Raw genomic sequence first — 63,557 nt, forward strand, 5'->3', positions numbered from 1 at the left:
GTGGGACTGAACTTGGGACCACGCAAGCTACTTATCACACAGCCACTCCTGCACCTATATAGTAGGCTATAGTAGAAAACGATTGTCCATGGTGCCATGTGGCTGGGAAGCAAACTTCTTACCACACAGCGACGCCTGTGTTTTTTTTTTTTGTTGTTTTTTTCTGTTTTTCTTTTTTTGTTTTCTTTTGTGCTTGTTAGTATGAATGAGACACTTTTGAGAGGTCATATAATCTACCTATGACTATTGAAACTCTTGTTTCATAAACACACCATGCTTCATAGTATGCAGTACTCAACTACTTTAACCTATTTAAGATCATTCTACATGAAACCAAATCTACTAAACTGTAGCTATATAAAACTAAAATTTAAATTAAAATCTTGATCAAATTCCCATGACATATTTGCTATTATGTAATTTCAGTTTGTCTGCACTAGCATGATATCATCATCATCATCATCATCGTTTAACGTCCGCTTTCCATGCTAGCATGGGTTGGACGATTTGACTGAGGACTGGTGCAACCGGATGGCTACACCAGGCTCCAATCTAATTTGGCAGAGTTTCTACAGCTGGATGCCCTTCCTAACGCCAACCACCAATACTAATATATAAGGTTACAGATATTTTACAGATTATTCTTTCATATGTTATGCTTATTTATTTACATTATTTTGAATTAATCATGCATCATTTCATGGCTTCAAGATTTCAATGATGTGATCGTTTATTTTTAGAGTGATATTGTTGAGTAGATGTTGGTCACTCAACTTGCTGGGAGGGAGGGGTGACCTGAATCTTTGAGATCATATTTCTGTTCTTGTTAAAGGAAAATAAAGGAAGGGTTGGAATGCCTGTAATCATAGCTCTGTTTAGCCAGGACTAACTTGGGGGTTAGTCAACATTTTATATGCACGACCGAGACCTTTGGGGATATGCTGTGCTTGAGAAGACCCAACAAGCCAAGTGAGACCATAGCCTGTGGCCTATGCCAGTGGGTGTAACCAGCCCACTTATGAATACCCCTCATTCACTGGACAATAAACTTTACTTGCGAAGACCTAGTGAGGCAAGTGAAATCAAAATCAAAATCGCTGACATGGCCGATGACAGTATTGCCTGATTGGCACTTGTGCCAGTGGAACATTAAAAGCACATCCAAGCATGATCATTGCCAGGGTCACAGATTGGCTCCTCCTGTGCTGGTGACACGTAAAAAGCACCGTTTGAGCATGATTGTTGCAAGCGTCACCTTACAGGCATATGTGCCGGTGGCACATGAAAAACAACATTCGAGCGTGGTCGTTGCCAGTGCCACCAGACTGGCTCCCATGCAGGTAGCACGTAAAAAACACCTTTTGAGCATGGTCGTTGCCAGAACCACCTGACTGGCCCTCGTGCTGGTGGTACGTAAAAGCACCCACTACACTCTAGGAGTTGTTGGTGTTATGAAGGGCATCCCGCTGTAGAAACTTTGCTAGATCAGATTGAGCCTGATGCAGCTTTCTGGGTCACCAGTCTTCAATCAAACCGTCCAACCCATGCCAGCATGGAAAGCAGATGTTAAACGACGATGATGATGAACAACGACACACACATCTGTAGATGTAGGTTTGGCTATATGGTTAAGAGGTTTGCTTCCCAACCACTTGCTTGTGGGTTCTGTCCGATTGTGTAGCACCTTGGGCAAGTATTTTTTAGTATAGCCCCATGCCAGAAGAATGAAAGGCAAAGTTAATCTACTGATGTACTGCATAATGCAAACCATCAAGATAGGTATCGAAGTCCACCATCTCTCCTCACAAGCAATTCAGCAAAGTATTAATGGAAAAACCACACACATCCCCTCAGAGCTGGATAGAATGCGCCAAATGAGGCCTATCAGAGATTAAAAGAGAGCATTCATTGCCACATTGCACCTCAATCACTTGAGCTCATCAAACAACTTTCTTCCTGCCCTTGCTCAGCAAGAAAGTAGGGTAAACAATTTATCCTTTGTGTTTCCAGAATGAGACAATTGGGCACAGTTGTTTGGGCACTCATGATTTGGCACAGCTGACTGGGCATTCAACATGTTTTGGCGATGGCACTTTTAAGTGCTGAAAGCAAATAGACATACATACACATGCATGTGCATGCAGAAATATACACATACAGATAGAGAGAGAAAGAGAAACAAAGTGAGACATTGCAATTCATTAATGGAACATGACTGACATAAATATTCTTTTCTACTCTAGGCACAAGGCCCGAAATTTTGGTGGAGGGGGCCAGTCGATTAGATTGATTCCAGTGCGCAACTGGTACTTAATTTATCGACCTCAAAAGGATGAATGGCAAAGTCGACCTCGGCGGAATTTGAACTCAGAACGTAACGGCAGACGAAATACCGATAAGCATTTTGCCTGGCCTGCTAACGACTCTGCCAGCTCGTTACCTTGACTGACACAAATATTTTCTCTTTCCTGATATGCATAAAGAGAAATAAACAGAGAGAATGAGGGGGAGAAAGAAACATTATGATTTATCAACTGAATATGATTAGCATAAGCACTTTCCTTCTCCTCATACATATAGAGAGGGAGAGGATGAGAAAAACATTAAATTGTCTAATGTTAAATATCAGCATTGAATTAGCGATGCCAAATAGGCAAGACCAAAATGACTGTACCAAAATGGCTGTAGCAAAGCATCATGCCCCCATGCACCAGCTTGGTGGTTAGGGTATTGGACTCATGATCATAAGATTGTGGTTTCAGTTCCTGGACCAAGTGATGCATTGTGTCCTTGAGCAAAACACTTCATTTCATGTTGCTCCAGTCCACTCAGCTGGCAAAAATGAGTAAAGATGAGTGTCCCATCCAAATACAGAATATATATGCCATGAAACCAGGAAACCTGCCCTTGTGAATCGGCTTCACTCAAGGAGGTAACTTTACCTAACTTCACCATGTACCAGTTGTGGTTCATCAGAAATCAAAATATAGCATTTGTTGTTACATGGTACCTCATCCACTTGAGCTTATCAAATAACTTTCCTTGTGCCTTTTTTTTCTTTTCCAGTATACAATAGCACGAGTAATGTATTCTTCAGAAGGCCAATCTCACAACTAGCCTGTCATCTCTGATACATCTTCTGTGCACCTCTTTTAACCAGTTGACGAGCTCCTGCACTACTTTGTAGTTCTCTGTCACTATTTCTTTGCTTAGGCTCCTACACTACTTTGTAGTTCTCTGTCACTATTTCTTTGCTTAGGCTCCTGCACTACTTTGTAGTTCTCTGTCACTATTTCTTTGCTTAGGCTCCTGCACTACTTTGTAGTTCTCTGTCACTATTTCTTTGCTTAGGCTCCTGCACTACTTTGTAGTTCTCTGTCACTATTTCTTTGCTTAGGCTCCTACACTACTTTGTAGTTCTCTGTCACTATTTCTTTGCTTAGGCTCCTGCACTACTTTGTAGTTCTCTGTCACTATTTCTTTGCTTAGGCTCCTGCACTACTTTGTAGTTCTCTGTCACTATTTCTTTGCTTAGGCTCCTGCACTACTTTGTAGTTCTCTGTCACTCTTTCTTTGCTTAGGCTCCTGCACTACTTTGTAGTTCTCTGTCACTATTTCTTTGCTTAGGCTCCTGCACTACTTTGTAGTTCTCTGTCACTATTTCTTTGCTTAGGCTCCTACACTACTTTGTAGTTCTCTGTCACTATTTCTTTGCTTAGGCTCCTGCACTACTTTGTAGTTCTCTGTCACTATTTCTTTGCTTAGGCTCCTGCACTACTTTGTAGTTCTCTGTCACTCTTTCTTTGCTTAGGCTCCTGCACTACTTTGTAGTTCTCTGTCACTATTTCTTTGCTTAGGCTCCTGCACTACTTTGTAGTTCTCTGTCACTATTTCTTTGCTTAGGCTCCTACACTACTTTGTAGTTCTCTGTCACTATTTCTTTGCTTAGGCTCCTGCACTACTTTGTAGTTCTCTGTCACTATTTCTTTGCTTAGGCTCCTGCACTACTTTGTAGTTCTCTGTCACTCTTTCTTTGCTTAGGCTCCTGCACTACTTTGTAGTTCTCTGTCACTATTTCTTTGCTTAGGCTCCTGCACTACTTTGTAGTTCTCTGTCACTATTTCTTTGCTTAGGCTCCTACACTACTTTGTAGTTCTCTGTCACTATTTCTTTGCTTAGGCTCCTGCACTACTTTGTAGTTCTCTGTCACTATTTCTTTGCTTAGGCTCCTGCACTACTTTGTAGTTCTCTGTCACTATTTCTTTGCTTAGGCTCCTGCACTACTTTGTAGTTCTCTGTCACTATTTCTTTGCTTAGGCTCCTGCACTACTTTGTAGTTCTCTGTCACTATTTCTTTGCTTAGGCTAACGGATGCTGCTCTGTGGTTTTGTTTTTTTGTTGCCATTTTTTTTTAAATGCAAAAATGACTGCATGCTCTAATTATCTTGTTAGCAAAAATTTCATCCTACAACTTCCTCTCTGCTTATGTATTTCCTCTGATTGCCAGCATAATTACAGTAATTGTCGCTATTCCTTCATCTCTAACTTCCATTACAGAAAGGCGTCTGTAATCTATGGGCAATAACACAAACCAAACAATTATTCCTCTTGATGTGTGTGTGTGTGCGTGTGCGTGTTTATGCATGATCATTATGTATATGTATGTATGTTTATTGAAATATATATATGTGTGTATATATATTTGTCACCATCATACAAGCAGTGTCATTCATTTCCAATATTCTGTGAAAACACATCTAACCATAAGGAAATATTGCCTTGCCTTGAAACAGGTAGGGGTTCATGGCAGGAAGGGCATCTGGCAGTAAAAAACAAATTTGCCTCCATAAACTTTGTTCAACCAATATAAGTATGGAAAAGTGGACGTTAAAAATGATGATGATGAGAATGATAATGTTTGTGTTTTAGGAGATAATATTCAGTATATATATATCATATTGTATGGGGGAAAAAAAAAAAGAGACATGTCAAAGATAAAAGATGAACAAAAACAACGCGATCAATTGTTGGAACATCTAGTTAATATTTCGATATTGTGATATCTAGTTAATATATTTAAACTAATTGAAATAGCTGCTCTTATCAAACAATATTCTTTATAATGGCAGTAATCAATAGATAAAAATCAATTATCAAATTCTTCTCAATTTTGACATGAATGCTTTTGATCTCCCTCTCTCTCCTTCCTAATACATATATTTTAATATACATATGTATGTATGTATGTGTGTGTGTGTATTTATATATATGTGTGTGTATGTGTGTGTATTTACATCATGTTATATTTACATGTGTGTGTGTTAATGGAAATGAATGGATTGTTCAAAACACATTTCAATAGTGTGGTTTATTCTAAATATGTGGTGCTTCTAGGTTATTTTCCTCTGTATTACTACTATATGTGTGTGTGTAAGGTGGGCCCACTAAGAATCCATAAGTCAGAAAAAATATGCACTCATCTTTCACAATAGAGTGGATATACTAATCGAAATGTACAGTATTATATATTCATTACAGCTGATCAGTTATAACTGCCAACTCTGAAAAGTGCAGGGTTACATAATCAGACTGTTATCTAACATTCTGTTCAACCTCTAGTGCAAAACCAATTGGTAAGATTAGCCCTAATGGATATATAATGCTGTACACTTTGATTAATATATAAAAGATGTGTGTGTGTGTGTGTGCACATATAAATATATTTTTTCTTATGTATGTATATATATATATATGTATATCTTTGTGTGTGATGTTGTGATAGGTACAGACGTTGCTATAAGTGTAGGCATGACTGAGTGATTAAGAAGTTTGTGTTTAAACTTAAATTTGTTGCACCTTGTGGATATATCATCTGACAGCCTTTCATTGACCAGTGCCTTGTTAATAAGATTTGGTAGGCAGAAACTTGACAGTAGGATGTTGTGTGTGTGTATGTGTGTGTTTGTGCATGCATGTTTGTGTGTTTGTTTCTGTACGTCTCCGTCCGCATTGACACCGATTAGGTAGCAGTGATGTTTCTGTCTGTCCCACATAGTATCTTCCACAGCTTGCCTGTTTGACATGCAGCAAACACTGGAATAATGTAACTTTACTTGGAAACGTCCGACTGTAGAATTGTGTTTCATGAAGCCTTGTCCCACTCATGCCAAAACGGAAAACAGCAGATGTAACATCATGATCCTGATGATGATGATGCTGGTGGTGGTGGCACTTGTGATAGTAGTGGTGGTTACATACTTATATTCACATTACATGCATGTCATATATAGGTGTGTGTGTGTATGTACATGTGCTATGTGTACTGTATGTATGTATGTATGTATCTATCTACCTATCTATCTATCTATCTATCACACTCACATATACATATATATAATGAGAGAGAGACTGACGAAGATAAGGCATGCATCATATGTATTTTAATTTAGTGGTATAGACCATTTAAAACGTGCATGTATGTGTGTGTGTGGGTAAATAAATATGGATGTGTGCATATATATGTGTGCGTGTATATATGTATATATAAATATATACGGATGCATGTGTGTGTACATATGTATATATATATGCACACATTCATATATATATATATATATATGTACATATTCAAATGTGTGTATATATATATATATATATATATATATATATATATATATATATATGCATATATACATATGTATACATTCATGCATACATGTATACGTACATGTATATATGCATATATGCACATGTATACATTCATACATATGTATATGTACAAGTGTATATATATATATATATATATATACACACACACACACACACACACACACACACACACACACACACTCATATATATACATATATGCATACATACATACCATTGAATTAATTTCTTTGTTTTCTTTTTCTGTTTATTTCAGTGAATACCGTCAGTTATTTTTTTCGTTGTACATTAACAACCTGTTCATTGATACTCTAAATTCATACAGACGCATACCGACATGTCCCTTGTATCTATGTGCTTTGTGTGTGCATGTGCATGCATGTGTGTGTGCGTGTATTGCACCATTTTCATTAAAAAAAATCAACTTAATTACATCTGAATAATCATTGTTTTTTGGTGGTTTTTTTTTTTTGTTTGTTTGGCTTTTTTTTTCTTCCTCTCTTCTCGTTCTCAAAAGTTATAATTAATTTTGCTACATGAAGGATATGTATATATGTGAGAAATGGTGGTGGGGGCAGTGGGGATTTTGACGGCAGCGATGGTGGTAAAGGTGGCATTGGCAGCAACAGTGGTGGTGGTGATGGTGGTGGTGGTGATGGTATTAGCGAAATTATGAAGGAAATAGGGGGTGCATCTTGATAATAGCGTAAAAGGAAAAACCAGAAGAAAAAAAGTAGTGATAATGAGTAGAGAGGAAAGAGTTAGTGAAACGATACATGAGACGCTAAAACATGTAGAAATATTTTTTTTTTAAAGTAGGGGGAGAGCGTGTGTGTGTGTGTGTGTGTTAGGCTGGTGGAAGAGAGGAGGAAATGTGTGAAGGAATAGATTTGGGAAAGAGAGGATTTGCCTGAAAAATGAGACAGGAGAAACAGAATAGGGAAAGAAGTGTGGAATCTGTGGAGAGATGTGGGGGCGGGGGTAATTAGAGAGATGTAGAAGAAAGAGTTTGAGCTTAGAGGGAGTGGGAGAGAAAGAAAGAGAGAGAGAGAAAAAGGGAGTGGAAGTCTGTGTAGGAAGGGGTAAGATATTAAAGTGTCATTGAAAGTGAGAGGAAGAAAGATGAAACTGGGACAGTGTTGAAGTACCAAAATCAGACAGACTGACTGACTGACGGACAGACTGAGAGACAAATAGATAGATAGATAAATAGAGAGAGAGAGAGAGAGAGAAAGAGAATAGTTAGACTAATGTTAAATTGCTTATATTCAGAGAGATATTGAGAAGGAGGAACATTGAAAGGGAGCTAGAGAGATTAGGTATGATAAAGTGGTCTTATTGAGAGAGAAAGAGACAGATAGACAGACAGACAGACAAAATGAAAGTAAGACTGGGAGATAGAAAGTGATAGCAAATTTGAAAGTGTCATTTTGAGGGAGTTATGGAAAAATTATTGGTGGGTTAGATACAGACAGAGACAGACAGATCTGAACAAAGATAGATATGGAGGGAGAGAGAGAGAAAGACAGACAGAGAGAGGGAGGGCGGGAGAGAGAGAGAGAGAAATTTCCAAAATGCTAGAAAGAGATGGAACTGAAATTAAAGTACAAGAAATAAGAGAAAAATGTAAATAAAGAGAGAGAGAGAGGGATGTAGAGGGATGGAACAATGTGAAAGTCCCATTTTGAATGAAGATTAGATAGATAGATAGATAGAGAGAGAGATCTGTCTGTTGGGTAGTGAAACAGAGATAGATGCATTGATATATATATATATATATATATATATATATATATATCACTATCCATACACATAAACATTGAGAGATAAATAAATATGGGACTAAAATGAGAGAGAGAGAGAGAGAGAAAGAGAGAGAGAACTGAAGCTAAAAGGATTTGAAGAGAAGGGAAAAGAAAGAAAAAGAAAATAAACATTGAAGGAGTGTATCTGTGAAAGAGGGGAGAGAGGGAGGGAGGGAAGGGTATATGAAAGGGGGTTGAAGGGTTTTTTAGGATAGAGTAAGCAACCCCCCCCCCCAAAAAAAAAACAAACAAAAAAAAAAGCCAAAAAGCTACACAGCAAGGAGAGGAAGACAGTTCATTGTGCAACGTCAGTGAAGCTGAGAAATCAGTTATTCGCAGAAGTCAATCAACTGCACAACAGGTTCAATTCCTCCCCACCTCATCACCCCTTCGTATTTACATTGCCTCCATATAACATACTGCTGCTTTTTTTTTTTTTTTCTCTTGCAATAAAACACATTCAGCTATGTGGGGAGACAATGTTGTTATTTTTAATCTAGAAATTTTGGTTTGACGGGGATTGTTTTGGTTTGGCGGGTGTCGTTTTGTAATGGTGGCTACATGAGAGAGAGAGAGAGAGAGATAGACAGAGAGAGAGCATGGGATGGTGAGGGAGTGGAGCAACTTGTTTTTCTTCTTTACTGTTTTTATCGGGGGGGGGGGGGTCAGCCCCTTTTTTCCCCTTATACTACCAGCATCACCCTCACCACCACCACAACCACCATCATCATCATTGTCATCACCATCACCACCATCATCATCATCATTGTCATCATCATCACCACCAGCACCATCATCATGATGTTAAGTACCACCATACCACTGGTATCACTCTGAATGTTCTTTTAACTTCCACCCCCACCCCCACCTGCTACCCACAATAAGAAAATGCTGTTCTAAGGAGGGTTGCTGCCTTGACACTTGTAAACCATTAACCATCAGTGCCACTTGCTGTGCCATTAACCACCAACCGTCCTTACCATTATGGTTGCCTCCTTCTCCTCCTCCTGCAGAGATAGATAGATAGATAGATAGATAGATAGAGGGGGGGTTGCAAAGAGAAAGAGAGAATCTCACATAGTACTCATCACACCACCACCACCTTTAACACCACCACCATCATAACACTACCACTACTACCTTCAGCAACAACACTAGTACTACCACCACCAACAACAACAACAACAACACTAATTCTACCATCACCAACACCACCACCACCGCCAACACTACCACCACCTTTAATTCTACCACCATCACCAACACGACCACCACCACCACCATCACCTACCACCACCTCCATCACCAGCACAGCCACTACTATCACCAACACCACCACTATTGCCAACATTACCACTGCTACTACAGCCACCACTGCTACTACAGCCACCACAGCCATCATTGACAACACCACCACTACCAACACTAGCACCATCACCAATGCTACCACTATCATCACCACTGCTGACACCACCATTGTGATGGATTCTATCAACTTGCTAGAAATAGCAGTTAAATCTCCCTCTCATCATATCCCACTATTTTGACCATAGAAAGCATACATGAAGTCTTGAATACTTCTAGAAAGTGGGGGTGGTCATGGCTAGAATCATTGATCATGGGTCTGTTTGATGAGCTAACCTAGGGTTAAATATCAATACCACAATCACTACTTACTCCACTACCACCACTACCATCTCCATCAATTTCTCCAGCACTATATCATCATCATCATCATCATCATCACCACTACCATAATCCCTGCTAGCTGCAGCAGCAGCAGTAGCAGCAGCACCTGTAGCACCACCATCATCATCTCCAGCACTATAACCATCACCTCCACCACCACCACCATCAATACTACCATCATAACAGCTAGCATCACCACCACCACCACCACCACCACCACCACCACCATCATCAATACTACCATCATAACAGCTAGCATCACCACCACTGCTACTACCAGTAATACTTTTTTTATATATATACTTGTGTGTTTTATACATCATCATCATCATTATCATCACAGCAGTAGCAACAACAATGCCAATTTTTTTTTCTCTATACTATCACTACTACCACTACTTCCTGAAAACTCCATCCCCACCACCACCACCACCACCACCAGCATCAATTTTTGCATCTGTTATTCGCTTTCTTTTTTTTTTTCTGTATCATCATTATTATTATTATTATTATTATTATTATTATTTATTCAAATTTTTTTTTTTCCTTTATATAAATTTCTCCTGATCTGCCAATATCTATCTAGTTTGATTGTGACTAGGACTCTACAGCAACTGAGCATTTTGGGTGGTTTATATATTATATTATATTATATTATATAGTTGTTTTGTTTGTTAGTTCTTTACTTTCTCCTCTTCACTGTGTGTGACATGCTGCTCACAGACACAGCAGTGATCCTACCAAGTTAATCTTTATTCCGCTGTGCTCGTGTGTGCATGGCTTATGTATGCATACCTTAACTGTCCTGAGAAGATGGAGTGCAGATCACTTGGAACGTGGCAGTGGAAAACGCAGATATTCGAGCTATTTAAACATGAAGTATGTTGTTTTGTCTCTTTCTCTTTTACTTTCTCTCTCTCTCTCTCTCTCTCTCCTTTTGTTTCAAGGAATTAAGTTGATTAGTTTCATTAAGCTGATTAATTAATTTTTTTTGGATTTAGATGTAAGCAATCCCATGTGTATTTATTTCCTGAGGACTGTTGTTTGTTGGTTTGTTTGTTTGTTTTTACTTTATTTGATCATGTGTCACCCCCCTCCCACCATATCACACGACACACCTACTTGACCAAACTTCAGCCAAATATTATCTATATTTTTATTAATCACCACCACCACCACCACCACCAATTCACTGCTGCCACCTTCACCCTTTTTTTGAATGGTGCAGTGAGGGGTGGATGTGTTGGAAGTAATATAAACCCAGGCTGTTCAACAGACTCTAATAATAATACTTATGTTTGCAGGAATGTATTTTCTGCTCTCACATGAATTGGTGTATTCTTAGACACTACTCACCTGCTGTTCTAACACAAGTAAAAAAAAATATATAAAAGAAAATTTTTAAAAAAAGCAAAAATTCTTGTAAAGAAAATCTACCTCTTCTAAATATTGTATGAAGTTCAATATAACACAGAAAACAAAAAGAAAAAGTTTTTTTTGTCTCTTTTTAATTTTTTTTTTTTAGAATCTGTTACGGTACAATGATTGTTGTTATATATAATAATATAATACTAGTAACATACTGGAAATTACTAAAATTTATGCATCATCCTTGTTTTGATAGGTGAGCCATTCAAAGATGCATAGTGATTTTTATTTGTTTTCTTTTCTCACACTAAACTCTCACAGGTGTTCAACTAATTAGATATACCATATTTACTTGTGCTTAAGTTGCACTGGTGCATAAGTTGTACCTTTAGTGTTAAATTTTGGTACAGAATTTTTTTTTTCCCTTCACAGTTTTATTTCTGTTCCATATGTAAGTCACAAACCTAGGGGTTTGTTTTTTTTCTCGGTTGAAATGAAATATAAAAACAGTGCAGTATATACACATGCAGGAGTGGCTGTGTGGTAAGTAGCTTGCTTACCAACCACATGATTCCAGGTTCATTCCCACTGCGTGGCACCTTGGGCAAGTGTCTTCTACTATAGCCTCGGGCCAACCAAAGCCTTGTGAGTGGATTTGGTAGACGGAAACTGAAAGAAGCCTGTCGTATATATGTATATATCTATGTGTGTGTATATATGTTTGTGTGTCTATGTTTGTCCCCCCAACATCACTTGACAACCGATGCTGGTGTGTTTACATCCCCGTAACTTAGCGGTTCGGCAAAAGAGACCGATAGAATAAGTACTAGGCTTACAAAGAATAAGTCCTGGGGTCGATTTGCACGACTAAAGGCAGTGTTCCAGCATGGCCGCAGTCAAATGACTAAAACAAGTAAAAGAGTAAAAGAGAGTATGTAAATGTAAATACGGTGCTTTATAATAAGTTTGAAACACCGACCGTGTGTTTCTCACCAAATTACTGTTTAAGGAGTCAGTACCTAACACCAAGTCTGCCCTGGTCGAGCTGACTTACAATCCAAGGTATTCCACCTGTGTCCACTCTAACTTTATTCTCCGGGTTGGGAGCCATGAGGCAGGTGTCATCAGACACTGTCAGCATTGTAGTAGCATGTCTGCTTCCCAGTCATTTCAACCTGCCTGGTTCCCTCTAAGGATACTCTTCACCAAGTGTCTGAGGCAACGAGTGTGTTCACTGTGAAACAAATTGATTGTGACTTGGACTCTATGGCAGCTGAACATTTTGGGTGTTATATATTATATTATATAGTTGTTTTGTTTGTTAGTTTGGAGTGGACACCACCAGAATAACATTCTCCAATGTGTTCTCTTCGAAAACGGTAGGGTAGAATGTAATTTGAGAGAGATTTAACTGTTATTTCTACCAGGTTGAGTAATAACATAGCAGCTCTCTCATTAAGCTCATCATTAACGAGTATTTTATTATAGTAATTACCACATAACATTTTACCTGGGTAAATGAAATGGAATATTTGTTATATTGATTTTATAATTTCTCTTAATTAGTGAAATTTCTTTACTGAAACTTTATTCAATAATTTTAGTTCCCTTATTTTCTCTATTCATCTGTTCCCATAACTTTTCCTAATTTTTATTGATATTAAGCTTTTTCGTTAAAGAAATAATCACTGATATTTAATGAAACCCTTGAGAGTCATTCTTCATCTAATTATTCATGTTTATTCTTAAAGTTACAATTTACATACTGAACGTCTTAACCCCTTGATATCAACCTGCTTGAGACTGCCCTGTTTTATGGTAAAAACTTCCTGTTTTAAAAGGATTTAAATTAAAACCTTCCATCAAAATATCACATTAATTTGTTTCACAAAGCAGATTAATAATGACAAAATTATTTCATTATATATCAGTCATTATAATTTTTTTTAATGAAAAAGCTTAATATCAACAAAAATTAGGGAAAGTTATAGGAACAGATGAATAGGGAAAATGAGGGAACTAAAACTTGAATAAAATTAACTGAAAGAATCTGTATATCTTTGCTAAAATAGTTCAACGTTTTTGATTGACCATTTGGCTTCTATAACTTGTTTTGTGTTTTACAATCATCATCATCAACACTGTTGTGGTCTTTATCGTCATTAGCATGATGATGATCATCATCAGCATTATTATAAACCAGGTTTCAAACACCAAGTTAATCTCTGTGATGAAATAGAATAGAAAGTGACAAGTTTACATAAGTGGCTCTGCTCCTTGGCTTGTGATGAGGGATTAATAATGTTGTTGTTACTTAGCTTCAAGTCAACCCTGACTGAATAGTTCTGTGATTAAGGGTATTCTACCTGGGGTTTTTTTTGGGGGGGGGGGGGGTCCCATATGTACTGGAACCTATGATTACACTATCCAACATATCCATTTGTAAAACAGTGAGATATGATTTAAGGGAAAATTTGACTGCTATTTCTAGCTGGTCGAGTGACCACATAGCTATTGATATTTAGTGGCTGCCTAGCCTTACCCCTATCTGAGTAGCTAGAAATAAAATGCCCTGTACTTCTGTACTTTGTTTCTTTAAAGATCAGACTGCTCTTTATATATGTTTTTTTGTTTTCATTAATTACACCCTCTGGAGGCGCAATGGCCCTGTGGTTAGGGCAGTGGACTCGCGGTCATAGGATCATGGTTTCGATTCCCAGACCAGGCGTTGTGAGTGTTTATTGAGCAAAAACACCTAAAGCTCCACAAGGCTCCGGCAGGGGATGGTGGCGAACCCTGCTGTACTCTTTCACCACAACTTTCTCTCACTCTTTCTTCCTGTTTCTGTTGTGCCTGTAATTCAAAGGGTCAGCCTTGTCACACTGTGTCACGCTGAATATCCCCGAGAACTACGTTAAGGGTACACGTGTCTGTGGAGTGCTCAGCCACTTGCACGTTAATTTCACGAGCAGGCTGTTCCGTTGATCGGATCAACTGGAACCCTCAACATCGTAAGCGATGGAGTGCCAACAACAACACCCTCTAATTGACCTTAGTAGGTGGCCAATGACCTCTTACAGCAGTCATCATCATTATCACCACGATTATCATTATTGCCATCATGTGGCACTTGGAAACTGCATGGAAGTTCATTGGATGAAGTAAAGTTGTATAAAAAAATCCTATCTTGTCAAACAAAATGAGTATCACACTGGTTCTGTTTAGGGGTTATGTTATAGATAAAAATATCTGTGGAATAGAAGCAAATAAAGCACTCACTACTTTGGGAAGTGTGTTATATTATTTATTGGGTGACTGATTTACATTTCTTCTCTGCACATAACAAAACTTACCTGAAGATGTGACCCTTCTCATAAGAAAAAGTGTTTTGTAATGTTAGATATCATCTTCATAATAGTGTGTCAAGGATAAGTCCTCCCTATGTGTACCAGGTTTGTTTTACAGGCATTGGTGATTATGGATTTCCATGCCAAAGTCTGAAGATGCATGATTTTTCTTAGGAACAATAGATACATAAGTAGTTTCATGTTACCTTTTGCCAGTATATTTGCAGTTAATTGAGCCAGGCTCCTACTCTTCCAAGCTTACCCTTGAGGCATGGGGCCAATTTAACCATTAAGTAAGGAAACTGGTTAATGTGACATCTGAGCATGTCCACATATTGGTGGGCCTGTGTGACATATGTCAAGGAGCCAGCCCTTCTCCAAATCCTATATGTTAATATCCATAGGGTCATATTCTGCTATTTCACCCACAACTGGCACAAACCTCAAATTTTGATCTATGCAAAAATCAACCCATCTTCAACATTACTGGTTATAATAAATATGAAATAATTGAACGGATATGATAATTGGACAACCAATATGTCGTGGGTTCAAATCCACTGCAGGTATTTCATTGCACCATTCAGCAGTGAAATCATTTCTGTCAGTCTCAGTTCTCTAAATTACCAATCAAATGATCTGAGAATGGTAACTTGTGGTAAACTGGATGATATGTTTGTTAAACCCTACCAGGTTGTCTTTTATTCAAACCCTATCTAGAATGACATTGTGTCATCATCACCATCATCATCATTTAACGTCCTTGTTTCCATGTTGGTGGCCAACTGCAATGTTCTTGCAAAAATCTTCACTTACAATGCATGGGTCAACATAAAGCTATAGCAGAGGACAACTTGCCAGAGTGCCAGTTGGTGGTATCAAACCTGGAACTGCATGATTGCAAACTAAACAGCTATGTTTACATCACTTTGTTGGCCTCCTGTGTTTTATGTTCTTCCATAGTTCAAGTGATTCTGTCTGTTGGGTGTAATATATTGATCATGCTGTGATTGCTGTCAATGGAGCTTTTAGCACTTGTAGATTATATACATATACATATATATCAAATCTGTGTTATATTATATGTCTAACTCTGCACTGATTTATTACAACAGAAGTGCCCATTGATTGTAGTTGCTGAGGAAATTGAAATAACCAGTCTCTAAAATGTAGAACTATACATTAATAATAAATTGCAATCAACTACCAGAACATGAACTATGAAGATTAGCATTCTGTCATGACTGGTAAAACCAATTTCAGTGACAGGCCTCACATATTTCTCAGTTTAGCATCACCACCTGGTCTTTAGGTGCTTTTAGTTTGTGTAGCAGGTCTTCCCACATGGGTTCAACACCACCAAGATCCAACTACAGAGCCTCTACATGATCATTCAACCTGCAAGAAGTAGTAACCAAACATCCTTCAAATCACAAGTTTTAAGAAAAGGCAAAATATATGGGATAATGTAGTGCTAGGTACATCAACATTGCTTTTTGCATCTGCTTTTTCATGTTGACTTGGCTTATATGGGACTTTTTGATGCAGTGTTTTGCAACTACATACCATTTCTGATAGCAACTATTTTAGATGCCTTCTACAACATGCTAAGAAGACACATTAGAATGTGTATGGTAGTTTCAAATACATTGTGTGAAAAATATAAATGATAGAACGTAATTGTAGTGTGGAAGATATAAATTAACTATTCAGAAACACACAAAGACCATTAACTTTACTTAACCCTTTGGAGACGGAGCCTTGCTTGGAGTTTCAGTGCCAAGAAGACTGATCCCTTTTCACAAGCCCTACAGTATGCATGCACTTATTTTTTTAAAAATTATAAAAAATAAAGTAATTACTTTACATATTTAAAACTATACATATTGTTGTAGGAAATTGAATGAACTAATACAATCTTTGCCATTTGACTTTTCAGACGCTAGATTGGCTCTGTCATCTCCTAAGGGTTAAACATTTATTTGTAATTGGATGACAAAATTTTCACCACTCAAAACTGCAACCTGTTCGCTGGCAAAAATTTCAACACCATATTACAAATAAATATTTAAGTGAAGTTAAGAGTCTTCCTGTGTTTCTGAATGGTTATCTTTTATCTTCCATGCTGCAATCACTTTAGACTCTGCATGTGATCTTAGATCAAAACACTTGCTTTGCAAGTACATTTCTGTAATGATGGGATGACTGAGGCTGAAATGTCTTGACCAGAGGTCTGATTGGTCAGAACTTTTTGTGAGGCAAAGCAACACCACCACCACCACTATGACCACCATATGACCCTTTGGTGCAAGTGTTCAGACCAAAATCATGATTCTCTCTTGGCCCTTGATTTTTCTGTAGATTTTTCAGGTTAGACATCTTCAACATTAGACTCGCCAATCTTGGAAGAAGGTTTTCTAAAGTCATAGAACTGCTTCCTCTATTTTCCCATAGACATTGCTCACTACCTGGAAGAACAGACAAAATGTTGACCTCTCAGTAGCCCAACACTCTCAGCTGTCATAGAGCATCTATTTATTAACCATTTCACTGAGGAATTAAACATTATGGTTCTTCCAGCAATGATGTTAATTATCTACCAAAAAAATAAAATTGATACTTTCTGTAAGTCATACTTGACTTATCTCAACAGAAAATAGCTTCAAGCATGACATTCCACAAAGAACGCTGGATTGGTTTATAAAACTACTTTCCACAGATAAGGGTAATGGAATTTTGGATATATCTGCTTTCTGCTGTCACAGGGTTGAACACTAAGGATCTTTTCTCTCTCCAGACAGCTTCACTATATTTTGATTGGTGTATTTTCTACTTTTATAGTCTGGAATAGAAAAAAGAAAAAAAGAATTGTAAGATTACAATTGATTAAGAGAGACTTTGTGCTTAATTCTTGTTTTATATTAATGTATTAAATGAACAAATAAGAAACCAGTCATGAATAGAACACATATTTGGGTTTAGTGTAGTTGATATTGCAAGAACATCTTCGGGATTGATTCATTTGACAGACAATTCTTCAAGGTAGTGCCCCAGCATGGCCACAGTCTAATGGCCAAAACAAGTAAAAGATTCACACAGGAAATAATTAAAGGGAACATTGCATATGGCAGAAGTCATTGCCTTCTTTGATCATCAGCGGATGAACATGATAACTTTAACCCTTTAGCACTCAGATTATTCTATCAAATGTAAAGCTTATGTATTCACACCATTTTAGATTAATCATGCATTATTTCATGGCTTTGAGATTTCAATGATGTGATTATTTTATTTTTAAAATAACACTGTTAGGTAGCTATGAAAGACCATATCTGACCAGTTAGAAGATAAAACGTAGAATATTTTGGCCAGATACGGCTGGTTGAAACACTAAAGGATTAAGTATCTTTTTCTGCTTATTTCTTCATTTCTTTCTCTTTCTTTTTATTTATATACTTTTTGGCAGTTGTTAGGTCATTGTAGTTGACTACTGAACTATTACATCACAGTCTGTGAACAAAAGCATCATTAATTACAGGTTTCCAATAAACTAATCACCATTTCACTGAATTTCTGGTTGTGAGAGTAGCAAGAGAATATCTGTAATTTGGTGCAACAGACATATTTTTTTCTTTTTTTTTTGCACGTATGACTTTATTCAAAGAACATTTTTGCATTTTGTATTGATATTTATCTCCTTTGCCAATTTACATCAGCAAAATATACACCCATACTTATGTATTCAATAAGTTTCTGTATAGTTTCTATCTACCAATTTCTACATACAGGGTATTGGTCAATCCAAAGCTATATCAGAAGACACGTGCCTAAGGCGCCATGCAGCAGGATTGTACCCAGAACAATGCGATAACTAAGTGAACTTCTTAACCACACAGCTAATCTTGCACTTCAGAGGATTTCAATGAATCAAACTGATAATCCTAATCTTTAATCTAGTCAGTCATTTTCGTTTGTCTGGTGTAACAGTGAATTGCAGTGTTGACACACTGTGGATCGTCATAAACTAAAAAAAAATTTTTTTTACCTCAATCCTAGCTAAAAGATACAGAAAACGTTACTGGAAGTTGTTTGGGGAAATTAAACATCAAAATTCTAGTGTAGCTTAATCTCCAACACAAAAATGAGGTTATGAGTCATTAGTATGTGTCCTTCCAGATCTCAGAGAATTTTTCTTCTGTTCTGAAAATTTACCATTCTTTTTTCTGTTGCTTTATTTAAAGAAACATCATCACCATAAGCTGCAGTTTTAGCATCAACATCTTAATTCTATCTCCATGGACATTGAGCACATGTTGGGTGTATACCTATATGTATTACATTTTTGCATGTTGATATACATTCATATATGACTGCTCTGGTTGGGTCATGCGGTGCATATGGAGGAGAACAGCTGCATAAAGAAGTGTTGAGCTCTAACTGTGGTGGGAACATGTGGAAAGGGTAGACTCAGGACAACATAAGACAAGGTGGTGAGAAAGGATCTTCAGATGCTGGGCCTCACTGAGGAAATGACACAGGACTGGGAGATGTGGTGATTTGCTGCACTTGATTAGACACGCAGAGTTAAGTAATATCGCTGTCTTCCACACATATAAGCGTGTCCTTTCAAGTGTTGGTGCTGCATAAATGCACCCAGCACTCTGTTAAGTGGTTGGCATTAGGAAGGGTATCCGGTCATAGAAACCATGCCACAACAGACAATTGCCATCCAGACAGCTCCGTGCAGGCCAACTCTATGTCAAACCGTCCAACCCATGCAGACTTTAAACCAGTGGTTCCCAAAGTGAGCGGTGGAAAGTTCCTAGGGGGCATTGAAGAAAAGTGGGGCAATAATGGCGTAGAAATTCATGTAAAAATTGGGGTGATAATGGGGTAGTGATTCATGCAAAAATTAAGGCATGTAAAAACAACAAAATAATGGGTTCATTAAGTTAAGTTTTATTTGTGAAATACAGTTGCTTTGAATTTGCTTCAGAAAGAGGTTTATGTTTGTGATGGTTAGTTGGGATGGGGGCATAATAATGTAGCCTGAGTGACAAGGGGGCAGTAGCCCATAAAAGTTTGGGAACCACTGCTTTAAACGATGATGATGATACCAAATTGACTGACAAGGCATGAGTTAGTCCAAAGTTATAGTAGAAGACACTTGTTCAAGGTGCTTCCCCTTTATGGAAATTTGATTTTAATTACAATTGAAATCTGAACAGAATGTTTATACAGGTGTGTGCCTATATGTGTTTACATACTTGTGGTGTATTTGCAGGATTTTTGAGTGTGTGAGAGGTGGTGTATTTTTATATATATGGTTGAAGGTATTACTCATGTGTAATTTAGGTACATGTATTTGTGTGTGTGTGTGTGTGTGTGTGTGTGTGTTTATATAAATGTGTAAGGTTGTGGTTTTAGGTGTACATGTGATGTAATTTTATGTATTTGTCTGTGGTGTATGTGAGAGAGAGCATGATTACAGTAATGTGATTGTATTCAATTCATATTCAATACAATGTATTGTATATGTACATAGTTTATAACATTACTTTTAGTTGTAGTGCCTGAAATCTGCCTTGACTAAACAAACTTATAATCAAAGCTATTATAATAGTTACCATTATACAATTTATTTTAGGTACAGTGTATCTGGGACTACATTATATAATGTATCCCTTTTGTTTAAAAGATGACAGGGTGTGGTTTATTGTATATGTACATAGTATATAACAGTTTTAGTTGTGCTTGAAATCTTCCCTGACTAAACAAACCTATGACCAAAGTTATTCTAACAGTTACCATCATACAATTTATTTTAGGCACAATGTATCTGGGACTACATCATATAATGTATCCCTTTTGTTTAAAAGATGACAGGATGTGGTTTAGTTGCTATTTTTATTAAGTAGCCTGATAGAATTCCCTCATTGGTTTATCTAGTTTCTATCATCCATATGTGTACTGTGATGACCTGTAATCAAGTTTATTTTTAACTCATAGCAATCTAGATGAGTGTGAAGCGTATGTACTCTATAACCTCTATTATTATCACTTAGATATTGACTAATATCTAGTATGATTGAACCTAAGATCAGACCATCTTGACTTTTTTTCAGTCTGGAAAATGTGAATCACCTTCACCTTTAATCAGTTTTATTTACTGTGACTTCTACAACAGATCAACATTAAAACCTTTTAGCCAGCCAAGATGTTTCCATCCTTAAAAGCCCAAACGAACATTTCAGAATACAGATCGCATTTAACATTTATTGATAGAAACAGAATGACTTTTCAACCTGTTAACTTAATGTTTTCTGTTCTCATACATTTTTAAGCAGCTTGTTTTGTTGTTTTTGTTTTGCTTTGTTTTTCTTCCCTACCATTCGCCATCTGATGCTGAATTAGTCATATTTATTTATGTGCATGTCCTTAGGCTAGTATTGAAAAAAACCCAAAATAAATAAATAAATAAACACCGCCCTGCCTCCTTACTTAGCATAGCCCAAGGGCTCCTATGATTTCTTTTCCTATTAGGCTACATTTGAAACATGGTGCTTTATAAAACAAAATAGAATCCTCCACCCTCCAAAAAAAACGAAAAAAAAAAAATGGAAAAAAAGCAAGAATAATAGCCTGGGAAGTCATTCCAGAGGAATTAATAATAATAGTGCGTCTCTGAAATTTAGGCAGCATATAGATTTTAGTTTTGTTTCCATAGCAACAAAGCAACAGACCACACTTAACTATCCGAGACATTTATTTATGCATTTATTTAATGCTATTCCATTTCCATCTCAAAAATAGAAATCAAACAAATTGAATTCCAGAATATGCTGGAATAAATTGATATCACAAAGTCAGTACATATGCTTGCCTCAGAAGCATGCTAATTGAAGGGGAAGCTGGAGCCTCTCTACATGGCCACTTATGCCTGTTAGAAATAGCAGCCAAAAAAAAATCTCTCTCTCTCTCTCTCAAATCATATATTAGCTTCTCAAGACTGCATTGGATAATAAAGTCTGAGATCAACTATGTTGGAAAAGATGAGATGGTCATGACTAGAATGGCTTTCATTTTATAACTCTGCTTTGCCATGGCTGAGCTGTGGATAAACATACTTGCTTCAGAAGCATTCTAATGGAAGGGGAAGTTGGAGCCTCTACATGGTCAATCTTGCCTGTTAGAAATAGCAGCCAAAAATCTCTCCCTCTCAAATCATATACTAACTTCTCAAGACTACATTGGATAATAAACTCCAAGATCAACTACATTGGAAAAGATGGGATGGTCATGGTTAGAATGCCTTTCTTCATAACTTTGCTTTGTCAGAACTGACCTGGGAATAAACAACAACACTACCAACAATCAAAAATATGCTAATTGAACCATTAATATCTTCTCTACATTATTTCTAGTCTTTGTGTGTGTTTCAAAGTTGTTTCCACTTCATGTCCCTAAATCATAATTTATTCCCCTCCTAGATTTTATCACGTCAGAAATTTACAGTTCTTCACTCAGTAGCATTGGTATGAAATATCCATGGTGGAAACCTATTATACTTTCCAGCATTGATTTTCATAATAGACTGTTTGTTATAAGGATGAATGCATCTAATGTACTTTTATTTTAATTTTTCTTTTTTTTTTTTTTCGCTACTGGTTCATCAAGCCAAATGAGGGGGAACTTTCTGCGTACCTATTCAGTCCACTAGAAATAGCAACCAAATCTCTCTCGGATCACACCATAACATCTTAGGAAGACAAATATAGCTAGCATACATTAGATAAACGTGGCTCTAGATACTCCATGCCTTAAAAAAAAAAAATAAAAGTAAACCTGGATGGGCATGACTGGGACGCCTTTTATCATAGGTCTGCTCAGTCAAGCTGACCTGGAACTAACCAACAAAGCCCTACTTCATCTTTGCCCCCTCCCACTTCATCTTACTGCCTCCCACATTATTATCCTTTGGTATGCCCTCTTTTGCTATCCCCTCTTCTTCAAAACTACCCCCACCTACTTCTTCCTCTTTTATGCCTTATACTTCTACTTTTTCCTTCTTAACTCCTCTTGTTGTTTTGATTTCTTTTTACATTCTCACTGCTCCATCTCCTCCTTGTTGCCATTCTATAAAATCAGTTTTTCACCGAACTATCTGCCGCAGCGATCTTGTTGTGACATCTCCCATCACAAAGTAACCTCTCCCGCGGATAAGCATAACAGTCATCTCCGGTTCCATCCACAGAACAATAATAGAATGTCATTACGAATGCAAGACAGAGAGAGAGAAACCAAATGAGTGAGTGAAGAATATGATCTGATGGATGAGGAAGAGGATATTGTAAATCTGGGAAAGATTTGATTAAAGATTGAGAGATGATGTTAAATGTAATAAGAAGTAACAGCAGATGTGCACGCATGCATGTACGCACACACAGACACTTATATACATATATGATAAGCCATTTTATTTTATTTATCTTGCAAGTTACTCGGGTGACCCTGCCAGTGATGGTGCCATGCAAAAAGTACCAGTGATGGTGCCACATAAAAAACACTTCTGCTGGTGCCATGTAAAAGGCACCAGCACTGGTGTTAGCACCACATAAAAAGCACTGGTGTTGGTACCACATAAAAAAGCACTGGTATTGGTACCACATAAAAAAGCACTGGTGTTGGTACCACATAAATAGCATCCAGTCCACACTGTAAAGTGGTTAGTGTTTCGAAGGGTATCCAGCTGTAAAAAGAAAAAAAAAAAAACCATGCCAAAACTGACCTTGCCTGTGCTGGTGCCATATAAAAAGCACTCAGTCCACTCTGCCCAGTGGTTGGTGTTAGGAAGGGCATCCAGCCATAAAAACCATGCCAAAACAGACAGCAAAACATGGTGCAGTCTTCCACCTAGCCAGCTCCTGTCAAACCGTCCAACCCATTCCAGTATAGAAAGCAGATGTTAAATGATGATGATGATGATAGTGATTTGAGGGAAGTTTTTACTGCTATCTCTAGCAAGTTGAGTGACCACATAAAGAACAGAGGGTTTCTTGGTAATGATGGTCTTAGTGCAAGTTGGTGGCAACATTTAGTGATGCTGGTGATGGTAATGATGATGATGATGATGGTGTTGCATGTAAAAATGTATGAAACTACAACTCCATTGTGTATCATATTGTCAAATAGCAAAAGAAAGAAAGAAACGGTTATTTTACACAAGTCACGCAACAAACACCTTTCTATGACTATCAAACAATGCATTTTGAAATACAATAACAATTCCCGGACTATACAATAGTAATTCTGGCCACACTGGAAAACTGCCCAGACATGTTTAGGAAAAATAAAAACCCCATTTAGTTGGCATTGCATGTGTTTTGGCAAATACATTCACTTGCTTCAATATCGGTCGGTGTAATATATAATAATGTCAAAGAACATAATCTAATTCTTCATAATGTCAATTCTCTGCCAGAAATATCAGCTTCTCTTTGGAAACAGTGGCAATATTTTTGTACCAGATGTAAAATTTATTTTGGTCAGATATGCAACATGCAACCCTTAATGGTTTCCTATTTCACCAAGAGAATTCTATTTTTTTTTTTTTTAATTAATGGCAATTTATTGCATTTGGAACAAGAGTAATAATAATTCTTTCTATGAGAGGAACAAGACCTGAAATTTGTGGGGAGGGATCTACATTGGTTACTTCAACCTCTATACTCAACTAGGGGTTATTTTATCCACTCCAAAAAGATGAAAGGCAAAGTCAATTTCAGTAGAATTTGAACTCGGTGTTTAAAGATAGATGAAATGCTGCCAAGTACTTTGTCCGATGTTCTAACAATTCTGCCAGTCCAATAGCAACAACAACAAAATTAATAATAATAATAATAATAATAAATGCCCTGATGCAGTACTAGGCAGTGACTCTCATGGTTTCTGATCTTAACATTGTTTTGTCTTGGTATAAAATATGGGCTACAAAAAAAAAAATTCTGCTCAATGCCACAGATTTGCTTGTCAGTTGTTTGACCTTAATCAGTTGAGCGTGTCCCTTAGTAGCTCACAATATGTGCATCTCTGATCATGAGCAGAAGTAGTGGGGGAGCATAGCCATGTGTTGAGAGGAATTTTGGGGGGTTTGGATAATTCACCTTTGGAAACATAGGTGTTTTATTCAACATCCTTAAACAACCCTTATTCAAGGACCTTTTGAGTGGCATGGGCTACTTGACCTGAAGAAAATTCGGATCTTTTTTAAAACGGGGGCCACATTTTTCATTAATGTTTTACATAGTGTTTTTGGTACCGAAAGACTTTCAAACTTCGTATACTTATCTATTTTGTGTTATAGAACAGAAAAATATTTTTGTATTTGAATTTATTTCATGTAAAAAATTGTCTTATTTCGATAATTTCAACCAATCACTGACAAGTATTCAGTTGTTTATATTTACTCCTTTGGCTGATTAAGCCATAGCTTCGTTTTATTTGCTTTTTTCATTTTCTTTTTTTCTTCTTCGTTTTATTTGCTTTTTTCTTTTAAAATTTGCTGTTTTACCCTAACCCTAACCCTATCACCGATAGAATTGTTTCAGAATCGTTTGTTTATGTAGTCGGCACTTAATGTATATCGACTGAATGGACGTCAGTGATTGGTTGAAATTACAGAAATACGACATGGAATAACTTAGGGATTTCTTTTTTTTTAAAGAAGACTAAGAGAAAAAGATGTTTTATATGACACATTCTACCAGTGTTCCAAGTTTCAAAGTGTTTCGTTAATGAAAAATGTGGCCCCCGTTTTAAAAAAGATCCGAAAATTCTAACTGGGCCCCTGCAAGGTCATCTGTTCTCAAAAGAAAAAAAAAAATTCTCTCTTCAGTCACACTTTCTCTCTTGACTACTTCTATCTATAGAAATATGCAAGAATGAGTCCCACTCCCAAGAATGGTAACCTCTTTTACTCTGCAATCAACCAATCTCATAAATAACTATTTCCTCTATTATTTGGAGTTTCTTTCCTTCCTCAGTTTGAAACAGTATGGTTTCTGTTGATCCAAATTAAATGTTTTTTTTTCTCTGTTATGAATCAGATTTTTCTTAATTTAAAAACTTTGGTAAAGCAACGATATTACATTTAATATTAGTAAACTCTTTGACCACAAGTAGGAAGTCCTCCTGCCTATGGTCCCCATCTGTCTCTGAACTCTTAAATTGGAAGTTTCCTGTTTGATAGCTTCATCACAGCAGGCATTGTCAAATTTGACCCAAATTCTCTCATCTCATGTGTTCTTCAGAGTTTGGTTAAATCCTCCACAATTTTTTTTTTCTGTTTGCTAATGACCTACTTGTTGTTACTTCTAACTCCACTTACTCCCATGCACATGACAACATCCTCCACTCTTCTTTAACCCTCTACAGACAGCTGTTATCATCATACAATTTAGATGCCACACCCTAGGTATAAACCGTTTCCACAAACACCCACCAATGTGAAAAAAAGAAAAAAAGAAACTGGTTTTCTTTGAAAGTGCAGGCACAATAGCTATCACACATGTCATAAAGACACAATCTAGCACTTGATAAGTCAAAATTATACAACTAAATCTATCCAAGCTGTTATGAATGCTACTCTTTATAATTTCTCATGATCATTCATGAGAACCACATAAGTATATGTCTATGAATTTGTTTTGCAAGATTCCTGATGTGTAATCATGTGTTGAAAGAGATGTTGTCATATTTTGGGATGGTCATTTATTTATTTATTTATTTATTCTTGACATCAACAATATATATACATATATAACCTCGTGGGCATCAGTACCATTTTCCTCTTTCTCCGTTCTTCCATTCTCCGAACTTTCCATCTTTCCGACGAAGGGCTACGCCCGAAACGTCATACAATCTCTCTTTCCTTTCCTGAGCGTCCAATAATACTATCCATATCACGTCCTCACTTTGTTGTTTTTTTGTTTTTTTGAACTATATATATATATATACATATATATATATATATATATATGTCTAATAATCCATAGATAAGAAAAAATATGCACTCATATTGTTGTCAATAAAGTGGGTATATTAATTAAAGTGTACAGTATTCGTATATCCGTCATGGCTATTGAACCCCTGGTACAGTGATTCCCAACTTTTTCACTATCAAGGACCCCCTTTTATTTAAATGAGTTTTCCCATGGATCCCAGGATATTGAAAGGTTTGTCAGCTTAGCATGTTGACGGATTCCCCCCACCTCCAGGACTACCTTTGCAGATCACCAGGGATCTGTGGACCACAGGCTGGGAACCACTGCCCTAGTGCAAAACCGATTGGTAAGATCAGCCGTAATAAATATATAATCTTTTCTACTCTAGGTACAAGGCCTGCAATTTTGGGGGCAGGGGCCAGTTGATTAGATGGACCTCAGTATGCAACTGGTGCTTAATTTATTGACTCCGAAAGGATGAAAGGCAAAGTCGACCTCAGCGGAATTTGAACTCAGAACATAAATACAGACGAAATACCACTAAGCATTTCATCTGGCGTGCTAACGATTCTGCCAGCAGGTCACCTTGTAATAGATATGTAATATTGTACACTTAAAGATATATATATAATCTTTATTCACAAACATCAGGTACTGGCTCAGATTATTCTCAATATTCATTTTATGAAATGCATTAGGAAGGGTATCCAACTATAGAAACTGTGCCAAAACAGACACTGGAGCCTGGCACTGTCCGATTATTGCCAGCATGGAAAATGGATGTTAAGTGATGATGGGATTGGCAAAATCAATTTTAAAATGCCTTGTAGTCTTTAGTCATATCCATTTACATCACAAGTTCACATCCCATGCAGGTCAGCTTATCTTCTCATTATTCCGGGAACAATAAAATAAATACTAGTTAAGTACTGAGGTCAATTAAATTGACTACATCCTCCTTCAAAACCAATAAAAACATAATGGCCTTGTGGTGAAATAAATAACTATTAATCGCTGACTAATATTGTTATGTCGTCACTGTAATTATGTATTAATTAACCTTTTAATGCTATTTACATTACTTTGCAAAAAAAACTTAACTACTAGTTACCACATAGATTGGATATCTGTGTTAAAGATAATGCTTATTGTGTGTGGCAAAAAGGATCAGTCCCACTGTGTGGCACCTTGGGCAAGTGTCTTCTACTATAGCCTCGGGGCTGACCAAAGCCTTGTGAGTAGATTTGGTAGACAGAAACTGAAAGCCCATCGTATAAATATGTATGTATCTAGGTGTGTGTGTCTTTGTGTCTGTGTTTGTTCTCCCCTTCATCACTTAACTGGTATTGGTGTGTTTACATCCCTGGAATTCAAAGGTTTAGCAAAGATGCCGATAGAATAAGTACTAAGCTTAAAAATAATTCCTGGGGTTGAATTGTTCAACAAAAGCACTTCAAGGTGTTGCTCCAGCATGGCCACAGTCAAATGACTGAAACAAGTAAAATAATATTATATATATATATATATATATATATATCAAAATAAGCAACAAGGATATCCAGAGGTAATGCAGTACAACCGTTTCATGCAACTCCATTTAATTGAACAATGTAATCATTACATCAATTTAAAATGCAGAGCAATCCTCAGCTGCACAAATACACAGAATTTAATATACATCTATATAACAAAACAGGAAAGTGGATGTTATCTTGTTTTTTTTTTTTTTATACAATTAATATTTCCCTAATTCTCACTTTTTAATATGTATTTTGACTAACATACATCAGCAGCTGTGACCACATACTGGATTATAAAAATGGAATAAACAGATGTGCTTCAAGAGGAAACAGCTGGGATTTATCTTAACTTCCTAGCCAGCTGGGGGAGATGTCTTCCTGGGGCTACAAGCTACAGTAGCATCGACCCTTAAGGGTTAGCCACATTTAGGTGGAAAATATACTTCACGATGTCATGCAGCTACTGTTTATATCTTGCTCAGAAATTCATTATTGCTTGTTTCCACTTTTTCAAGATCACTGACTTTTTATCACTTGAAAAAGTATATATATATTTGCATTGAGAACCACTTCCCATCGCCAACCGGTGGTTGTCACACGCTGATGATGGGTCAATACCCAGAAACTCGGGTCCATGTGTATCACGTCAGGCTGGAGATGGAACGATGACTTCCCTTTGCAAATACTGATAGGGCACAGATAGTGTGTCAATAGACAGCTGGAGGAGATGTTGCGAAAGTAGTAGTGGTGGTGGGTGGAGTCAGAAATTATATGGAAGCTCATTGGATGAGCTGTCTTCGGTCCTTGGCGGTTGGCCTCATCCATCGCCCAGTATAACATCAATTGCTTGGCCCTGGGGTGCCTTTTAGAGCGACAATTTTGCGCATGTTCTCAAGTTTGAAAAAAAAAAAAAAAAAAAAAGCTAATTTGATATCTTGGTATATTGTTTTCGACTGCATAACCTGTAAGCCGTAGTTTCTTCCTCTGTTTCTCCACTCCATCAGACACGGAGGGTCTGTAAAGGTCACGGTCGTTGTTCCATTAAAATAAAAATCCATAAAAAAAAAATTATTAAAAACTTGTTTCTGTATAAATATGTTTCTCCCTTTTTTCCGTTAGCAGCGTGGCTGATTTAGCTAGATCGAAATTCACTAAGACTCTTTCTTCAAATGAATGAATGAATGTTATTTATTTATGTTTGTTTGTTTGTTTTATAGGTTCGAAAAGAATGATAAAATCGATTCTTCTGATTCTATATCAGAATAATTATTTTTACTCTGCACTGACATGCAATCGTTGTTTGAAGGCCATAATGTTCAGTCGATTCGGAATTGACAAATAAATAAATAAATAGAGGGTAGCGGGGGGGGGGGGGGGGGTAAACGAGAGAAAGAAAGGACAGAAAATGAAATGAGAGAGAGAGGATAGGGAAGAAAACGAGATCAATAATTATCGATCGAAGGGAGATAACCCTATAACAAGGTAGTCAACGAGCACTGACTATGTGCAGGTAAAACGTCAGTAAGCTGCAGTTTACGAGTGCACATACATATTTATATAGCTTCCTGCTGCAATCAACTAAGCACACGGAATATAATAGTACTGCACGCTTCAAAGGAGTCCAAGGTGCTTGCTTGATGACTGTTTTGCAACGGATTAGAACCCCCCATTTACAATAACAAGGAGATGCGCTCACTGGTGAAAAAAAAGCGAAACTAATATATGGTGTGTTATTGTTTATTCTTCCTTTTTTTAAACGTTTGTTGTCTGTCTTTTCATTTGTTCTTTGGAATATGTTGTAACATTCTGATTGTGAATTAAGTGTAGTGTGTCTGACAATGACTCGCTAATTACTACTTTTAATTCCGTAACAAATGCCTAAAGTCGGAGCGATATATATATATATACATATATATAGTTTTAGGGAATTTGTCCCTAATATTATTATATATACATATACACACACACACATATATATATATATATATATATAGTAGCGAGAAGTTCATCGCTTTCTGATGTCTAAGAAATAAAGTAAAATAAGAATTATAGTGTTACAGCTGAGAATATATACACATCGTTCTTACACAATTTATTTACAATGATATGCACACACTCAATACAAACATTTACACAGCCTACCGCCCCTCTCATATTTATATTATATATATATATATATATATATATATATATTTATATATACATACGCATGTCAGTTGTCCATAAATTAGAAACAAAAGCACACTCGATGTAAGTAATAAAACGGATATATAGTTATATCGTCAAACAATATTGTTTGGTATCTACATACACACACACACACACTCATATTTGTGCTTGTCCGTAAGAACAAGGCTAGCAGAGTTTGAACTAACAGAACTCCATAAAATAATTACACACACACATAAATACGTGTGTGTGTGTACAATCATGCCTACCACGAACACGTGTACATCAAATTCCCGACACAGCCAGTGACAAGAGCTTGTCTTAAAAGCAACAGTGTCTTGTAATTAGTAATAATAGTAATTTTATGCAAAATTATGTTAAAGTTTTGAAATTCTGATGCTTGAAGTTATTTGAAATGCTACAATAGAATTTAATTTGTATTTTTGTCTCAACCATACAACTAACCTTATGCTGTTGTTACCATATTTTCAGTGTGTTTTCCTTGTTTCTCTTTTTTATGATTGTCAGAAAGTGGGAATGCCCACGCATACCGCCTTATCCAAATTATTTCTATTCGCTTGTTAGTTATTATTATTATTTTTTCATCGTGGCTAAACAGAATTTTAAGATATTTAAACAGGTATAGAACAGACCGACAGTTTTACACCTGTGTTTATTATATTACAATTTATATTATAGATATATTTTTTGTTCAAATGAGACAGACACACACACACACACACACACACACACACACACAGGTGTTGTTATAAATCCTGTCTGTATGGTTTTCTGCATGGGGAAAGCCTCTCTTCAAACTTCACAATGGTAACTCGGTGCTTTAACCGTCTCCCTTTACTAGTCTATAACGGTGGAAACAATGACCGATTTTCTATAAAACAATGCCTAATGCCCGACTTGTTTTATGGCTGCAGGCGTTGCAGACACGATTTAGAGAAGCTGGAGCCGGTGTTGTTTTAAATAAATACTATGATCTATTCGTTCTTATTTCATTTAAGACAAATCTATATCAATTTAAGGAGCAATAGAAGAAAATGTAATTATTATATTTCTATTTAAGTTTGTCATTTTTCTGTCTTAATTCCATTTAAGACAGATGTGGACAGTTGTAATTATAATGTAAGTGTAATTGTTATATATTTCTAATTAGTTTTCGCTTTCTTTCGCTTTTGTCTGAATGTCTCAGGATGCGGTCTTCTATGAAGGTATACAGCTTAACGTTTTTTAAAAATTAATGTATCTCATCTTTTTCCCCATCTAATATTAATTATATAACGTTCTTAGATATATAAATTTTAAGACAGTAGGGTATGATTTAAGGGATATTTGACTGCTATTTTTAGCAGGTCGAGCGACTACGTAGAGGCTCTCTTGTTGGCTCATTAAGAAAGCTAATTATCGCCTAATTAATAAAAGGGTAAATCTCTCACCAAGCTGCGAATGTGACCGTTTCGATTCTTTGACTGTAGCGATTTAATTTAATTCACTTCTGTCGTTAAAGTCCTTGAGAAATGGATGAATGTCACACATTCTTACATTATTTTCCCTTTGTAAACTCGGCAGCTGACGCTTTTGTAAAGAATTAATGTTAGTGAAATTATTGTGGTTTCAATTCCGATTTAAACAATTGTGCTTTATGGCGGTAATACCTTTGGGAAGACACGGCTGTCACAACATAATCATTTTCTCATTTTCAAAGTCTTTTGTGTTACAGTAAAACAAACCAATAGTATTTATTCAGTTGATTGATTTGAATGTGGTCAACAAACCTTGTCAGATCTATCGTCCCTTAGGGAACTTCTATGTGGCCGTTCAAACTGGCTAGTAATAGCAGTCAAACTTTCAACTCTCATCCAGCCAGCTTAAAAAGGGAAAGGAAAAAAAAATCGGACACATATGACAAAATAGGTTTGGATACACAAAAAGATGGGATGGTCAAGGTTTGGGCGCTGTTCATTATAGTCATGACTGGATCAAGATTAACCAGTGGCTAAATAACAATGACCTGCCTTTGCTAATTGGTCTGCTTTGCTAGGATTGATCTGAGAGGCTAAGCAACTACATCAACCCATAATTTATCAAGCTTAATTAAAATGTAAATCAAATAGAAACTTTGAAAAACTAACACTTGGAATAGATGAATCGGTTTTCATTCTTTGTTGTGGAAGGGCTTCATTTCACATAATCTTTCGAAGAGAGAAATTATAAAGAAAGATTAAAAACGAAAACGCATGCACACTACTTCAATTTTTTTCCCCATGCCCGAAGGAAAAAAAAAGGAAAAACCAACGTTACATAGACTTCTAGATAAACTATTTAGATTTTACAGTTGATTTTTTTATAAGTCAGTTCTTTGTTCGGGTCATAATCTCTCTTCACATCCGATATTTGGGCGTTGAATGTAAAAAAAGGTTATCTTGTTACGATATGATACGCTTCATTAGATTACAGCTCATGCATTATTATTGTTGTACAACCTATGACTAATAACAATTATCTACTTCTTCCCCCCCCCCCCACATTTCTCTCATACAAGCTCAATCAGCTGAAAGTAAATCCTTTTATACCTTCACACAAAACACTATGATATGAATCAGCTCCAAAGTACTTGACCGGCACTTTATTTTATCGAACCGGAAGGATGATAGGCGACGCCGAATTCAAATCCCTTCGAGGTCGACTTCCATGGGGAACGTAAAGGCTTCATGCCTTCTACGTGAAATATATAGAGCTAAGTGTAAGCTACCTTACTTTAGATGGTGAACCGAAAATAACGACTAATTTCTTGAAATTACAAATCTAATGAGAAAAAAAAAAAAAAATTGTAGCGTCAATGAAAATTTGTTTTCAGAAGAAGCAAGGGAGAGAACTCTCGAAAATTTAAATCTACTTGAAATATGCAAGAAGGATGCGGGGCAGAGAAGTGAATTTGATCATAGGTGATAAGTTCGGACACGTTCTGGTCATATTTGGACCTCCTTGACGAATCTTAAATCAACTAAGAATTTGTGTCAAGAGATATACTCTTTTTACTCGTGTATAATACGAGAAACTTAATGCCAAAAAATATCACGATAAAATTAGTGACGTGGGTGAGAGGCAGCGTATTCGTGAGAAATATATTCGGGAAGCAAAACTAAACTATACTTCCGGCTCAGCTCACCAGACGACATACGCACAATCTCTCTCTCTCTCACACACACAAGCCTTCAGCTTATATGTATGTGTTTGTGTTAGGGGTCGGAGCATATTGCTGCCATTCACCAATAGCAGCTAAGTGTATATATATATATACAACTATCATCACGCAACATGCTCGAAACCATTAAGGGTCTCCGAGAGAAATCGGATTCGGGATAAGGTATGAGGGTGTCATCTCAAAATTCAATGAACGGGCCCCTTATTAGCTTTCTGGACCTCCGACCACGTCTTTCGTTGGCCCCTAGATGGGAAAGCATTATGCTTGTGGGGTGGGAGATAAAAGGTATTACTGATTTTTAGGTACATGTCGGGTCGCAAAACTTGCTGAGTTTGTCATGAGACCTCGGACTCAAAGCCGAAATTTAATCCTGTTTCCATGGTGTAGTACAAAGCCCCCTTTACCTCTGAACGGGTCCATGTCGGTCTGTTGCAGGGAGAACTTCCCGGCTATTGCTAGAATTCGTTTACAGCTGAGTGAACTGGAGCGCAGCGTATCATTCAGTTTGGGGAATCGAAATCAACATCCGACACGAGTACTACACCTTAGCCACTCGGCCACGTGCCTTCACTGCGTTACTTGTCCTTGGGTAAAATGCGGTGGTACTTTTTTTGTGATGGGGTGGTGGTGGATTGGCAGAATCGTTAGAGCATCTGACAAAATGCTTTGCGTTATTTCTTTCGGCTCTTCACGTTCTCAGTTCAAATCCTGCCGGGGTCAACTTTCTGTTTCAGCCTTTCGGGGACAAATAAACTACCAGTCGAGCACTGAAATCGATGTAATCGACTAACATCCTTCTCTAAAAAAAAATTAAAAAAAAAAAAAAAATTTTTTTTTAAATCGCTAAAACTTAAAATTAGAAACTAGTTTTTGTGAAAACCTGATTTGACACTGATTTGACAAATTAAAATATTCCTTTCGATTATAGATACAAGGACTGAAATTTCGATGGGAAGAGCTAGTCGATTATTTTATCAACACTGAAAGGATGAAAGGCGCAGTCGACCTCGGCGGAAATTGAACTTAGAACGTAAAGACGGGCAAAATGGCGCTAAACATTTTACGGAAAAGGCCGATCTTTGGTAAAGATCGCCGAAGATACTTTTTACGGAAAAGGCCGATATTTAGGATTCGTACCGTAAGATCGCCAACATTTTGTCCGACTCGCAAACAATTCTGCCAGCTAGACAAATTAATATAATGACGTTAGGAATTTTCCCATGGGTCCCTTCTGCACGAAACCCTTATGTATACGTGCAAGCTATCATTTCTGAACTAGCGAAACGAAAATAACTTTTAATTAATTGAAATTACAACCTTAATGAGTATGAAAAAATTAATTGGTGTTAAAAATAGTTTTCAGATGGTTTATTTTAATAGGAATTATGCAAGGATTAGAGTGGAAGGAAGTTGGGTCTTTTGGCAACCGTTGTGACAATCCCAGACCTGTGTTTAGTTGTACCGAGAGAAAATTTTCATTACTTCTATTTTTCATTAGAGTTATAATTTTAATTAATTAATTACATTTTTTTATCACCATCTCAAGTATGGTAGTTTGTTTCTAGTTATGTAGCTACACGTTCTCCATACTGAAAATATGTTTGGGAAATTTTCCAAAATCATTTAAAAACTTTTTATATTTTTTAAAATCTTTTTCTCACTAGGTTTGTAATTTCAATAACTTAGAAATCATTTTCGTCTCACCATTTTAAGTATGGTTAATTCATACGCCTTTTGTGCTTCCTTCCACCTAATCTATTAACACACTTAAAAAAATTTTTTTCGACCATACGGTCATTTATTTTCTGAAGTACAATTTCTTTAAAGCACAAACAAATAGACATACATACATACATACATACGCACGTGTGTAGGAAGCGAGTTGTTAAAATCGTTAACGAGTCGGATAAAATGCTTGGCAGTATTTTCCTTTTTCCGGCTTTACGTTCCGGGCTCAAATTCCATCAAGATCGACTTTGCCTTTAATCCTTTCGAGGTTGGTAAAATAGTTATCAGTCGAACATTTGGGACAAAGCAATCGATTTACCTACGCCCTTAAAATTGTTGGCCTTGCGCCAAACTTTGAAACCATAAACATATATGCATACATAAACACATACACATATATATGCAAATATACATGCATACATACACACATAAATACATGCACACATATACATCAATGCACACATATACATAGATACACACACATGCATAGATACGCATGCATACATACGTAGATACATACACACATGCATATATACATACGTACTTACACACATGCGTGGCTGTGTGGTAAGAAGCTTGCTTCCCAACCACATAGTTCCGGGTTCAGTCCCAATCGTAAGCTAGAATCAACCTCGGATTTTGTTCACCAGACAAAGCAAATATGCTTGCGCTCAATCATAAGTACAACTTAACTGTAAACACACTTGAGAGGAGATAGTTCTCTCAGAAACAGTGTCAGGGAGCCTGTTTCGATATCTTGGTAACACACGTTGCTTAATTTTTTTCGGCAAGTTAAGGCGGCGATGTGACAGAATAGTTAGCACGCCAAGCCAAATTTTTAGCGGCCTTTCGTCTGTCTTTGCGTTCTGAGTTCAAATTCCGTCGAGGTCGACTTCACCTTTCATCCTTTCAGGACCGATAAAATAAGTACCAATAAAGCACTTGAGTCGATGTCATCGATTTCCCACCATTGCCGCAAAGACGGACGAAATGCCGCCAGGCATTTCATCCGGCGTGCTAACGATTCTGCCTGCTCGCCGCCCGCAATAAAATTGTAATGTTAGAAAGGTAGAATAAGATGGTGAGCTGGCAGAATCGATAGAGCCCGCGGCGGGGATGTTTAGCAGCATTTTGTTCGTCTTTACGTTCTGAGTTCAAATTACGCTGGTGTTGACTTTGCATTTCATCCTTTCGGAATCGGTAAAATAGGTACAAGTTGATTACTGGAGTCGATGAAATCGACTTACCTTCGGTCTTGCTGGCCTCGTACTAAAATTTGAAACCAATATTAAAAAGGTACAATATTACAACATAGCGTCATTTCATCTGTCTATATGTTCTGAGTTCAAATTCCGCCTGGGTCGACTTTGCCTTTCGTCCTCTTGGCGTTGATGTAATCGACTTACTCCCCACCTCTGAACTTACTATCCTCGTGCCAAGATTTGAAGCCAATATCAAAAGGTAGAAAGACCATAATAACGTGTGTGTATGTGGTGGCCACATTACTCACTCTCTCAGTGAAATATGATTTATTTCTAGTGCATGCTATTAGAAAAGTAGCCAGCTTCAGGAAAAGCCTGGTTTCGATACCCAGGTGAAACCAATCTCCACGTCACTTACATCCTCTTTCTTATAAATCTACACTGGGTCATTACACACATCAAAGCTACTGCATGTACCAAATCCTCTGGGCATGTTACCCGAAAAAAAAATTATGATGTTGACATAATATTCAAGCGGCTGAGTGGTTTCGCATCTGTTTACTGAAGGCCATAAAATAGATGCGAAGCACTGGTCTTTAAAAGACTTTTCATCTATAGCTGTGGTTCCTTGAAGCAATTAATATTGTATCTATTACGATATTTATAACGTCGTATTTAGCAATAGATACAAGAGCTACTCAATATTACAGTATTTTAATGATATACGTAAAGATGGAATCGATCTCTCAGTTTTTCTATCGCTTATTCATGGTTTACAACTAATTTTTCTCTCAGAGTAAGGCCTCGGCCCTTGGATTTGAAACTGTCAAATTACCATTTCTTAAATGACAATGATAATCGTTGTCATAGTTATCACTATGGTCGTATGTCTACTATTTTAACGTATATTCCATGCCTCATACTACCAAGCCTTCTGAAGCCCGTCTCTAAGCACCCCCACGAATATCTGTTGTCTTAACTTTATATGCACTTCCGTACCCTGTAGAGACAAAGTGACCCACTGGTTAAAGTATAAGACTAATAAGGGAGCGTTAGTCTATACCCACTGTAAGTGTCTCGTATTTCTGGGCAAGCTAGTTTATTTTACATTGCCGAATTTCACTGAATTGCCGACGTGGGGGAAAAGGTACGAGTTCATCTGAAAATGTCACCCGCAATAGACTGACCGTTTTAGCCAGCGGAAGAGTTATCGCCCATTCGCTTTACGCCTTGAAACTAAGCTCAAAGTTTGGCTTGTCAAAAGACAGTCGGTACTTCAGAAGTGTTTTGTTTTTTTTACATACACACACCGGCGTAATACCATCATTTGACTACTATATCTGTGTTACACCTTTATTATAAAGCGCTCATGGACGCAATGGACTGCTACCTGTAGTAGAATTTGAAACTGATCTTAAAGAGCGTGCCCTTTAACTAAACCTGAAGTGTACTCACTAAAATACTGCACCACTAACCGGACAAAAGAAAATTACACACACACACACACACACACACGGAGGCTCTATATGGTTACTCACTTGCTAAATATAGCAGCCAAATATCCCTCTAATTACACTACCCGGTCTTAGAAGAGAAGGACATTCTTTAGATAATGCAATCCGATATACTCATGAAAAAAATTAGAAGATATATTATTCCTGAATAATAAAAAATAAATAGATCGTCACAGTTGGAACGCCTTTGGTTATATGTCTGCTTGACAAGGGCTAACCTAACAATAAGAGGCACTGTCAACCTGTCTTTTCCCAAACAACAAAGGCTCCTTTATGTAGTTGTTCCACTTGCTAGAAGTAATAGCCAAATCTCTCTGAATCCATACCTTGTGAAAAAAGGAACATGTTGATTACTGAGGTTCATTATTCTTGGAAGAAAGGGTGGGGAACGCACAGTTGGGGATTGGAAATATGGCTGCGAGCATGAATCTAAACAACGTAGCTCGCCTTCTAAAGTACTGTTTAGCAGAAAGAAAAGTTGGAAACGTTGCTGTATAACTTTTCCAAAGTTTATGTGAAATGAAATAGCTTCAACTGGGGATTGAAACTGCGTCGCAGTATTAATTCTCTTTAGTAATTACCAACTTTTTTTTTTCTTCTCAGTCCACGAAAAATGTACTAAAAGTACGTAAAGTATTCTTTTCTACTCTAGGCACAAGGCCCAAAATTATGGGGGAGCGGAGAGCAGTCGATTAGATCGACCCCCCCCCCCCCAAAAAAAACCACCCGTTAAAAAAAATTTTCATTTTCGGCTACGGGGAATACGAATCTGCAAAAAAATTGGCAAAAATCGGCACTTTTAAATAAACCCCCACCCCATCCCCATTTCCTTAATTTTTTTTTAATTGTCTCAGAATTTTTTTTTTTTTTAAATTATGCAGAAAAATACGGAGATTATGATTCTGAAATAAAATTTCCAAACATTTTTGTAAAATTTCTTTTTAAGAATTTTTCTTTTTTTTTTTTTTTTTTTTTTCTGAATATGCAGAAAAATACGGACATGATGATTCGGACAAAAATTTCAAAACATTTTTGTAGTTACGGTTAGGGCTTTAGGGTTAGTGTTGGGGAAAAAAAGTCAAAATTGAAGAATTTTTTTTGGGGGGGGGATTTAACAATGCCAATTTTTGGGAATTTTCCGGAACCTCAGTATCCGAAAACGAGGCTTTTTGGCAAAAAAACAAAAAAAAATTTGAATAAACAAATTTGGGAGAAAATGGCGGAGGGGGAGTCTTTTACCAATATGCAACTGGTACTTAATTTATCGAATGATAATCGTTGTCATAATTACCACTATAGTCGTATGGGACGAAAGGCAAAGTCGACCACGGCGGAATTTGAACTCAGAACGTAAAAACAGACGAAATACCGCTAAGCATTTCGCCCGCCGTGCTAACGTTCCTGCCAGCTCGTCACCTTAAATACATAAAGTATGTATTACATGGTATTACATTTTTAAAGTTTTGTAGAATTTAAATTGTTTTAAAAGAGAGGCGAGTAGACACATTGTGCTTTGATGCAAAGGAATATGCATGCACCGATATGATGTTTAAAAAAAAAAAAAAAACCACTCAAGTTTTGCAAAATATCCTAGCACTTTCCGACTCGCCTCTAAAACTTGCGGCACATTTGTGCTTTAAGTGTGTTTTGCAAACGTCTAATCTAGCAAAAAATCCAAAATCCAAGGAAACTAATGATTGTGTTAATTGGAAAGTTGGATAAGTATATTCGGCGCGAAGGTTATAAAATCTAACGTTTTCGGGATTAACTTTTCGTCCGGGAAGGAGGAGGAAAGGTGCCATTGTCACCCTCAATAATTGGTCGTTTAAAGCCCAGGAGAGCACAAAACGTACCGAGGGGCCGTACGTTTGATTCTTTATCATCAGCACTGCAATGAGATATGGGTTAAAATAATTGATTCTCCAATGGCACAGTCTATCTGGCTGTACATAGTTCCACAGCTCTGAAACAATTTACTGTTGTTGATCCTTAAATATGATCTTGCTGTGACCAGTGGATTGGATCAAATCCTAAACTATGTCACTGCGAAGCGGATTTCTCAACTATATAGCGATTAGTGGGAAGACATAAATTAGAAAGAGCTACAGCCAGTAGGAAAATCGCATGCGACGTAACTGGGCGCGAGACGAGAAGGATAAGGGTTCGGATTTAAGTAATCAATGTATCAGTTAAAGATCAGAATAGGAGAAAGAGAGAACACTGGACATGTGAAAGGTGGTAAAGTCGTTGCTGAGCCCTTGGTTGATCAGACATAACAGACTTTCCAAAAAATCCTAATCACTACATTGTCCTCGTTTTTCTTCTTCTTTTAAGTGTGAATTAGGGGACGTTTGACTGTTATTTCAAATAGGTCGAACGTCCGTGTAAAGATATCCTCGCTGACGAGAGAAAGAAATAGTTGTAGGCTATATTGTTAAATAAAAACTTGTCTATCAGGTTTCGCGGCATTTTTATGCAACATGATGCTTGTGGCTTTTCTTTGCCATCCTACATATTTTGATTACATGTTAAGATTTATATTTTCATTTTATATAGTTTTTGTATAAATTGTTTTCCCACCCATTACGACGATTGAAGGCTTACCTACATAAGGTCACATTTGAAAGACAATAAAAGTGTTCAACTCCAGGTCAATACTGATCGAACACGCAAACCCATTATCAAAAGCATTTTAAGGTTGTTTCTTTTATTTATTATTTAATGACTGCAATATGTGATTTGAACGAAATTTGCTTGCTGTTTCTAGCAAGGCGAGCAACGGTTTTTTATTTTCCTGGTTAGGGTTTTTGTTACGCCGAAAATGGGTGGTGTACGTATTCTTTACCTCCGCCGGTCAGCCTTCATCGGGCAGCTCTGTGGTCGAAGGCATCCTAAATGTGACCGTCTCGTCCTTTTGTAAATCTAGGACTACGCTGTGACTAATATGTCCTTCGTTTTATGTGACTGCTGATTGTAATTTGTGAGAGATTTGGCAGCTAATTCTCAGAGGATGAGTGACTTACATAGAGCTTCCTCAAAGGTTTTTGTAAATAAAACTGACAGAGGGCTAGGGCCTGCGAGGACTGAAAAAGACGAGGACAAATTACTATGTTAATAAAATTTAGATGTTTTTTCGACTTTTATAACTTGTCCAACTCAACTGAGAAGAATGGAGGATCCATGAAAAGATCCGAAAGGAATATAAAGATGGAAATTGTATTTAATCTTTTTATAAAGAGTTAGCGTGGGGTATCCCCTAATATTTTGGTGGCGATGGCAGTTATATAAAGAATTACAAAGAATTAAAATTATAGTTTTAGTAAAAAGAGAGACAAGCTCAAATTTTAATATTGATTAAATGCGAAAAGCAATCAAAAATGAGTCTCGGACGTCACAGTCAGCGATTCTTTTGCTCTCTCCCACATCCAGGATGGTGCGGTAAATCGGGGGGGGGGGTGTCACTGCTTCCGTAGCCGAACGGAGCAGAAGTATCAGGACCTGTGGAGTTTGAGACGTTTGGAGGGATTGGGCCACTAACCGCGAGGCGTTTGTTATCGTTGGCGGTTCGCCTCACCGAAGTATCAGGTGATGCCCCGTGAGGGCGCTTGGCTTTTCCAACGTCTTAGCCTCGCCATTGACCCTGGTAATGCTGCAAGTGCTGGTTTGCGATCAATAGGTCGACTTTGCCTCTCTTCCTTTCGGGGTCGATAAATTAAGTACCAGTTACGCACTAGGGTCGATGTAATCGACTTAATCCCTTTGTCTGTCATTGTTTGTCCCCTCTATGTTTATCCCCTTGTGGGCAATAAAGAAATAAGAAGCACTAAGTGCTGTATCGATGTTTCTTTTTTCCATTTTCCTTTTTTCTCTTTCTTTTCTTTGTAAAAACTGTATTAGTGTACTCCGAACATGTTTCGGTCATACTGGACCTCCTTAACGAATCTTAATTTAACCGTTACTGCCTTTATTAAATGACGATAGTATATCGGATTTTTCTGAATGAATGCGTGTCATTATAACACTTTACTAGTGAAATTAACCATTTATCATACATACAATAGTGTGGGTTTCCCAAATAGTTAAAAATTGCAACAAGCTGTGTACTATTGATATATAATCCTTAAATAACAAAACTATTTAAAGAACAAAGGTGTGCGTATGGAAATAAACTAGACTCCACATCAGTGTTACTTATTTTATCAAAGCTCTCGTGATATTTACTGAAAATCGTGGGGTCGAAAAGCTGATGGTTTTAACTTTTTTTTTTTTTTTTTGAAATTCTGTAATAGAATTCCAAAAATCATTCAGCGTTACTCATGAAATACTTAACGTTTCTATGTTCAAATCCCAATGCGATCAACTTGAGCCTTTCATCTTTTAGAGATCGATAAAAATAAAGTGACAGTCAAGAAATTGGGGTAGATTATCAACTAAACCCCTTTTCCTCGAAATTACTGACCCTTCTGCTTAAATTAGAAACAATTATTATTTGAGACTCATATAGTTAATTTTCTTTTAGAAGTTTAGAACTAATAAACTGTTAGAGATTTTTTTCATTTCGTGAATAAAGGGAAGCCCGTTTGTGTATCTACCAACCTTGCCTCACTAGTTTATGTCCCGGTTGAAAAGCAGTCATAAAACATCTAGTTAAGGCTAACTTACTTCATATGTTGACTCGACGAATTTTACAATGTTAAAACATATACACATTTTGAAATAAAAGACACATTCAGCTCATAATTTCATCTGAATAGTGTTTCTTACACTGTATTCCCCCGTTTACTAGTCAACTATTTTCCCTTCCACGCCCTCCCACAGTATCTGATAAGCAAAAATGTAGTCTTTGTTTACAACAGTTTATTACATAACATTAACGACTTTGTAACTAATTTCACAGTAATATCTTTAAAAAAAAATCAACATTAAGGAAAATAAACCTAGCATAAAACAGTGGAGATGATGAGTTGTAAAGAACTTTTCAACATAGAAAACGATTTCCCCTCACTGGAATTCCTCAATTTCCACCTGCAATCTTGAAATTTCCTCTCGGAGTGGGGAGGAGTTTCCCCACTCCTACACACATCTCTGGTTTAAGAATTGCCGAGTTAGAACAAGAAAGAGTTACTGTCTGCAGATTACAGTGAGTTAGTGAAAAGCATAATTAAAAATAAACTGAATTAAAAAATAAAAACTTAACCAAACTTCATCGTGTAAAAAAAAAAAGAAAACGAAGTAGGTGTCTTAAAATAGAAAGAAAGTAAAACGAATAGAAACAAAAACAAAACGGTGTTTGAAAGAGAGTATGAGAAGTTTGGAAGAGAAAATAGAAAATGTTAGTTATAATAAATAATTTAAGAAATAAACTTTTCACCTCTCACCTACTTCATAGAAGTTCAGTTTGCTCTTAGCTTCAACACGTTTCATAAACCAACTAACTTCTCTCTTTCTCTCTCACACACATATACATACATACATGTTCAGGTCTTACTCCGTCTTTTTAATCTTTCTTTTTCTCTTACTCCCTTTCACTCTCTTTCTCACACAGACTTTTTATCCTTTCTCTTTCTCTCACACTTGCATGAAGACATGCAATTGATCACATATATATACCCATATGTGTGTGTATTATAGATATATACATATATATTATAGTCACAAGTTTAGTGTCTTCCACACTCATTAACACTTTTTCTTCTCACCTCACTTCACCCCATACATAAACGGCCATTCAAGTTTACTCAGTTACACACGTCTTTCTGTAATCTCATATGCTCACTCCCTTACATATATATACATACTTACACATACACACATGTAACAAACCAGCTTTATCAGCCCAGCATTATTATCTGTACTTGTCTGTGAGAAATGGACGCAGCCAAGTTAAATATGAAGATAGCGAAAGACTACTTCACCAGTAGTCAAAATATTATTTTATTTCCTTCCAGAGACTTCGGGAAACGGAAATTTATCAGTTTGAGCTCAGAAAAGCAACGTGTTCAATCGGCGAAGGACACCCAAAACAACATGCGGTCTCGTAAGTAAACAATCCAAATTATTTTATTATAATTGCAAAGTTTTGCTTCTTTCGACCAACTACTGTTTTCAGTATTACCAATTTTCAACATCAATTGAAATACCAATGAATCTCTGCATTTCCTTTATAAATATACATAAAAGTTTGGCAATGCAAACAGGAAAAATAGAACTCAAAACATGTGTGCGTGTGTGTATATATATATATATATATATATATATATATATACACATGCACATATATACACATATATATATTCTAATGTCTTCTTCGTTGGTTTTGATTCCCTAACTATTGCGAAGGAACTGCAGAGATTTGGTAAACGAACATTTTTTTTTCTTTATTTTCTTTTCTCATTGGCATCAGACTTTGACCTAGTTTCATTTTTGATTGAAAGTATCTTTGGACTGTTTATTTACACGTAAACATAACTAGTCAATCGACATTTTTACACTCCTTGAGGGGCGATATCGGCTTCAGATTTCAAGCAGCAATTGTCAAACGAAACTCAGCTTGGGTGTCACACACACACACACACACACACACACACACATTCTAACATGATACTTATTTCTGTTTTCAGTATGTATAAACTACATCAAATTATTTGGGCTGCGTTTCTTATTACCTTCTGTAGTGCGTTCATTTCATTTCATATATATATATATATATATATATAACACACACACACACACACACACACACACACACACACACACACACACACACACACCTATGTAATATGTGTAGTGAGTATGTGTAATTATTTTAATAGATATAAGTGTTTATTTGTGTCGCCATCGTCATTTCTGCGCCGGTTTTTTCCACCCTGGCAGTGGCTGTGCGGAAGTTGTTGAAGCAGTATTCTTCAACTAAGCTACCTTCTCAAAGCTGCTTTTTTTCTTGTTGTTGTTATTGTTTTTAAAGTAAGGCAGTTTATTCCGCAACTTCATATGAATTGTCGAACTTTTTGTGTGGGGGGACCAGGCATAAACGCAATCTCGGCTAGCTAAACCTAATTGTTGCACACATACTTGCATGTGCACACACGAAAACGCACACGTGTGTGTGCGCGCGTCCTTAGGTATCTGGAAAGCCTAGCGGTAGACTAAGAACCAGATGGTTGGATATTATCCATAGTCTCAGTTGGTCATGCTTGAGAATCCATTCGCAAAGTCTAATGAAGCTGCTTCTGATAGGACCCAATAAAGGAGTCCTCTATCTCCACAAACATCCCAAGAATTGTGGGCTGCGCAGAGAAGATAGCTAGCTAGATATGTTTATATGTACACATGGACAGAATTTTGGAATAAATGTACTGTGTGTCCGTCATGAGAAAGGAAACGGGTAATTTTCAGTTTTTTTGGCATTTTCCTTCCCCCACTCCACCCTACTTTGGTAACATTTTCCTTTCCATGAGAGACATCTGACTGAAAACTCACACACAATACACAACAGGCCTCCACACGGCTTCCAGCCACTAAATTTCACCTCAAGCCACCTATCAACCTGTGGCCACAAAAGAAGCACCAGCTCGATGTGCCCGCCCCCCTGCACACTCACACACACACAGCAGGCGCTCATGCGGCAAATTTTGCCCTTAAAGCACCAGTATGCATGCGACCACAACAAATAATCACTTGCTCAAGGAAACAAACTCAAAACCAGGTGATTGCAAAACGAATTTCAAATATTTAAAGTCAAACAAGTAAATGAAAAATTACTTCATTGTTGAGCAGATTCTAAATATATCATTGGCTATTGTGGGACATGCCATTGCCAGACAAACATTGAAGTCACAGCTACTCTGCATTTCAGTCTAATAATAATAATAATAATTATAAATTTATTCATTTTTTTTGCTTGTTAAATTTTGTCCATATTTGGGCATCAAATTCAAGGATTTTAGTTGACCCTACCCTCTTTTAATACTATTTCTGGTGCTTTGGATTGCATTACCTATGTTCAGTCGTTTGCTAGATGAAGGCATCAGCATGTTCTATCCGCCAACCATGGTTTGATGTAGAGGCCATGAATTTGAGCTTGAGTTTATACTCATTAGATGAGCCTACTCTGCTACACTTGCTTGAGGAGTGCAGTTTTTACATTCTTACCTAGGAGGAGTCAAGTCGATTACATTGACCCCAGTGCTCAGCTGGTATTTTATTGACCCCCAACAGGAAGAAATGCAAAGTCAGCCTTGATGGAATTTGAACTCAGAACCTAAGGACATGAAATACCACTAAGCATTTTGCCCAGAATCCGGCATGCTAGCAATTCCACCAGCTCACCATCTGGTACTTACTTTATTAATATTGTCAGGAATAAAGTGCATGTTGTACTTGACATTAAAATATAACCCAGACAGGCTTAAATGCTGGTATTTTTATGTAGTCATGGCTTAATGGTGAAGATGTTCCCCTCAACTTCTTGGTTCCAAGCTTTGCTGCACTGCAGGTGCCCTCTACTACAATCTTCATAGTACTGGTCGCATAAGAAAGGCAGTTAATACATGCTGTAAAGAGGTTGGTATCAGAATGGCATCCAGCTGTAGAAACCATACCAAAGTAGATAGTGGAGCATGAGGCAGTCCTTAAAAGCCTTTGGATCCTGTGAAACCATCCAGTCCATGCAACATAGAAAGTGATATTAAATGATAATGATATATATCAACCACTGTAGAGTGGTTGGCATTAGGAAGGTCATCCAGCCATGGAGACCACATTAAAGCTGATATTGGAACTAGATACAGTCCTGCAGTCCACCAGATCTTGTCAGACCATCCAACCCATACCAGCCTGGAAAATAGACATTAAATGATGATGTTATATAGTGCTGGTGCCACGTAAAGCAGCACACAGCCAACCCTGTAAAGTGGTTAGTATTAGGAAGGGCCCCAAAAAACGATGCCAGAACAGTCAGTGGAGCTTGGTACAGTCCTCCAGTTTGCCAGTATGGAAAACAGATGTTAAATGAGGATGATGATGATACATATATATATATATATATATATATATATATATATATATATATATATATATATATCTATATATCTTGGGTGCCAGTGCCACATGAAATGCACCTGTGCCAGTGGCATGTAACAAACACGAACCACACTCTGTAAAGTAGTTGGCATTAGGAAGGGTATCCAGCTGTAGAAACCATGCCACAGCAAATAATTGGAGTTTGGATAGCTCCATATCAACCCATGACAGCATGGAAAACAGATAATTATTATTATTATTATTATTATTATTTTGAATGCGAACATTAAAATGAAATATTTTTGTTTTTGAAATATTTTGTTTATACTGCAAGCACTTTTCATTATTGAAAATACTACTTTAATTATCTAATGTGAAGATTAAATTAATAAATAATCAATAAGGATTATGATACGTAAATACTGCCATTATTGAAATTTAAGCACAAACTGAACGAAATAAATACTCTTCTCGTGTATTCTAAGTATTACAATGAGCTGCTGCTGTACGAGGGGGGGGGGGGGGGCGGGGATGCTGAAAAGTTCTTGGCTTTAAGGATATTGCAAAGGGTCTGGTTGGGGAACCAACCTTCTGAGTTCTTTTACAGGGTTTAGAAAAATAACGGACTGCTGCATTAAGTGTATGAATCTGAGAGAGGAATCTGTTAAAGAAACTCATAATTAACTGCTCCTCTTGTATTTTCTTTTACTCAAAGCCAGGAATTTTTCAGCACCTCCTCGTATACGTTTCTGTTAAAAGAATCGATGTTTTCGGTAATAAATGCACAAACATACCTCGACATACATCGTTCCAAGTTACATCTTTTTTGACTTCATCATCTTTTTCTTTTAAAGAAATTAATGGAATAAACCAAGTTCAACTAAAGTCAATTTATCTGGCTTTACATTGATTTCAGCAAACATAGGCGCAGGTGTGGCTGGGTGGTAAGAAGCTTGCTTTCTAACCACATGGTTCCAAGTTCAGTTTCACTGTGTGGCACCTTGGGCAAGTGCCTTCTAGTATAGCCTTGAGCCAAACAAATCCTTGTGAGTGGATTTGGTTGACGGAAACTGAAAGAAGCCCATTGTATGTGTGTGTATACACATCTGTGTTTGTCCTCCATCACCGCTTGACACAACTGGTGTGGGTGTGTTTATGTTTTTGTAACTTAGCAATAGAATAAGTACCTGGCTTAAAGAAAAAAAATAAGCGCTGCGTTCAATTCATTCAGCTAAAAATTCTTCAAGGTGGTGCCCCTGCATGGCTACAGTCTAATGACTGAAATGAAATAAGTAAAAGATATTTAAAAGAATAAAAATATTTAAAAAACCCAAAACTTAATACTGAAGTGGAAAAATCAAATACGATGCATGTGAAAATATGTACAACCCACTTATTTATTTCTTTACTGCCCACAAGGGGCTAAACATAGATGGGACAAATGAGGACAAAGGGATTAAGTCGATTACATTGACCCCAGTATGTAACCGGTACTTATTTAATTAACCCCAAAAAGATGAAAGGAAAAGTCAACCTCAGCGGAATTTGAACTCGGAGCGTAACAGCAGACGAAATACTGCTAAGCATTTTGCCCGGCATGCTAATGATTCTGCCAGCTTGCTACCCTCCAGACATGAGCTAATGAATTTAAAAAGAATTTTTTTCATGTTGTCCTTTTCCAAGTCAAGTTACATATCTTGGAGCCAGTTACTGGCTTAACTTGAATTATGTCTGTATTTAAATGGAAATATGAACACTTACATCCTGCGTTATATTAAGGTCAACAGCAGTAATTCCATAGACATACATTTGCCAATTATGCCAAATATTCATTATATTTTTCTAATGATTTATGGCACTTTAACTAACTGGCACCCTCCATTGATCGCGATAAGGGTTCCAGTTGATCTGATCAACGGAACAGCCTATTCGTGAAATCAGTGTGCAAATGGCTGAGCATTCCACAAGCATGCATAGCCTTAACATAGTTCTTAGGGAGATTAAGCATAGCACACCGAATGTGAAAAAGCTGGCCCTTTGAATTACAGGTACAATTCATTTTTGCCAGCAGAGTGGACTGGCGCAATGTGAAATAAAATGTGTTGCTCAGGAATACAACACACCACCAGGAATCGAATTCATGACTTCACAATTATTAGCTGAATACCTGAACCACAAAGTCACCTTTCTTCACCAGTATGGCATTTTGTTGAAAAACAGTCCATCAAAATACAATTGAACAAAATCAAGCAATTGGTCGGTCATACTTGCTCAAATCAACAATTTAATTACAGAACTGTTCAAATTATATCAAATGGACGGTCAACATCTATTGACAAGGTTGCAAAAGCAGCAAAAATTTTGGAAGAAAAAATATAAATGATAAATGAGTGGAAATTGAAGAGACATTAATATAAACTACACCAGTTTTTTAGATTGTACATATCTGCACACATACCCACAACTTACATGCGTGTGCATATGCATGCACAAACTATTCTGTAATAAATTGTCAAGGTGTCAGTCGCTCTCTGACAGGTTTATGATTGAGCCTGTAGCAGTGGAGACTTCCAGCATTCTTGGACCTCCAGACCATATCCCTGCTCACTGCTATCAGGGCAAAGATGGCTATCTACAAGTGTGAACTCTGTGAATCAGAATGGCTGTTCCAGTGCATCTTCATCTCTATCCTCTAAGGCAACACCTTTTCCATTTTGTCTGCTGGGACCATGAGGTGATTTGAATTACTGGAAACTGTATGCTCCACTCCTTAATGTAAATTTACTATGAAAAATAGTCACAATGTTTAACTCTTAAAAATTCAGTTTACTTTGTTAAATGTAACACTTATTTATTCAGACTATTCATGCATTATCGCATAGCTTTGAGATTTTGATTGAGAGATTGTCTGCTTTTAGTGTGACATTGTAGGGTAGGTGTGAGAAATTCTATTGGCCAGTTTGAACATAAAGTAAATGGAATATTTTGGCTGGATATAGCCGGTTTACCCTGTCAAATGTAATACTTATTTATTCAGATTACCCTATCAAATGTAATATTTATTCACGTTTTGAATTAATCATGCATTATCTCATAGCTTCGAAATTTTGATGATATGATTGTATATTTTTAGAATGACATTGTAGAGTAGATGTGAGAGGCCAGATCTGGCTAGTTTGAGCATAAAATAGGTTGAATATTTGGGCCAGGTATGGCCTGTTTAAATGCTAAAGGGTTAAAAAAAGGAAAGGAATATTCTTTTTTATTCTAGGTACAAATTTTTGGGGAGGGGAGCCAGTTGATTAGATCGACCCCAGTACGCAACTGGTACTTAATTTATCGACCCTGAAAGGATGAAAGGCAAAGTCGACCTCTGCAGAATTTGAAGACAGACAAAATACCATTAAGCATTTTGCTCAGCATGCTAATGTTTCTGCTAGCTCACCACTTTAAAGGAAACGAATATTGATGCACAGACTGTTAAATATGAAGAGATGGAGCCAATGAAGAACCCTCTAACTTTCTAACTGTTTGAAAATGGTTGGCATTAGGAAGGAATCAAGCCATATAAAGAATGCCAAAACAGACATTGGAGCTTGACAACGCCTTCTGATCTGTTGGATCCTGTCAAACTATCAAACCAATGCCAGTATAGAATTCAGATGATGAATGTAACAATTTAACCCTTTTTTATAATTTTGAAAAAAAAAAAAATATTTTTTACGATAATTCTTTTGATTCTTGACTCAAACAACAATTAATTTGATCAAGGCTTTTTTTTTTTTGCTTTGTCTTTTTTTTTCTGCAGTTAAAGTGTTTTTGATAAATTGTATATCACTCAACCTTCACTCTTATTTCAAGAAGTATCCTAGATTGTAGATTGTATTGTTTAATAAGTGACTAATTGCAGAGAAATTCTACTTATAACCGTTGATATGAAAATAATCCAGAAGATAAAACTGACATTGATAGCAATAAAACTATCTTTTATTCTTTTTTTATTTTTGTTGTCTGGACAATAATTTGTACTCTAATTGGATACCATATGCACATAATTCAAGCATAATTTATATTCCATGAAATTATGCATTGGGTGGAGGAGTTGAACTTTTTACTTCCTGAAAATTTTAGATGCTCTATTTCATTTGATTGAGATTCTTAGAGAAAAATATTTTAAAGGATTAAGATTTTTTTTTTTTCACAATGTTAGCTTTATGGTCACATATACTTTTACAACCTTCACAAGTCAAGTTAAGAACTAACTTTAAAATTTGCTTCTTTTTTATTTTTCTTCGCTTATGGTGCATGAACTTGTTCTATGTATCTTAAACAGCAATTATGATAAATCTAAGCACTTCCTTCTGTACATCATAACATTTAAAGGAAAGTCAGTGCATGTTAAACATGAGAAAGATTTTTACTGAAACTTCATAGCCCATGTATAGTCATGTGCATTAGTGCAGAGTATATACGATTAAATACTGTGTGTGTGTGTGTGTGTGTGTGTGTGTGTGTGTGTGTGTGTGTGTGTGTGTGTGTGTGACTCTTGTCCTGGACCATGAGTAGCCACAAGTGTTATTAAATCTTGAATTGTATGCAACCACAATTCGAATGGTGCTGTTGTTTGGGAATGTAAAACATGAACTAAGCACTTTTCTGTATGAGAAAATTTTTAGTGGCTTATGACGTAGTGGTTAAGAGCGCAGGCTCTAACCCCAAGATTCTGAGTTCAATTCCAGGCAGTGACCTAAATAATAATAATAATAATAATAATAATAATAATAACAACATCGAAAAATACCTTAGGAATGAGAGCCCAGGTTTCAAATTTCTCCAAGACACCTGATGAAGGCTGGAGGGTATATCAACCAAAACATTGTGTTAACAACAAACAAGATGAGGACAAATATCCTTCAAATGTAAATAATGTACATAATTCCTCATCTCTTTAAATATAGAACTATATCTCTAATAGTTAAGAATTTGGTGATGTTATCCATTAATGATTCATTTATTAGCTAATAGTGATTTTATAAAAGAAAGAGAGCTTAGACTTAGAGAAAATATATATGTCAGTGTCCTCTGTACACACTAGATAGATATCTAAGTAATATCAGGATTTATTGATTCTGAACAGGAGTGGATGGCTGCATATTTGATCATTGCATCAACACTTTCATTAGTAACATGGTCTCCACAAACCTTTGAATTTTGAAGCAAAAACCTGTTGAATATTTTCTTCAAGAATTTCCTGACAAAATTTTTTGTCAGGCTGAACAATGAAACCAGAAGATATGCAAGTCAACAGGGCAATGATGAAGATATATCTCAGAATGCTTTTTCCAAGTTGCAGAGACTATTGGAACAAAAATTCCGTTCTGAGACAGAAAAATCAATGCCCAAGAATCAATAGCTTGTAAATACATGTGTAAACACTTATATGTAATCAGCTTACCTGGGCAGGTGAAAGTGACATGACAACAAGTAAAAACCACATTCACAATGTACACCAATATAATTGTATACTTCGTTGAAGTACTGCTGGTGTTTAGGGAATGAAGTCTCAGTCTTAGCATGTTGTTGTATGTGTACATCACTGTAGGAGCTCGTGTTGGGGAGGCATTGTATTTGAGAAGAGAGATGCCATGCTTGAACAAGACAACAACCTCCATGTATGTGTGTAAATGTCTATACATTTTTGTGAGTGTATGTATGTATATATATATATTCATATGTATGTATGATAGATAAATAGATAGATATCTTGTCATTATCATTGTTTAACACCAACCTTTTCATGCTTAAATAAGTCTGGAATTTTTACAGTTAGATGCCTTTTCTGTCACCAACCCTATTTCCCCATGGCTGGATATATTGTCATGGAAGATTGGAAATGAGCAATATCATTAAAGCTATCATATAATCTCAAGACTGGGTACACATGCACACACACATGACATATATTTATGTATATACATACAAGCTTCTTTCAGTTTCCATCTACCAATCTACCAAATCCACTTACAAGGCTTTGGTGAGCCTGGGGCTTTAGGAGAAGACGCTTGCCCCAGGTGCCACACAGTGAGACTGAATCCGAGATGGTATAGTTAGGAAGCATGCTTCTTAAGCACACTGCCAAGCCGGCATCTGTGTGTGTGTGTGTGTGTGTGTGTGTGTGTAATATACGAGTAACCTTTATGAAACCTGTTGCTTGTAGTTAACATGGAATATTGAGGTTAGAGTCTATGGAATTTAAGTTATGTATTGCTTAAAATGTGTGGAAAGTTATGTACTGTAATTAAACAAATAGAAATATATGATGCTAGCTTGTGTATATTGAAAGTATATTTACCAATCAGTGCATTACCTGCAGACTGGCAATTGTGTTATTCACAATGGAACAATTTATAAAATAAAGACCTATTTTTAAAGATACAAACAATGAAACACAAATGCTGAAGAAACAAATATTAATTTACTCTTGTTAAGAAAGAATAAGGACAGATCTAAATGGAAGCGAATCCCCCGACATGTCATGTAATGTTATGTATAGGGTCTACCCCTCTGGCAAGTCCTAGACATGTTATGGATTGGGTCTGTCCCTCTGGCGAATCCCCAACATGTCATGTAACGTTATGGATTGGGTCTGCCCCTCTGGCGAATCCCCAGCATGTCATGTAATGTTATGGATTGGGTCTGCCCCTCTGGCGAATTTACGGCGTCATGTAATGTTATGGATTGACCTTGCCCCTCTGGCGAATATCTGACATGTCATGTAATGTTATGGGTTGGGTCTGCCCCTCTGGCGAATCTCCAACATGTCGTGTAATGTTATGAGTTGGGTCTGCCCCTCTGGCGAATCCCCAACATGTCGTGTAATGTTATGGAATGGGTCTGCCCCTCTGGCGAATATCCGACATGTCATGTAATGTTATGGGTTGACCCTGCCCCTCTGACTAATCCCCGGCATGTCATGTAATGTTACCTGGTCAAATTCTCCTTTTGCCCTTCTTTGACATTGATAAAATAAGTACCAGATAAAGTATTAAAGTTGATGTAATCTAATCCTCCAGTATGACCACAATCCATTGACTGAAACCAGAAAAGGAGCTTGTGTGTGTGTTGTGTATGTTGTATACTACATATGTATATGAAAAGATATATATGTGTGTGTGTGTATGTAGATCGGGTTCAGGACCATTTTTTATCTATAGACCCCTTCAATTACTATTCTGTTCTTTGAACCCTCGTAGCCAATTGATGTTTAAAAACTAGTCTTATAGAAATGTCTTTCAAAATTCCTATTTTGTTTTCCACACATTAATTTGTGTAGGTTGAACTGTGTAAAATGTCAGAGAAAGAAACCTACCTGTTTCCTGCAATACATACCAGTATATACATATAAAGCAAAATTTTTTAGGGGCCCTTAAAATACTATTGTGGATCCCCAATTTATTATTCTTTTTGCATAGACCCCCCCCCCCCAAAAAAAAATTTATATGGACCCTCAGGGTCCGTATGGACCCAGGATGAGAACCAGTAGTGTTGATAGACAGGTGTGTGTGTGTTGTGGAATAAGAGAAAAGAGTGGAAGCGATTCTGGGGAATGTCATCCAACAACTTGCAGACAATCTTTGTTTTAGTATGTGTGTGTGTATGTATATTACTCACAAGTTCTGCCCACCCTTTACAGTTTCCCTGTTCTAATTATTTCTCAGCCATAACCTAGTTATCTGCTGTAATTAATGCACATAGTAACATATCAACACACCAAGTTTTGGTGACATAATTCTCTATAATTTCCCAAAGAATTACAAAAGTGGCATTGTTTATCTTGAAATATGTTAAGTACATCAGTTTCATAGGAAATAGTAAACAGAAAAGGCTGTGTAATTTACATTCCATCAATGTGCAGATATGACTGTGATTAAGAAGCTTGCTTCATAATCACATGGCTTTGAGTTCAATCCACTGCATGGGCACCTTGGACTAGAGTCTTCTTTTTTGGGGCCTCATCATTTTTATTTAACGTCTGTTGTCCATGCTGGCATGGGTTGGATGGTTTGACCAGAGCTGGCAAGCTAGAAGGCTACACCAGACTCCAGTCTAATTTGCCATGGTTTCTATAGCTGGATGACCTTCCTAACACCAACCACTCCAAGAGTGTAATGGGTGCTTTTACATACCACTGGCATGAGTGACATTTGTGTGACACCAGTATCTGCCACGACAGCAATTTTACTTGGCTTGATGGGTCTTCTTCTCAAGCAAGACATGAGGCCCAATGCTCAAAAGGTGCTTTTTACATGCCACCGGCATGGGTGTCAGTTACAGGACACCAGCATCAGCCACAGCTACAATTTCACTTGACAGGTTTCCTCAAGTACAGCATATTACCAAAGGTCTCAGTCATTAGTCATTGCCTCTGTGTGGCCCAAAGTTCAAAGATCATGCTTCACCACTTCATCCCATGTCTTCCTGGATCTACCGCTACCACAGGTTCCCTCCACCGAGATTGACACATCTTTACACATCTGCTTGGTGGCATGAAATCACCACTCCTTCAGACACACCCAAAGACCATCATAGTTTGAGGGAATTTGTTTTTCATGATGTCCATGTTACATCTTTCAGCCTTTTTAGTGTTCACGGTGCATTGAGCAGCAGTCATGATGTCAGCATTTTGATACCTGACACGGGTCATGATACAGGTAGCTCTTTTCAAATATTCAGGTGGCTTCCAGTCATGCATGTCGGTTAACTTTTTCTCATCTATGACTTTAATCTTTAAGCTCTTCATTGCTGTTTACTGTTCACCAATACATCAAGCTGCCCCTAAAAAAAGGAGACATATAAAATCATCAGACTCAGCTCGAAGACACTTGCCCAAGGTGCCATGCAGTGGGACTGAACCCGGAACTATGTGGTTGGGAAGCAAGCTTCTTATCACACAGCCACACCTAGGCCTTGTTCAAGAAGAAATTAAAATCCGGGGGGGGGGGTGTCATGTAAAAAAACGCATGTTTTTTGTTTTTTTTTAAGTAATCTGCTGTTAAGTACTTCATTAAATAAATGAAATAAATAAAAGAAAGAAGAAAGCATACACATATAGCATCCTTTATTCACTGTATTTAGTCTTACTTTGAAATTAATCCTTGTGGTATAATAATGGGGTTTTTTGCAGCTGCTCCCCACTCCTAAGTTAAGGTTAATTCAACGTATTAAATATGTTAATTGGAAATAATTGTATGATAAGGAAAAGAATGTTAGTAAATGATTTATATTGTTTTAGCTAGAAACTGTTATATGCTGAAGAAAAGAATATTAGTGACTGACTAAAAATTTTTTAATTACTATTCCAGTAAGTAATGGAGATAACTTTAGACATGTTTCGGTATTATCAGACCTTTTCAGTGAAGTATTGACTTCACTATATTTACTAAAGTAGTGATGAGGAAATCGCTAAATAAATGTACAGTGTATGTACACTTAGCTAGTACAAAAAAAGTTTATAGTTTAGAGAGTAAATTTACTCAGCAACGTCATTTGTATGAAAAAAAATAGTTATGTTAATTTTAACATATTTAAAACAGTGAGCATATATTATAAACTGGACAGTTTGATTGTTTGAGAGAAAGAGAGAGATGAACAAATATTTTAACAGCTGTTAGAACTTTTAATTAATTACTGTTGTTGATTAGTTCACCTCCTTTAGTCATTCCTTGTCCAGCAAACCTATAATCAACAATGTCACAGCTATGACCATTCTAACTTTTTTTTCTTTGTAGACATTGTATATCTAGATCTATATTAACCAGTCCACACCACCACCTTTTTAATTAAAGGCAGTTGGTAAGATGGGATTTGAGATTTCGATTGCTATATCTAGCAAGCCATGTGGCCACATAGATGCTTTCTCTTTGCTGTCAGCTTTTAGCCGGTATTATAAACTGGTCATCACTTGTGCCCTGTGAAAATTTATCAGAAAGATTAATAAAATACACTTCATTGTTGAAAGTTTGACTGATTAGTTTGTAGTACTTCATTTGTTGTTGTCTGACTTGGTTCTTCAAAGTCCAAATTGTAATGCAGATTGGCATTATCTTTTGCATTGTTTCTGGTCAATAATAGACAACCTGTGCTGAAGGATAGTATTGAGAATTTGGAAGTGAATGTCATAATCTTTCTATCTCTACATAGTGGAGGCATTTGGCTTAGTGGTTAGGATGCTGGACTCTTGATCATAAGATTGTGGTTTCAGTTCCTGGACTGGACGATGTCTTGTGTTCTTGAGCAAAACTCTTAATTTCATGTTGCTGGTAAAAGTGAGTAATCTTGTGATGGACCAACGTCCTGCCCAGGGAGGAATGTATACACCAGAGTAACTAGGAAACTAGACCATCATCATCATCATTTAATGTCCGTTTCCTCTGTTGGCATGGATTGGATGGTTTGACAGAAGCTGCCCAAGCTCCATGTCTATTATGACATGGTTTCTACAGCTGGATGCTCTTCATAACACTAACCAGCTTAGTGTGTTCTGAGTGCTTTTACACAGCACTTGCATGGGTGCGTCTACATGGCATCAGCACCCATAAGCCTGCAAGATAGGAATGCTCAGCTGGAAAGGGATGCAAGGACAATCACACTTAGTTTGACATGTCTTTTCAAGCACAGCAAACTGCCTGGTGTCTCAATCTCTGGTCATCCCCTCTGTGAGTCCCAATGTGTCTGTAGATTCTTTCTCCCCACTTCATCCCATGTCAAGCATTACATCTGACACAGAATGCTTAAGGGTGATTGATTAAGTATACCAGCCATTGAACAGGCTTCTGCACAGTTTCCTTGTTGACTCAGTTTTATTCACAGCTTGGGTCAATTCAAGGCTTTTGTAATTGACATTTACCCGAAACCCCCATGCAGCAGGATTGAACCCAGCATCATGTGATGACTAAGTGAAATTCTGAAACAGCTCATCACGTCACCATGCATGTGCCCCGTTAAGTAATAAAAGCAAACAAATAATTAATTATACTTTGCTCTCCCTCGTTGAGTGGTATCTTTCTGTGGTATTTATTGATCTGTTTCACAGACAGATAGACTGTGATAGCAAGTATTAAGCTGAGATACAATACAAGCCAGCAACCTTTCTGCTAGTAAGCTATGTTATCATCTCAGCTATCTGATTCTATTATTTTATGTGACAATTTAAAAAAAAGAAAATTTTCTTTTTGTACTTTTTCATTATTATTCTGCATCACGTCATGAATACAGACATACGTACCTCAATATATATCAGTAATCGGTTCCATGCCATGTGACTTGACTTGAAAAATGATGTAACACAGAAAAACATTTTTAAAAAAATGTATTAGTTCATATCTATTTTAATAAATGATTGGTTCATATTTTTGTATGTATTTTTATTCGATTTGTTTTTTTTATATTTTTTCACTTCAGTATTGTGTTTTAGATACATTTAAAAAAATTTTTAAGCTTTTAAATATGTTTGCTGAGATTGCCATAAAGTAAGATAAATTAACTGAAGTTGAGTTTTATTTTCTCCATTAATTTCTTAAACAAATACAGGTGTAGATGTGTGGTAAAGAAGCTTGCTTTCCAACCACATGGTTCTGGGTTCAGTCCTACTGCATGGCACCTTCGGCAAGTGTCTTCTACTTTAGCCTCAGGCTGACTGAAGCCTTGTAAGTGGATTTGGTTAATGGAATTAAAAGAAGTTCATCATATGTATATATATATATATATATATATATATATATATATATATATATATATATATATTGAAAAAAGCCGTCAGAATTTTGGAATAACTTCTTTCATTTATTTTACAAATATATTAGCGCTTTTGTTCGTCTTTCAAACTTGTCAAATATAATTCTGTGAAAATACAGAGATCTTGCTTATTTATATAAAACAGGTGTTTTTTGGGGTTTTGTTTATAACAGAACATTGTTTCTTTTTTTTTTTTTTTTTCTTTCTTTTTTGGGGGTGAGGCTTTGGAGTCATAAGTACGTAAGTACACAGCAAGAGGTATATTCTTCTCACTGCTGCTTTGCAGGGCTGTCTATAAACCCTTGGGCAAATCAATGCATTGATCCCTAAAGTATCTATTTATTGGCAACAAGCCACAGTATACTTAGATCAGAATCGGGCCTGTAGACCTGTGGAGCCCCTGGGCTACTGCCTTAAGATGGTATTGCTGCTTTGTCTGATCATCAGCCAACTTCCGGTTTTTCCTCCAGCTTCCTTCTCTGTCCATTCTTGGATGTAGCCCAACCATCTACTTCATAGCTTTATAAATACATTTCTTACTAGGCAGCAGGAGTGGGATGGGGGTGTTCTTTGAAAATTATTGAACATAGAATTCTCAAGAATTATTTTAAAAAGAAAAAAACAAACAAATAGTGCCACTGTCTTTTATTATTGAGCAGATGTGATCTGTTGAAATAGCAGCTAAATTTTTCGTGAATCACATCAAACCATTTATTCCTCTCTACCCCTACTCCAGCACCCCACCCCAAGAATAGAATTGAGAAAACTAAAACGGAAAAAAGCCCATACTCATAGATATATAAAGTGACAGGATAGTCATGGCTGGAACAGATTTGATCATAGGTCAGCTCATTTAGCGTGTGACCTGTGGCTAAAAAGTATTTCCCAGTATCCCTCGACACATTTTAAAACAGACTGGAGAAGAAAATAAATATCTGTTTATTACATGTTAATACACTCTCCATCTCTTACCCCTTCACCTCTGGAGAAGATAAGCAAGGCATTTGACTATTTGCTGCTGTTCTCTCTCTCTCTCTTTCTCATCAAAATATTTAACATGCCATTAGCATATCAACACAAGTAGGTTGGAGTAATGTTTACATGAAATAAGTCAAGTGAATCTGTGGTATGAATTTAAATAAAATCATGATGGAGGATTCTAAGAATTCAAATACTAACATTTTAAAATATGATTATATCATAGAACCAGAGGAGGAGGAGGAGGTGGTAGTTGTCATCGTCATCATCTCGGGCAGATTGGTATCAAAAGGGGTTATAAACTTTGCTGTGTTTATAGTTTGATCTATCAATCTTATATCTAAAGCTACATGGTTACATAATAAACTAAAAAAAATATGCACAACTTAACTCTAATAATCACTTTTTAATCAATATAAAGAAAGGAAGTATATGATATCATCATAAACTTTTATCATCATCATTTTTAGGCTGTACAGGTCACAGCTTGTATATATATTGACATAACTATATTGATTTCTGTTCATCAAGATATTGGTCTTCCCCATAAATTTTATAATTCATACCCACACCTATTTTCCAGTTGATGTTTTGTTTATGCTAGACTGTTTTTCCTACAGTATTGCTGTTTGTTATGCGCTGAAGGGATTTTTTTTCTTCATCTTCAGTTAAGTATCCATGTAGCAACCTAATATCAATTTAGTCACTTTCAATTAATGACTCACCATCCTACGTCAGTATATCTTCTGTCTTCTACTTGTGTCAGTCATTGGACTGCAGCCATGCTGGGACTCTGCCTTGAAGGATTTTAGTTGAACCGATTGACTTCCCCGTAGTTATTTTTAAGTTTGCTATTCATTCTACTGTTCACTTTTGACAAACTACTGAGTTATGGGGACATAAAGAAACCAACAACCACTGTCATGTGTTGTATGGCTGGATGCCCTTCCTAGGACCAACAATTTTACAAAGTGTACTGGTGCTTTTTACATGACACCATCACCAGTGATTTATACATGGCAACAGCATAGATGTTTTTAACATAGCACTAGAAAGGTGGATGTTGAAACAACAACAACAACGACGATGATGATGATGATGATAACCGAGTTTAAACAGACTTCCAACCTTATTGTAGCTTAGAAAATGATGATAAAAAAATTTAAAAACATATACAACATTCTGTGAAAGAAAAGATTGCATGTAGCAGGAGAAAAGATAAACTAGACTCTTTTATGTTGTTGATTATGACTCATGGGAGAATTGAAGTGAGATATTCATTTCGAGAAAATGTCATAGGTTCTTGTATTGTGTAGGTCTTCATTTAAAATTGCATCTGCAATAGCTTAAGGTAGAAACATAATGTTAGATATATCAGCAGAATAATTCATGATTGCTGATCTAACCTTTTGTTGCATGTGAAATTTTAAATATTACTGACTTCTTTGCACATGAGAAGATTTGATGCTAATTTGGTATGGCAATTACGAATTAAAAGTTGGAATAAGTGTAGAGGTGGTAAACATTCTTTTATTCTTTTGCTTGTCTCAGTCATTTGACTGTGGCCATGCTGGAGCACCACCTTTAGTCGAACAAATTGCTCCAAGGACTTATTCTTTGTAAGCCAGTACTTAATCTATCAGTCTCTTTTGCCGAACCACTAAGTTACAGGGACGTAAACACACCAACATCGGTGGGGAGACAAACACAGACACACAAATATATATATATATATACACACATGTGGCCGTTTTCGTGCGAGTGACACGTAAAAGCACCCACTACACTCTCTGAGTAGTTGGCGTTAGGAAGGGCATCCAGCTGTAGAAACTCTGCCAAATTAGATTGGAGCCTGGTGTTGCCATCCGGTTTCACCAGTCCTCAGTCAAATCGTCCAACCCATGCTAGCATGGAAAGCGGACGTTAAACGATGATGATGATGATGATGATACATACATACAATGGGCTTCTTTCAGTTTCTATGTACCAAATTCACTCACAAAGCTTTGGTCGGCCCAAAGCTATAGTAGAATACACTTGCCCAAGGTGCCACACAGTGAAACTGAACCTGGAACCATGTGATTAGGAAGCAAACTTCTTACTACAAGTAGATTTTTTGAGCTTTATATCAGTTTAAAATTACAATTTCATGGTAGATGCACAACTGATATCCTGGTAACATATTGACTCCTGACCCATTTAATAATTCATGCATTAAATGTACATCTATTTTGCAAGCATTAAAACTAGTTTATATATAATGGCTTCTGTAAGAAGTTTCATGTACTAAGCCGGTGGTCCTCAACCAGGGTACATATGAGATTTTCTTGTTCAAATTTGTGGTAAGAAGCTTGCTTCACAGCCACATGGTTTTAGGTTCAGTTCCACTGTATGGCACTTCGGGCAAGTGTCTTCTACTATAGCCTCAGGCTGACCAGTCTTGTGAGTGGATTTAGTAGACAGGAACTAAAAGAAGCTTGTCATGTGTATGTATGTATCTGTATGTATGTGTGTGTATATGTATGAATTTGTATGTATGTGTGTGTGTATGTATCTGTGAGTGTGTCCCACCAGCACTTGACAACCGATGTTTGTGTGTTTACATCCTCATGACTTAATGGTTTGGCAAAAGAGACCAATAGAATAAATACCAGGTTTAACCAAAAAATAAGTACTGGAGTCAGTTCATTCGACTAAAACAAATTGTTCAAGGTGGTGCCCCAGCATGGCCACAGTCTAAAACTGATAAAATAGATTGGTTATACTTCTACAACATACAAAATATTTGAATTTTGTTTTTTATATAATTTCTAATAATTTTTAATCATAAAACTATGGTACAATTTATTTTTAATTCATTGAATGGCTTTGGAGGTCCAGGGGAGTAAAATGGGGATCAGTGGGGTTCATAGGCAAAAAATGGTTGAGAACCATTTAATAATTCATGCATTAAATATTTATAGGTGCAGGAGTGGCTGTGTGGTAAGAAGCTTGCTTCTCAACCACATGCTTCTGGGTTCAGTCCCACTATGTGGCACATTTGACAAGTGTCTTCTATTATAGCCTCAGGCTGACTGAACTGTTGTGAATCAATCTGGTGTATGGAAACTGAAAGAAGCGCGTCGTATATTTGTGTGTGTGTGTGTATGTATATGTTTGTGTGTCTGTGTTTGTTCCCCCCCTTCGCTTGGCTACCGATGTTGGTGTGTTTATGTCCCCCATAACTTAGCAGTTCAGCAAAAGAGACCCATAGAATAAGTACTAGGCTTACAAAGAATAAGTCCTGGGGTCGATTTGTTTGACTAAAGGCGATGCTCCAGCATGGCTGCAGTCAGATGACTGAAACATGTAAGAAAAAGAAAATAAAAAGAATCTATTCTGCAAGCATTAAAACTGGTTTATGTAATAGTGGCTTCTGGAAGTCAAATGTATGAAAACAGAAAACAGACTTTGCTACATGGGTCATTAAATAAGTAACAGAGATAAAGAAATTATGATAATTCTTTTGCATAACAGTGAATAAAAATATTTATT

At 36.8% G+C, this 63,557-nt stretch overlaps 1 long non-coding RNA gene across 1 annotated transcript; it reads right to left on the bottom strand.

Moving 5' to 3' along the window:
* Nucleotides 1–14,816: 14,816 nt before the first annotated feature.
* LOC106877884 (uncharacterized) lies at nucleotides 14,817–43,744 on the bottom strand. Its single transcript, XR_001410429.3, has 2 exons — nucleotides 43,610–43,744; nucleotides 14,817–17,718 (listed from the first exon to the last, which is right to left on the bottom strand). It is a non-coding gene; the product is annotated as an uncharacterized LOC106877884 (long non-coding RNA).
* Nucleotides 43,745–63,557: the final 19,813 nt, after the last annotated feature.

Source organism: Octopus bimaculoides, chromosome 16, assembly GCF_046866305.1.
Source record: "Octopus bimaculoides isolate indiv1 chromosome 16, ASM4686630v1, whole genome shotgun sequence".
Taxonomy (NCBI): Eukaryota; Metazoa; Mollusca; class Cephalopoda; order Octopoda; family Octopodidae; genus Octopus; species Octopus bimaculoides.